Here is a 72,089-nt window from a genome sequence, read left to right as displayed (position 1 = left end):
TGAGTTCTGTCCCCTACGCTTCAGCCGTGGGCTCTCTAATGTATGCTATGCTGTGTACCAGACCTAATATAAACCTTGCCACCAGTTTGGTAGGGAGGTACCAAAGTGATCCCGGTACGGAACACTGGACAACGGTCAAGAATATCCTTAAGTACCTGAAAAGGACTAAGTAAATGTTTCTCGTTTATGGAGGTGACGAAGAGCTCGTCGTAAAGGGTTACGTCAACGCTAGCTTTGACACAGATCCGGATGACTCTAAGTCACAGACCGGATACGTATATGTGTTGAATGGTGGGGCAGTGAGCTGGTGCAGCAGCAAGCAAGAAGTCGTGGTAGCATCTACATGTGAAGCGGAGTACATAGCTGCTTCAGAAGCGGCTCATGAAGGAATTTGGATGAAGGAGCTTATCACCGACCTTGGAGTGGTTCCAAGCGCGTCGGGTCCAATGACACTCTTCTGTTATAACACTGGAGCCATTGCCATAGCCAAGGAGCCCAGGTTTCACCGGAAGACGAAGCACATCAAACGCCGCTACAACTCCATCCAGGACCATGTCCAGAGTGGAGTGATAGATATTTGTAAAGTACACACGGATCTGAATATTGCAGACCCGTTGACTAAACCTCTTCCACGAGCAAAACATGATCAACACCATAATGCTATGGGTGTTCGATACATCACAATGTAACTAGATTATTGACTCTAGTGCAAGTGGGAGACTCTTGGAAATATGCCCTAGAGGCAATAATAAGATGGTTATTATCATATTTCCTTGTTCATGATAATCGTCTATTGTTCATGCTATAATTGTATTAACAGGAAACAGTAATACATGTGTGAATAAATAGATGACAATGTGTCCCTAGCAAGCCTCTAGTTGGCTAGCTCGTTAGTCAATAGATGATCATGGTTTCCTGATCATGGGCATTAGATGTCATTGATAACGGGATCACATCATTGGGAGAAGGATGTGATGGACAAGACCCAATCCTAAGCCTAGCACTAGATCGTATTGTTCGTATGCTAATGCTTTTCTAATGTCAAGTATCTTTTCCTTCGACCGTGAGATTGTGCAACTCCCGGATACCGTAGGAGTGCTTTGGGTGCATCAAACGTCACAACGTAACTGGGTGACTATAAAGGTGCACTACGGGTACCTCCGAAAGTGTCTGTTGGGTTGGTACGAATCGAGATTGGGATTTGTCACTCCGTCTGACGGAGAGGTATGTCTGGGCCCACTCGGTAGAACATCATCATGAGCTCAATGTGACTAAGGAGTTAGTCACACGATGACGTGCTACGGAACGAGTAAAGAGACTTACCGGTAACGAGATTGAACAAGGTATAGGTATACCGACGATCGAATCTCGGGCAAGTTCTATACCGACAGACAAAGGGAATCGTATACGGGATTGATTGAATCCTTGACATCGTGGTTCATCCGATGAGATCATCGTGGAGCAAGTGGGAGCCACCATGGGTATCCAGACCCCGCTGATGGTTATTGGCCAGAGAGGTGTCTCGGTCATGTCTGCCTGTCTCCCGAACCCGTAGGGTCTACACACTTAAGGTTCGATGACGCTAAGGTTATAGGGAATTGTTATACGAGGTTACCGAAAGTTTTTCAGAGTCCCGGATGAGATCACGGACGTCATCAGGAGCTCCGGAATGGTCCGGAGGTAAAGATTGATATATAGGACGGATGGTTTCGGATACCGGAAGTGTTTCGGGCATCACCGGTAACGTACCAGGACCACCGGAGGTGGCCCCGGGGGACCACCGAAGGGGGGCAACGACCCCGGGAGATAAGGTGGGCCAAGTGGGGGTGGGAACCAGCCCCTAGGTGGGCTGGTGCGCCTCCCCACTCAGCCCATAGCGCAAGGGAGAGAAAAGGGGGGGCAAACCCTAGGCCAGGTGGGCCTAAGGCCCACCAGATGGTGCGCCACCCCCTCCTCCCCCTTCTGGCCGCCGCACCTCCCATCTGGGGGGCTGCCGCACCCCCTAGGGTGGGAACCCTAGGGGTGGCACCCCCTCTCCCCTCCTCCTATATATATCGGGCACTTTTGGCCATTGAGACACACGGTTTTTCCCTCTCTCTCGGCGTAGCCCTGCTCTTCTTCCTCCTCCTCTCCGCCGGTGCTTGGCGAAGCCCTGCCGGGAGACCTCGTCTCTCCATCGACACCATGCCGTCGTGTTGCTGGAGTTCCTCCACAATCTCTCCCTCCTCCTTTCTGGATCAAGGTGCGGGAGACGTCACCGGGCTACACGTGTGTTGAACGCGGAGGTGCTGTTGTTCGGCACTAGATCGGAATCGCTGCGAGTACGACTCCATCAACCGCGTTCTAGCAACGCTTCCGCTTAGCGATCTTCAAAGGTATGAAGATGCTCTTACCCCTCTCTCGTTGCTGGTCTCTCCATAGGAAGATCTGAATATGCGTAGGAAAATTTTGAATTTATGCTACGTTCCCCTACAATATCATCAATACCATAACTACGGAGGAGTACCTAAGGGATGTTTATCAGCCTGTTTCAGACTCCGAAAACGAAGAGGTATGTGATTCGGTAAGTAAACGGACTCCAAAACTTTTCCAGTAGGAATTTTTCTCCGTTTTGGAATTTTTGCAAAAATAGAAAAATATAAAGTAGTCTGGAAAGCGCACGAGGCGGCCACAAGCCAGGGAGGCGCGGCCTACCCCCCTGGCCGCGCCGAGGGGGCTTGTGGGCACCTCGTGTGCCTCCCGGACTCCGTTTTCTTGAGGAGTACTCCTTCTGGTCTGGAAAAAATCATTATATATTCGCCCGAAAGTTTTGACCTCCGTATCACGCAGTTTTCCTCTGTTTTCGTTTTGAGCCTGTTTCTGCTGCAGATCTAGATTGCTATGGCTTCCCCAAAAGCTCCGAAGGACAAGATCTTCGAGAAGGTTATCAATCCCTACCTCACGGAAGTGCTCCAACACCCTCAATCTATCGAGATGCGTGAGGGGATGTTGCACATCCGTGATGTTGAGGGGCCCAAGAAGACCGGAAGCGTGGAGGCAAGGCTCGAAGCAATGGAGCAACAAGTCTTCAAGTGCCAAGGGATGGTGGAGCGTGGACTCAACGCCAACCACATGATGATCACGGAGTTCACAAACAAGCACAAGATCGATGTCAACGACATCGGGAAGCACCTCTCCAGGCTCTATGACAGAATTGATCATCTCCAAGCCCAGATCTATGACATGAAGAATCAAAACTGTGAGTATGAGTATAGATTTAGATCAATACGGTTGGCTACAGATTTGAGGATTCCGGAGACTCGTTCATCTTTCCATGATGGAGCACCTATGCCTTGGAAGATGGAGGATCAAACCCATGTTGCAACAGCTCCACCACCATCACCTCCAAAGGAAGACAACTAAGCATTGGTATGGGCAATCCCCTTGGCTTGTCCATTTTGCATCATGCTTTCATGTTGATATTTATCGCTTTATAGGCTGTTATTACACATTGTGGTACCATATTTATGCCTTTTCTCTCTTATTTTGCAAGGTTTACATGAAGAGGGAGAATACCGGCAGCTGGAATTCTGGACTGGAAAAGGAGCAAGTTTGAGACCTCTATTCTGCGCAACTCCAAACACCGTGAAAATCAACGATCATTTTTTTGGGAATATATAAAAAATACTGGGCCGAAGAAGTGCCGGAGGAGCGCAACCAGGGGCCCACAAGCCTGGTAGGCACGGCCTACCCCCCCTGGTCGCGCCTAGGGGGCTTGTGGGCACCTTGGTGGCCAAGTGGCACCCCTCTTTTGCTATATGAAGGGTTTCGTCCGGCAAAAAAAATCAAGGAGGAGCTTTCGGGAGGAGTCGCCGCCGCCACGAGGCGGAACTTGAGCAGAACCAATCTAGAGCTCCGGCAGGACGATCATGCCGGGAAAACTTCCTTCCCGGAGGGAGAAATCGTCGCCATCGTCATCACCAACACTCCTCTCAGCGGAGGGGAGTCATCTCCATCAACATCTTCATCAGCACCATCTCCTCTCCAAACCCAAGTTCATCTCTAATGACCCACAAGTATAGGGGATCAATCATAGTCCTTTCGATAAGTAAGAGTGTCAAACCCAACAAGGAGGAGAAGGATTTGATAAGCGGTTTTCAGCAAGGTAATAACTGCAAGCACTAAATTAACGGTAACAGATAGTTGTGTGGTGAGATGAAACGTGGCAAGTAACAAGTGACAAAAGTAGCAACGGTGCAGCAAAGTGGCCCAATCCCTTTTGTAGCAAGGGACAAGCCTGGACAAAGTCTTATAGGAGGTAAAGCGCTCCCGAGGACACATGGGAAATTTGTCAAGCTAATTGTCATCATGCTCATATGATTCGCGTTCGTTACTTTGATAGTTTGATATGTGGGTGGACCGGCGCTTGGGTACTGCCCTTACTTGGACAAGCATCCCACTTATGATTAACCCCTCTCGCAAGCATCCGCAACTACGAAAGAAGAATTAAGACAAAGTCTAACCATAACATTAAACTAGTGGATCCAAATCAACCCCTTACGAAGCAACACATAAACTAGGGTTTAAGCTTCTGTCACTCTAGCAACCCATCATCTACTTGCTACTTCCCAATGCCTTCCTCTAGGCCCAAATATGGTGAAGTGTTATGTAGTCGACGTTCACATAACAGCACTAGAGGAAAAGACAACATACAACATATCAAAATACCGAACGAATACGAAATTCATATGACTATTTATAGCAAGACTTATCCCATGTCCTCAGGAACAAAAGTTACCACTCACAAAGCATGGATATACTCATGACCAGAGGAGTAATGAATAGCATAATGGATCTTAATATATAATCTTCCACCAAGCAAACCAACTAGCATCAACTACAAAGAGTAATCAACACTACTCGCAACCTTACGGGTACCAATCGGTGTCGCGAGACGGCGACTGGTTACAAGAGATGAACTAAGGTTTGGAGAGGAGATGGTGCTGATGAAGATGTTGATGGAGATGACTCCCCTCCGATAAGAGGAGTGTTGGTGATGACGATGGCGACGATTTCCCCCTCCAGGAGGGAAGTTTCCCTGGCAGGATCGTCCTGCCGGAGCTCTAGATTGGTTCTCCTCAAGTTCCGCCTCGTGGCGGCGGCGACTCCTCCCGAAAGCTCCTCCTTGATTTTTTCCGGACGAAACCCTTCATATAGCAGAAGAGGGAAGCCAGTGGGCCACCAGGGTGCCCACGAGCCCCCTAGGCGCGGCCAGGGGGTAGGCCGCGTCTACCAGGCTCGTGGGCTCGTGGTTGCACCCCTCCGGCACTTATTCGGCCCAGTATATTTTATATATTCCCAAAAAAATCCACGTTGATTTTCAGGGCATTTGGAGTTGCGCAGAATAGGGGTCTCAAACTTGCTCCTTTTCCAGTCCAGAATTCCAGCTGTCGGCATTCTCCCTCTTTAGGTAAACCTTGCAAATAAGAGAGAAAAGGCATAAGTATGGTACCACAATGTGTAATAACAGCCCATAAAGCGATAAATATCAACATGAAAGCATGATGCAAAATGGACGTATCAACTCCCCCAAGCTTAGACCTCGCTTGTCCTCAAGCGAAAGCCGAGATCAATAAACATGTCCACATGTTTAGAGATAAAGGTGTTGATAAAACGCAATACGTACATGAGGGCATCATGATCACACATAGAATAGCAATATATCATATAGGCTCTTAAGCCAAAGTGATAATTCCTTCACTATGTAAAGCATGGATCAAGAACCTTACCGAGAGGTAACAACCAATAGTCCATAGTCATTGAAGCAATTGCAATTTTTCATAATATCGGAAAGAGTCAAATAAGAGCTTGTAAAGAAAATCCACATACGCAATCATCCTTTTGTCTTCTACAATTGCTACAACTCACGTGGTACTCATGAAATCGAAGTTTGACATAGAGAAAGATAGGGGCTTATAGTTTCACCTCCCAACCATTTACCTCAAGGGTAATGTCAACAATAATAATTCATGAGTACTTATCTCCAAGTTGACATATGAATATAGATCTTTCCCTAGCATATGATGTTTACCAAGATGACGGCGGAATAAGGAATTGGTGTTGATCACCATGACTCTTTCAAGGGCAAGAATTCAAGGTACAAGATGGGCCCTTCGCAGAGGGAAGCAGAGGTTGTCATGCGCTTTTGAGGTTTGGATGTGCAACCTCTTAGTGTAAAGGAACGTCGCTTTATATTGCCTCCTGTGATAAAGAACTTTATTATGCAGTCTGTCACTTTTATTTCTTCCTCATCACAGGTTCGTACAAAGCTTATTTTCCACACACTAATAGATCATACATATTTAGGGAGCAACCTTTTATTGCTTGCAGCGATGACAACTTACTTGAAGGATCTTACTCAATCCATAGGTAAGTATGGTGGACTCTCATGGCAAAACTGGGTTGAAGGTTTATGGATGCACAGGTAGTATCTCTACTTAGTGCGGAAGTTTTGGCTAATATGAGGTGGAAGCAATCGTCACATGCTAAGGGATCTCTAGTCATATAATATTGTTCGGAACCAAGCAAACACAATTGATTATGTCGTCTTCCTTGTCCAACATCTACTTCTAAGCATGTAATAGTTTGGTGAGTGCTCACAATTATAGATGATGTCTAAGATGATATATTTATATGTGAACCTCTGCTTCCTTATTACTTCTTATTAATTGCAACAATGACTAGGGTCTATGTTTGTCTATCCTCAACAAGTTTCAATCATCATACTTTTTATATGTGAAGCTACCACTTTCCATAAGATCATTACATGATCTTTCATGCTTTTGTTCTTTTCTCATTTTTTTTATCAAGGCATGAAGCAAAGCCCTTAACTAAGATACTCTTTATTATATGGCTCACGAGCTCGAATACATCGGGGGAGACACAAAGAAAATACTCAAAACTAAACACTAAAGACTTTATTTCACTAGAGAAGAAATAAAACTGAAAAGGAACGAACTAAGACAAAGGTAAAAGCAAAAGATATGATGGTGATACGATACGGGGGCAACTCCCCCAAGCTTGGAACAAACCAAGGGGATTGCCCATACCAATGCTTAGTTGTGTTCCTTTGGAGGTGATGGTGGTGGAGTTGTTGCAACCTTTGATTCCAAGAGGGCCATCGATCTTTGATTTATACCTTGGAGATCTTTGATATGTTTCTCCAGCAAAACAACTTCACAAGTGAGACAAGTATTGCGAGCACGAGTTGTTTCACAAAACCTCAAGAGTTCAATCAAGGATGGAGACAGCAGGTGGAGGTAGGGTTGGAGAAAATCAACTCCTTCAACTTATTCCTTGTTGAACATAGATTGAACTTCATCCCTGGCCTGGTTCTTCTCCTTAACTTTGTCCCTGGCTTCCGTGACTTCTACTCTTTTTAGATCAGCATCTACTTCTTCATGGACTTGAGGGAAATTGTTCTCCCCGACAGATTCTTGAGACATCCTTGCTCTAAATCTGCGGCAGAAAACAGGCTTGAAACGAAAACAAAGGAATACTGCGTGATACAAGGGTCAAAACTTTCGGGCGAATATATAATGATTTTTTTCCAGACCAGAAGGAGTACTCCGTAAGAAAACGGAGTCCGGGAGGCACACAAGGTGCCCATTAGTCCCCTAGGCGTGGCCAGGGGGGTAGGTCGCGCCTCCCTGGCTCGTGGCCGCCTCGTGCGCTTTCTCGACTGCTTTATATTTTTCTATTTTCTCATAAATTCCAAAACGGAGAAAATTTCCTACTGGAAAAGTTTTGGAGTCCGTTTACTTACCGAATGACATACCTCTTTGTTTTCGGAGCCTGAAACAGGCTGATAAACATCCCTTAGATACTCCTCCGGAGTTATGGTATTGATGATATTGCTTTCAACATTTATGGGAGTACCTGAGATATAATGCTTTATTCTTTGACCATTTACCACTCTCGGAAAATTACCTTCCATGTTGTTGATCTTGATGGCACCGGAACGATATACTTCCTCAACAACGTAGGGACCTTCCCATTTAGAGAGAAGCTTGCCTGCAAAAAATCTTAAGCGAGAATTATATAGCAAGACATAATCACCTACATTGAACTCACGTTTTTGTATCCTTTTGTCGTGCCACCTCTTAACCTTTTCCTCGAACAACTTGGCATTCTCATATGCCTGAGTTCTCCATTCATCAAGCGAGCTAATGTCAAACAACCTCTTCCCACCAGCAAGTTTCAAATCAAAGTTGAGCTCTTTGATTGCCCAATAAGCTTTATGTTCTAGCTCAAGAGGTAAATGACAAGCCTTACCATAAACCATTTTGTATGGGGACATGCCCATGGGATTCTTATAGGCAGTTCTATAAGCCCACAGTGCATCATCGAGCTTTTTAGACCAATTCTTTCTAGACCTGTTGACAGTCTTTTGCAGAATTAGTTTAATATCTCTATTGCTTAACTCTACTTGACCACTGGACTGAGGGTGATAGGGAGACGCAATTCTATGGTTGACATCGTACTTAGCAAGCGTCTTACGGAAAGCACAATGAATGAAATGTGAATCGCCGTCGGTCATTAGATATCTAGGGACTCCAAATCTAGGGAAGATAACTTCTTTGAGCATCTTGATAGAGGTGTTGTGATCATCACTTCTAGTGGGAATAGCTTCTACCCACTTAGTAACGTAATCAAGAGCAACTAAGATATGAGTATACCCATTGGATTTTGGAAAAGGACCCATATAATCAAAGCCCCAAACATCAAATGGTTCAATGACAAGTGAATAGTTCATAGGCATTTCCTGACGTTTCTGATATTACCTATTCTTTGACATTCGTCACAAGACAAGACAAACTTACGGGCATCCTTGAAGAGAGTGGGCCAATAGAAACCTGATTGCAATACCTTGTGTGCAGTTCTATCTCCCGCATGGTGTCCTCCTTAGGCCTCGGAATGAAACTTCTGTAGGATTTGTCCCTGTTCATGTTCAGGTGCACAACGTCTAATAACACAATCTACTCCTTCCTTATAAAGGTGAGGATCATCCCAAAAGTAATGTCTCAAATCAAAGAAGAATTTCTTCTTTTGCTGGTAGGTGAAACTGGGTGGTATATATTTAGCAACAATATAGTTTGCATAATCAGCATACCACGGTGCACTACGTGAAGTACTGATGGCATTCAATTGCTCATCGGGAAAGCTGTCATCAATAGGTTGTGGGTCATCAAGAACATTCTCCAACCTAGACAAGTTATCTGCTACAGGGTTGTCAGCACCCTTTCTGTCAACAACGTGCAAATCAAATTCCTGTAGCAAGAGAACCCATCTGATTAGTCTAGGTTTAGCGTCCTTCTTCTCCATAAGGTACTTAATAGCAGCATGATCAAAGTGAATAGTGACTTTGGAGTCAACTATGTAAGATCTGAACTTCTCACATGCAAACACGACTGCTAAAAAATCCTTTTCTGTAGTAGCATAGTTTCTTTGGGCACTGTCTAGAGTTTTACTAGCGTAGTGAATAACATTCAACTTCTTGTCAACTCTTTGTCCTAGAACAGCACGAACAGCGTAATCACTGGCATCACACATGATTTCAAAGGGTAAGTTCCAATCAGGTGGTTGAACAATAGGTGCGGTTATCAAAGCCTTCTTGAGTATTTCGAAGGCTTCCTCACAATCCTCATCAAAAACAAAAGGAACATCCTTTTGCAAGAGGTTGGTAAGAGGCCTAGAAATCTTAGAGAAGTCCTTAATGAACCTTCCATAGAAACCAACATGACCAAGGAAACTTCGTATACCTCTGATATCTGTGGGGCAAGGCATTTTCTCGATTGCATCAACCTTAGCCTTATCGACTTCAATACCCCTTTCAAAAAAATTATGTCCTAAGACGATGCCTTCATTAACCATAAAGTGGCACTTATCCCAGTTCAAGACGAGGTTGGTGTCTTTACATCTCTGCAAGACCCGATCAAGGTTGCTGAGGCAATCATCAAAGGAAGACCCGTAAACGGAGAAGTCATCCATGACAACCTCGACAATCTTTTCACCAAAGTTAGAGAATATAGCCATCATACATCTTTGAAAGGTGGCAGGTGCATTGCATAAGCCAAAAGGCATACATCTATAGGCAAAGGTACCGAAGGGGCATGTGAAAGTGGTTTTCTCCTGATCAGATTGTGCAACAGGTATTTGGGAGAAACCAGAATAACCATCTAGAAAGCAGAAGTGTGTGTGTTTAGATAGTCTTTCTAGCATTTGGTCGATAAAAGGCAAAGGGTAATGGTCTTTCCTAGTGGCCTTATTCAATTTCCTGAAATCGATCACCATCCTATAGCCAGTAATAATCCTCTGTGGGATCAATTCATTCTTACCATTAGGGACAACGGTAATACCCCCCTTCTTAGGGTCGCAATGCACTGGACTCACCCAATCACTATGAGCAACATGATAGATGATACCTGCTTCCAGGAGCTTTAGTATTTCTTTTCTTACTACCTCTTTCATCTTGGGATTTAATCTCCATTGATGACCAGCAACTAGTTTAGAATCATGATCAGTTTTAATCTTGTGCTGACATAGAGTGGGACTAATGCCTTTAAGATCATCAAGAGTATATCCAATAGCAGCAGGTGCTTCCTCAAAGTTTTTAATAACTTATTTTCTTCGTGCTTCGAGAGGTTAGCACTTATAATAACATGATATATCTATTTTCATCAAGATAAGCATACTTAAGAGTATCTGGCAACTATTTAAGCTCGAACACAGGATCACCCTTTGGTGGGGGTGGATCCCCAAGCAGTTCAATAGGCAAATTATTCTTAAGGATAGGATATTGTTCTAAAACAACTCTATCTATCTCATCCCTTTCATCCATATGCATATCATTTTCATGCTCAAGAAAATATTGCTCTAAGGGATCGGTAGGAGGCACGGCAATAGAGGTAAGAGCAATGATTTCATCCCTACCAGACGACTATTTTTCACGAGGTTTTCTACCAAACTTAGAGAAGTTGAATTCATGAGACACACCTCCAAAGCCGACAGTGACAATTTGTTTCACGCAATCAATATGAACATTGACAGTGTTGAGGAAAGGTCTACCAAATATGATGGGACAAAAGCTATCTTGTGTGGTAGCAAGAACGAGGAAATCAGTAGGATACTTTGTTTTACCACACAAGACTTCGACATCTCTCACAATTCCCATAGGGCAGATAGTGTCTCTATTAGCAAGCTTAATAGTGACATCAATGAATTCCATCTCAACAGGTGCAATCTCATCTTTGATTTCATTGTATTGGGACTGGGGTATTGCACTAACACTAGCACCCATATCACATAAACCATGATAACAGTGATCTCCTATCTTGACAGAAACAACGGGCATGCCAACAACAGGTCTTTGTTTGTCTCTAGCGTGAGGTTTAGCAATTCTAGCGGCATCCTCACAGAATTGGATAACATGCCCATCTACATCTTCGGTTAAGAGATCTTTGATAATAGCAATACTAGGTTCAACTCTAATTTGCTCAGGGGGTGTAGGTGGTCTAATGTAGCCTTTACGTATCACAGTTGAAGCTTTAGAATGATCCTTTATCCTAATCGGGAAAGGTGGTTTCTCAGTGTAAACACAAGGAACAATAGGATCATTATAGGCAATGACTTTCTCTTCAACTAGATTGGGTTTAACTACATTGACTTCTAAGGGAGGATGATATTTAAACCACTTCTCTTTGGGGAGATCAATATGAGCAGCAAATGATTCACATAGAGAAGCTACTATCTTAGAGTCAAGTCCATACTTAGCGCTAAAATCTGTAGAAGTGTTTGTTTCAACAAAGGATTAACGCAATCAAACTTGAAATTCATACTTGACTCCTTACCTTCTTCAAGCTCCCAATCTTCAGAGTTGCGTTTAATTCTCTCCAATAAATTCCACTTGAAGTCAATATCTTTCTTCATAAAAGAACCGGTACAAGAAGTGTCAAGCATGGTGCGATCATCATGAGAAAGCCGAGGATAGAAGTTCTGAATGATAATTTCTCTCGAGAGCTCATGATTGGGGCATGAATATAGCATTGATTTAAGCCTCCCCCAAGCTTGAGTGATGCTTTCCCTGTCACGAGCCAAAAATTATAAATATAATTCCGATCACGATGTACTAAATGCATAGGATAAAACTTTTGATGAAATTCCAATTTCAACCGATTGTAGTCCCATGATCGAGTATCATCACATAGCCTATACCATGTCAACGCCTTATCCCTCAAAGATAAGGGAAAGACTTTCTTCTTTATCTCATCCTCGGGCAAACCTGCAAGCTTACATAAACCACAAACTTCATCTACATATATTAGATGCAAGTCTGGATGTGATGTTCCATCTCGTGTAAAAGGATTAGCCAGCAGTTTCTCAATCATAACCGAAGGAATTTCATAAAACATATTTTCAGTAAGTACCTTAGGTTGAGGAGCAAATCCTCGTGCTTCCCTTCGTGGTGAAGATACCCCGAACAAATTCATCAAAGGAACAGTTTCCATAGTGACAAGTGACAATAAATTTCAGCACAGTATATAAATGTTTCCTTACCAAATTCCACTTACCAAAGGCGCTTCACTCCCCGGCAACGGCGCCAGAAAAGAGTCTTGATGACCCACAAGTATATGGGACCAATCGTAGTCCTTTCGATAAGTAAGAGTGTCGAACCCAATGAGGAGCAGAAGGATCTGATAAGCGGTTTTCAGCAAGGTAATAACTGAAAGCACTGAAATTAACGGTTACAGATAGTTGTGTGGTGAGACGAAACGTAGCAAGTAACAAGTGACAAAAGTAGCAACAGTGCAGAAAAGTGGCCCAATCCCTTTTGTAGCAAGGTACAAGCCTGGACAAAGTCTTATAGGAGGTAAAGCGCTCCCGAGGACACATGGGAAATCTGTCAAGCTAATTGTCATCATGCTCATACGATTCGCGTTCGTTACTTTGATAGTTTGATATGTGGGTGGACCGATGCTTGGGTACTACCCTTACTTGGACAAGAATCCCACTTATGATTAACCCCTCTCGCAAGCATCCGCAACTACGAAAGAAGAATTAAGACAAAGTCTAACCATAGCATTAAACTAGTGGATCCAAATCAGCCCCTTACGAAGCAACGCATAAACTAGGGTTTAAGCTTCTGTCACTCTAGCAACCCATCATCTACTTGATACTTCCCAATGCCTTCCTCTAGGCCAAAATATGGTGAAGTGTTATGTAGTCGGCGTTCACATAACACCACTAAAGGAAAAGACAACATACAACATATCAAAATACCGAACGAATACCAAATTCACATGACTATTTATAGCAAGACTTATCCCATGTCCTTAGGAACAAAAGTAAATACTCACAAAGAATGGATATATTCATGACCAGAGGAGTAATTAATAGCATAATGGATCTTAATATATAATCTTCCACCAACCAAACCAACTAGCATCAACTACAAAGAGTAATCAACACTACTAGCAACCTTACGGGTACCAATCGGCGTCGCGAGATGGCGATTGGTTACAAGAGATGAACTAGGGTTTGAAGAGGATATGGCGCTGATGAAGATGTTGACGGAGATGACTCCCCTCCGATGAGAGGAGTGCTGGTGATGACGATGGCGACGATTTCCCCCTCCGGGAGGGAAGCTTCCCCAGCAGGATCGTCCTGCCGAAGCTCTAGATTGGTTCTGCTCAAGTTCCGCCTCGTGGCGGCGGCGACTCCTCCCGAAAGCTCCTCCTTGATTTTTTTTTCGGACGAAACCCTTCATATAGCAGAAGAGGGGAGCCAGTGGGCCACCAGGGTGCCCACGAGCCCCCTAGGCGCGGCCAAGGGGTAGGCCGCGCCTACCAGGCTCGTGGGCCCCTGGTTGCACCCCTCCGGCACTTCTTCAGCCCAGTATTTTTATATGTTCCCAAAAAACTCCACGTTGATTTTCACGGCATTTGGAGTTGCGCAGAATAGGGGTCTCAAACTTGCTCCTTTTCCAGTCCAGAATTCCTGCTACCGGCATTCTCCCTCTTTAGGTAATCCTTGCAAAATAAGAGAGAAAAGGCATAAGTATGGTACCACAATGTGTAATAACAGCCCATAAAGTGATAAATATGAACATGAAAGCATGATGCAAAATGGACGTATCAATCTCTTGTAACCAATCTCCATCTCGCGACTCTGATTGGTACCCGTAAGGTTGCAAGTAGTGTTGATTACTCTTTGTAGTTGATGCTAGTTGGTTTCTTTGGTGGAAAATTATATATTCAGATCCTTAATGCTATTCATTACTCCTCTGGTCATGAATATATCCATGCTTTGTGAGTAGTTACTTTTTTTCCTGAGGACATGGGATAAGTCTTGCTATAAATAGTCATGTGAATTTGGTATTCATTCGGTATTTTGATATGTTGTATGTTGTATTTTCCTCTAGTGGTCTTATGTGAACGTCGACTACATAACACTTCACCATATTTGGGCCTAGAGGAAGGCATTGGAAAGTAGTAAGTAGATGATGGGTTGCTAGAGTGACAGAAGCTTAAACCCTAGTTTATGCGTTGCTTCGTAAGGGGTTGATTTGGATCCACTAGTTTAATGCTATGGTTAGACTTTGTCTTAATTCTTCTTTCGTAGTTGCGGATGCTTGCGAGAGGGGTTAATCATAAGTGGGATGCTTGTCCAAGTAAGGACAGTACCCAAGCGTCGTCCACCCACATATCAAACTATCAAAGTAACGAACGCGAATCATATGAACATGATGACAATTAGTTTGACAGATTTCCCATGTGTCCTCGGGACTGCTTTACCTCCTATAAGACTTTATCCAGTCTTGTCCCTTGCTACAAAAGGTATTGGGCCACTTTGCTGCACCGTTGCTACTTTTGTTACTTGTTACTTGCTACAAATCATCTCATCACAAAACTACTTGTTACCGACAATGTCAGTGCTTGCAGTTATTACCTTGTTGAAAACCGCTTATCAGATCCTTCTGCTCCTCGTTGGGTTCCACACTCTTACTTATCGAAAGGACTATGATTAATCCCCTATACTTGTGGGTCATCATGGTGGTGTGTCACTAGTACGTCCATTTTGCATCATGTTTTCATGTTGATATTTATCGCTTTATGGACTGTTATTATACTTTGTGGTACCATACTTATGCCTTTTCTCTCTTATTTTGCAAGGTTTATTTGAAGAGGGAGAATACCGGGAGCTGGAATTCTGGACTAGAAAAGGAGCAAATCTTAGTCCACTATTATGTACATCTCCAAATGCCCTGTAAATCAACGTGGATTTTTTTGGGAATATATAAAAAATACTGGGCGAAAGAAGTGTCAGAGGGGAGCTGCCAGGGGCCCACAATCCTGGTTGCCGCGGCCTACCCCCCTGGCCGCGGCAACACGGCTTGTGGGCACCCTGGTGGCCCACTGGCCCCCCTATTTTGCTATATGAAGGGTTTCCTCCGAGAAAAAATCACGGTGGAGCTTTTTGGTGGATTCTCCGCCGCCACGAGGTGGAACTTGAGCAGAACCAATCTAGAGTTCCGGCAGGACGATCCTACCGGGGAAACTTCCCTCCCGGAGGGGGAAATCGTCGCCATCGTCATCACCAACACTCCTCTCGTCGGAGGGGAGTCATCTCCATCAACATCTTCATCAGCACCATCTCCTCTCCAAACCCTAGTTCATCTCTTGTAACCAATCTTCGTCTCGCGACTCCGATTGGTACTTGTAAGGTTGCTAGTAGTGTTGATTACTCTTTGTAGTTGATGCTAGTTGAATTACTTGGTGGAAGAGTTTATGTTCAGATCCTTGATGCTACTCATTACACCTCTGATCATGATTATGATTATGCTTTGTGAGTAGTTACTTTTGTTCCTGAGGACATGGGATAAGTCACGCTGATAAAAGTCATGTGAATTTGGTATTCGTTCGGTATTTTGATATGTTGTATGTTGTCTTTTCCTCTAGTGGTGTTATGTGAACGTCGACTACATAACACTTCACCATCTTTGGGCCTAGAGGAAGGCATTGGGGAGTAGTAAGTAGATGATGGGTTGCTAGAGTGACAGAAGCTTAAACCCCAGTCTATGCGTTGCTTCGTAAGGGGCTGATTTGGATCCACTAGTTTAATGCTATGGTTAGACGTTGTCTTAATTCTTCTTTCGTAGTTGCGGATGCTTGCGAGAGGGGTTAATCATAAGTGGGATGCTTGTCCAAGTAAGGGCAGTACCCAAGCGCCGGTCCACCCACATATCAAACTATCAAAGTAACGAACGCGAATCATATGAACATGATGAAACTAGCATGACAGAAATTCCCGTGTGTCCTCGGGAGCGTTTTTCCTCTTATAAGACTTTGTTCAGGATTGTCCCTTGCTACAAAAGGGATTGGGACACTTTGCTGCACCTTTGCTACTACTTGTTACTTGTTACTTTTCGCTTGCTACGTTTCACCTCACTACACCATCACTTGTTACCGCTACTTTCAGTGCTTGCAGTTATTACCTTGCTGAAAACCGTTTATCAGAGCCTTCTTCTCCTCGTTGGGTTCGAGACTCTTACTTATCGAAAGGACTACGATTGATCGCCTATACTTGTGGGTCATCAGTCACAAATCCGTCAAGACAATCTCAAATTCTTACCAGTTCTTAACCAGCAGCATGTGGTGATCGACAATTGGTGTAGTCAAAACTCTCAAAGCTTGGATATAAAGATTTTCAGGTGGCGTCAAACACATGATGTAGATATATGTGGAGCTGGGAAGGTTTATAATATATGGTAACAAAAGATTAGCAATAATCAATTTAGAGATGCAATGTTGAATAAGCGCTCAACGACGGTACTGTGCTGGTCCTAGGCTACACCGTACTAGATACGCGAGCCTAGAACACTAATGGAGTCACGGCATACCAAAAGTATCCGTAACGGATGGTATGAAGTAGCTCTGGATAGGAAGATATAGTTGAAGATCACAATGGCAGTAAAGATAGTGATGATAAATGACCCCCAAGCTGGATAAACCAAAACTATCTCTACAACTTCCCTCTTGAAAATATGATGTCACATTTTTGATATTTTTTCTCAAGAATACTACTGACTCAAGCTTTCGAATGCAAAAAGAATCACTTGATTCTGAGAACGTATGAGGACTCAAAAAATTCCAAAACGGACCTGAAAAATGTTGACAAACTATGTTCCTGATGTTTGGAGGGCAAAAAGTCCTATTTAAAAGCTGATTTCGAGGTGACAATAATGAACTAGGTTGATTAACTATTCAGATGTGTATCATCGATAGCTCGAATTTGAGTACTCTTGGAGCCAAAACGGACTTTGTATGAGGAAGGTACACCTGTTTTACTGAAAAGTGCACAAAAGAGTTTCCAATCCGAATTCACATACATGATTGACTCTAGATAGATCCGAAATTTGTAAAAAAAATTCTCTTTTCCCTTTTTTTCTCTCACTTTTTTCTCTATGTTTTTCTCTCACTTTTTTCTCTTTTTTTTCCTCACTTTTTTTCTCTTCTCTCGAACAACCAATTAAGATGCAGATTGGATCAAGCACGGATCGAATGACCTCAAGTATGATAACGACAATGAACAATTGGAGCACGTGGTGAATATTTGATGGATGGTGGTGGGTGACAACGGAAGGGATGACGGTCGCGTGGTGGTGGTATATGGTAGTAGCGATAAAGATGGTGCGGCGGTGGCGTGACAACTTGTGAACAGAACTCGAAACTTTCAAAGTGTAAGTGCATCTAGTGCCCCTTAGTGATTTTGGTGGTTTGAAGACTTATAAGTTAAGTATCTAATGTGCTCATAAGTGTACAGAGGATCTATAAGTCTGAGGAGTTTGAAATATTCGATGAATATCGACCCCTAAAAATGTACATCTTCGGCTGAAGAAATTAGTCTCGGCTTGAAGACTTTGATCGTGAAGATTCTGCGATAAAAATGATATTCCTCATAAAGAAATCAAAGATGAGGAATTCGGTTGTTCCTGAAGAAAAACTATCTGAAGACTTTGAAGTGTGAAGATTTACTCTTTCTGTTTCATTTTCTTCTTTCTTGAGTAATAGAAACACCGTACTGTTAAAGGGGGCCGAGGTAATACTACGGAATCTATTTCCTCATAATGCTCATCCTAAGGCTAAACCTACAAAAGCCTCAAATGAGGAATATGAGAGACATGAGGACTTTCACAGTTAAAAGTGCCGACCGTCACAAATATCTCCGACACATCACCGAACATATCCACTCCAACGGTCATATTATTTAAGGGCAATCATGTCAAATCATGTCGGGATGCTCCCAGGCTATAAATAGCCGCCCCACAACCACTAGCTGGTTGGCTGCTCCGCGAGAACTGACACTTGTCATAAGTGCAACCCAAATTCCTCAGAGCCTTCGAGAGTTAATCATCAGTGAGGAAATACCCCAAACACCAACCCACAAACCAAAACCAAGTGATTGAGCATCACTGAAGAATTATTCATGTGTGGAATCGAAGCCTTTTACCTTTGAGGACTGTGCATCCTCCAAACGGTTAGGCGTCATGCTCTAGAGCAATCCAGCAGTCAATTGTGGATCATCGGGTGACCAAGTTTGTGAGGGTTTGGAAGTCTGCCCTGAAGACTTACCACGAGTGTTCGGCGAGGATTGTGTGTCCTTAGCTCAAGGAGAATACGGGACTGTGTGTCCCGGGACTATGTGTCATTTGGTTTCAATACCAAGCCGCTCCGAACCAGACGTACGACTGTCACAGCAGTTGGAACTGGGTCGTCAACAACAGTCTTCATCGTGACACTGGTTCTATTTCTTCAACTCTCCATAATCCTTAGTATTACTTGTTGAAGATTCTCTCTGTTACTGTTTGAAGAATTTGCTGAAGACTTTGTCTGAATTTCCTCAACTTGAAATTCTTCAGATCAGTAAATCTTCACCTGCATGTTTTATTCCTGAACTGGTTCCAATGCATTTTTTACTTCACTTGATAATTTGTCCTAAAATGTTTATGTGTGCACTTTTCACCGGACGAAGGAAGTATGTTACTCTAACCCTCTCTTTCTTCATTAATTGTCTGTTACATCAGCATGTTTGCTAGTCTCAAGTACATGGTACTCCCTCCTTTCCGGTTTATAGGACTCAAATCTGAAATCTCATCAACCAAGGTGAATTATGAGTGGATGACACTAGTTTTAACTAGCCAATGAAATATTTCTCACATATTCAATTTTCGAGGCAATAAATGTAGCATCCTCCTTCTCATTGGACTTGCATGATGGATATAGAAAACGATGCATGCATAGCCACTCATTTCCTTTCTCTAAACTGTATGCATTAAATATGGCGTGAGACTCAAAGCATTTTAACTCTATTAGACTCAAAATAAGCCTAATATAATGAAAATCTAAAATTTTTAAGATGAGCCCTATAAACCGGAAAGTAGGGAGTAGTACCCAAGTTACTCCTAGTATGACCAGCCTTAGAGTATCTAGAAATGGATTTCCTCCACACGTACATTTACTAAACATTAAATCATAGGCTTATTAATGGTCATATAGATGTGTAAAGCGGATATGCAAATCCTAAATCAAGATACCCTCCCATGCCATTCATTAAGGGTGTGGCTAGGTCTCAGTCGACTGAGATTTAATCAAGTCTCACTCAAGTAACATAACATACAAGACAGAAAAAATAAAAAATAAAAAGAAAACTTTACATGGATCTTAACGTAAGATCTTACGAATATAGCATCGACAACTTAACTAAGTCTCAGTCGACTGAGACTTAGCAAGACTGATTCATTAAACACCGTTGGATATATAGGTTCCCAATGCCATAGCGCACACCACCGATCTATTCATCCTCCATGGCGCCCAAATCAATTCTAACACTAGCCCTCCTTGTAGTCCTGGTGACATTCTCCCATGGCGTCGCGGCCTCAGTGTCGTCGTCGCCTCCGCCGCTCAACGGCAGCGTCGGCGCTGGCTTCAGCCTCCGGCTCATCGCCAACGACCAGCTGACACACTACGACCTGGCGAGCCTCCAGCGACCAAGGAGCAGGTGAAGTGCAGGATCAAGCATCACATCCTGCCAACGAGCAATGGGATACGGCCGTTCATGTGCCCGCTGGAGGATGCGGTATACGCCGTGCTGGTGGGCGTCGGCACGGGGGCTGGGTTCCAGAATTACCACCTCGCGCTGGACATGGGCGGCGGCTTGTCCTGGATGCAGTGCTTGCCGTGCCCGCACTGCCGACCGCAGCTCAGCCCGGTGTTCGATCCAACCAAGTCCCCGACCTTCAGCAACGTCCCAGCGCACAACTCCGTCTGGTGTCGTCTGCCCTACCAGCCACTGCCAAACGGGGCGTGCCAGTTCCGCATTGCCTACCGGGACAACACCCATGCTTCGGGCTACCTCGCCAGGGACACCTTCTCCTTCCCCGCCGGGAACGACGATGTCGTGCCGCTGCCGGCTATCGTCTTCGGCTGCGCCCACCAGACCGAGCACTTCAAGAACCAGGACACCGTCGCCGGCATCCTCGGCTTGGGGATGGGGCCGGCGGGCAAGCCTCCGACCGCCTTCACCAAGCAGGTCCTCCCGGCCCACGGTGGCCGCTTCTCCTACTGCCCGTTTGTGCCTGGGACGAGCGTCTACAGCTACCTCCGGTTCGGCAGCAACGTCCCGCCGCCGAACGCGCACCGCCAGAGCACGCTCGTCCTCGCGCCGGCCCTGAGGAGCGAGGCCTACTTCGTCAAGCTCGCTGGGGTCAGCGTCGGCGTCAACCGGCTGTCCGGCGTCACGCCAGCCATGTTCCGGCGCACCGCGCACGGGACGGGCGGGTGCATGGTCGACATCGGCACGAGGATGTCTGCGTTCATTCACGCGGCGTACGTCCACATCGATCATGCCGTGCGGCAACACCTGCAGCACCGCGGAGCACATATCGTGGTCGTGCAAGGCCACACGTGCGTGCAGCAGCCGGCGCCGCACCATGACGTCCTTCCGAGCATGACGCTCCATTTCGAGAACGACGCGTGGCTCCGGGTCATGCCGGAGCATGTGTTCATGCCGCTCCTCGTCGGCGGCCACCACTACCAATGCTTTGGCTTCGTCTCCTCCACGGACCTGACGGTCATCGGCGCCCGGCAGCAAGTCAACCATCGCTTCATCTTCGACCTCCATGATACCATACCCATCATGAGCTTTAATCCCGAGGACTGTCACCTAGATGGCGCATGAAGCTAAAACTTAAAAAACTTAAAAATATCCTAAAACTTAAAAAACTTTTCATAAATTAAAACATATAGTTTATTGACTCGTTAATTTTTTGCTGATTCAAAAGCGATCATGCAGTTCAAAAAATGTTCATTAATTTCTATAATTATTCCATTAAGTCCCAAAAAATTGTTGGTCGATTATAGATATGTTCACCGATTACAGAAATTATTTTAAAAAATGTTCACTGTAAAAAAAGAAAACTGTTTGCAAATAGTATAAAATATGCATGATTTCAAATATGTTCACGAGTTTAAAAAATAATTATTATTTTTAAAAAATGTACACCATTTCACAAAAACGAGCGTGATAGTGTATCTCTGTGATGTATTAAAATCCGGTCATTACCATTCGAGTTTACAATTTATTTCTTCCGTTGTGACGCAAAAACCGTTTTGCTAGACTATTACTAACAGTTGAAACGCTGGATGTTTTGACGTTTATGTGTATATATGAAAGAAATCTAAAAATGAATATTAGTTAAACTGATCATGTCCTCCTTGCCTGTTGCCCAGCCTCTAGGCCCAGCTCCAACCTAAGACGCGTCGCGTGTCAGGCCCCGGCTCATTTAGTCCATATCGTGCTTGGCCCATGATGAACCGTGCCGGCGTGCTGATGAGCTGGCATGGTTCGCCCAACCAGTTTAGCCCGTGTCGTGTTTGGCCCATGACAGACCGTGCCGACGTGTTGATGGGCTGGCTTGATTGGCCCGCCCGCGCTGTGCCTGGCCATGACGAACCGTGTCGGCGTGGTCGTGTGCTGGCCTGGTTGATCCGGCCAGCTTTTGCCGCTCCGACTTGGTCCGAGTCTTTGAGCAACTGAGCTAGCTCGGGACCGGCGCCTCGTACCGTCCAGGACGCAACGACACAGACGGCGGTATACCATTCAAAAGTAGACGGATGATGACATGATGTAGTACATGTGCTTGTACTACTATGACCCAACGCGCACGTCCGACCCGCAGTCCACGCCTCGGTCGTGTGAGGTCGAGAAGAGACTCGCTCGCACGCAGGCCAAAACCATGACTCGACCGTGGATGGGGTCTCGAGACCGACCGACCCAACACGTACGTCTCCAACTCCAAGCCCAAAAGTCTCGAGTCTCGCTCTGTTTTCCATCTCGTATATTTTCTGCTTTTTTCCGATATAAGGAAAAGGAAAAAGGTGCGCCTCTCCTTTCCCGCTCCTACCCCCGGCCCCAATACCGCATCCGCCACCAGCACAGCAGCACACACAACACAGACACAGACACAGACACCGCCCTCCTCCGTCCACCCCCCCATGTCGCCTTCCCTTGCACGTCACTTAAGCCTTAACCCAAGCAACCAGCGCGAGCTCCATCAGCCAGCCCTCCTCCTCGGCAGATAGCAGCAGCAGTACAATCCAAGCAACACCACCCCTCCCACCTCCCGTCGTCATCATCATCCCAAGCCCGTCTCCCTCGCAACGCACGCACGAGCCATTTCTTCTCCTCCGAGCCCACCTCTCTCTCCCTCCCTCCCCACCAGACGCCCTCTTGCTACCTCGACAGGCGCGTCGCGGGAATGGGCGGCGGCGGCGCGAGGCCGCTCCTGGCAGCCGTCCTCGTGGCGGCGGCGATGGTGGCGCCGGCGCGGGGGCGGTTCGTGGTGGAGAAGAGCAGCGTGAGGGTGCTGGCGCCGGAGCACATCCGGGGCCACCACGACGCCGCCATCGGCAACTTCGGCGTGCCCGACTACGGCGGCACGCTCACGGGCGTCGTGCTCTACCCGGACAAGAAGGCCACGGGATGCGCCGAGTTCCCCGACAGGTTCAGGTCCAAGTCCGGCCGCCCCGTCGTCCTCCTGCTCGACCGCGGAGGTACCCACACACCACTAGCTCAGCAGTTTGCTTCAGTTGTTACTTACCGCCTTGAGTGATTGATTGATTGATCGACTGATTCCTGGCTTCGGCTAATCCTCACGGGGATGACCAAGACATTTCTGATGTGCGACTGCGCGAGTTTGAGTTGCCCGACGACGATTTATGGTGCCGCAGAGTTCATTTTTTCCAACGATTATCTGTTAAATCGATCAATGATGTGCTAATGTTAATTAGGAAGCTACTCCTGGTTACATACTTTACTACTACTATTAGTACACTAATGGAGTAATATACAGTCTATTACGTACACATGCTAATTAATTTAGTGCTAGTAGGAGTCGTATTATAAACTGGTTCGCAAAAAAAAAATTAGTAGGAGTAGGATTTTAAACTTGTTGATGTGGATATTTCTCCAACTTAGATATGAGAGATTGTGATCACAAGCTTTTTAATCTGCCGATGGGGGAAAGGGACTTTACAAGTGGAGATACATGTTGCCGTGTTCCATTTAGTCGTTCTGTAAAAGGTAGAATCAGGCGACTTTGTCTTGGTTGAATGTCATGTAAGTGGCCAAACATTCGAATTCAAACGAGATTTAGAAGAAAAAAAAGGTACCAGATTCAAACGCAAATTGTCCTACTGCTCGTCCATGGAGGTTCATATATACATACACGCGTCTGATGATTCTAGTCCGTGATTTGCTTATTAGTGCTTTTGGCAAATTCTCGTCAGGAACGAATTGTTAAAGTTCATATCAAAATGAAATTAGTACCCAAGTTGAATTGCGTGAGTTCGATTGCCAACGATTTATGGCGAATTTATGTCGATATCTTGGCAAATGTCAGAGCTATGCTATTGACGGGTCAAGTCAATGTGCAAATCTTAAATAGGCAAACATGCCAATTACTTTAGTGCCACTAGTTGTATTTTTCTACTTGGTTTATGATGATGTGGATTGATCTCCAACTTTAGTTATAGGGGAAGGGAGTTCACAATTGTGATCTGCTGCTAGTGGTCATTGAAAAGGTAGAATCATGCGACTTTTCTTGATCGAATATCATGTAACTAGTCAAGAAAAAAAAACTGACGGAATTATAACACAGAAAACTAATATTTTCCTCATGGATAATGTTCTGTTTGTTCCCCCTCTGTCTTCGTCAACAGTTTCAGATAACTGCCTGGCCTGACAGTTCTGAACCCAGAAAGCCAGAACAGTACATTCAGACATTCATGCAGTATACAGCCATTGCATTTGTTGGTGCCCATTTCATTTAATTTGATCCAACCATCGCAACGCACCTGATCACAACATTTCCACCACCAACTCCAATCAGTTGGTGCCGCAAGCAATTCCTTCAACCCAACGACAGCATCACGCAGACCAATTATCTGTCTCATCATCATTCCTTGATTAATTCCCAAGCAAAGAAAGAAACAATTCCACACTTTGATTGCAAGAAACATGAACGAATTCTGGTACAGCTCTCTGTAACTGTAAGCTGACGGTGTGACGACGACGTTTCATGTTTTATCCCACCAGAGTGCTACTTCGCGCTCAAGTCGTGGAACGCGCAGCAGGCGGGGGCGGCGGCGGTGCTGATCGCGGACACGGTGGACGAGCAGCTGCTGACCATGGACACCCCGGAGGCGTCGCCGGACACGCGGTACCTCGACAAGCTCAACATCCCGTCGGCGCTGGTGAACCGCGCCTTCGGGGAGTCGCTGAAGCGGATGGCGGACAAGGCCGACGCCGAGGGGGAGGTGGTGGTGAAGCTGGACTGGCGCGAGTCGATGCCGCACCCCGACGAGCGCGTCGAGTACGAGCTCTGGACCAACAGCAACGACGAGTGCGGCCCCCGGTGCGACGAGCAGGCAGCCTTCGTCAAGAGCTTCCGTGGCCACGCCCAGATCCTGGAGCGCGGCGGCTACGCCCGCTTCACCCCGCACTACATCACCTGGTACTGCCCCGAGGCGTTCCGGCTCACGCGGCAGTGCCAGTCGCAGTGCATCAACCACGGCAGGTAGGGGACGCCCGCCCGCGCGCCATTGCCGGCCGAGGAAGCTTCCTCCGGTATCTGCCATGGCTTTGGCTTGGCATGGTGACGATTGATGGGTGTGCAGGTACTGCGCGCCGGACCCGGAGGAGGACTTCGGGGAGGGGTACGAGGGGAAGCAGGTGGTGGTGGAGAACCTGCGGCAGCTGTGCGTGCACCGGGTGGCGAACGAGAGCGGGCGGCCGTGGGCGTGGTGGGACTTCGCCATGGACTACAAGCTGCGGTGCTCCATGAAGGAGAAGAAGTACAGCAAGGCGTGCGCGGAGGAGGTGGTGGCGTCGCTGGGCCTGCCGCTGGACAAGGTGCTGGCGTGCATGGGCGACCCCGACGCCGACGCCGACAACGCCGTGCTGTCCAAGGAGCAGGAGGACCAGATCGGGCGCGGGTCAAGGGGCGACGTCACCATCCTGCCCACGCTCGTCATCAACGACGTCCAGTACAGAGGTACTGTACCAGCTAGGCCGGCCGGCCGGCCGTTTCTTTGATTTCTCCGGCGATGAAAGAAGGGTGGTTTTGACATGATGACGGTGTGGCGTGCATGCGCGTGCAGGGAAGCTGGAGAGGACGGCGGTGCTCAAGGCCATCTGCGCCGGCTTCAAGGAGGGGACAGAGCCGCAAGTCTGCCTCAGCCATGGTGGGTATTACCATCACCAGCAAGGCCTTCATTTCCGACGACGAGACGGTGAAACGACGATGATGAACTTGTGACGGGCTTTTGAATGCAGACATGGAGACGAACGAGTGCCTGCACCGGAACGGCGGGTGCTGGCGGGACGAGGCGACGAACGCGACGGCGTGCAGGGACACGTACCGGGGCAGGGTCTGCGAGTGCCCCGTGGTGAACGGCGTCCGCTACGACGGCGACGGGTACACCCACTGCAAAGGTACCACCTCAACTTTCCTTTCCTCCACACGCCGGCGCTCGGGAAATTCTGCCGGTGTGCTCATGTCTCTCCCCTGTTTGTTCGTCTCAGCTGTTGGTCCGGGCAGGTGCGCGCTGAACCACGGCGGCTGCTGGGCGGAGACCAAGGGGGAGCGCACCTTCTCCGCATGCTCGGTACAATACAGCCACCTCCCTTCCCTGCTTCTAGCCTTCAGGGTTTCACTTAGGAAACCTCTGAACCTCATCGTCTTCTCCCCTGCATACCCTTGATCTCTGCTAACCTCACCAATGGTGGTGCCAGGACACGGCGTTGAGCGGGTGCCGGTGCCCGCCGGGGTTCCAAGGCGACGGCCACAAATGCGAAGACATGGACGAGTGCAGGGAGAAGCTGGCCTGCACCTGCCCGGACTGCCGCTGCAAGAACACCTGGGGCAGCTACGAGTGCGGGTGCAGGGGCAACCAGGTCTACATCCGAGGGGAGGACGTGTGCGTGGCCAACAGCATGTCCAGGTTCGGCTGGCTCGTCGCCGTCCTCGCCGTGTCCTGCGCCGCCGGCCTGGGGGTCGCCGGCTTCGTCTTCTACAAGTACAGGCTCAGGGTATGTCCTTCTCCCCAAAGCAAATGGTTAGCCAAGAAGACCTCTAGTGCGCAACAAGAACTGACTGTGTGTGTTTCATTGTTTGTCAGTCGTACATGGACTCGGAGATCATGGCCATCATGTCCCAGTACATGCCGCTCGACAGCCAGAACAACGAGCACCAGCCGCTCCGGCAGCATGCTCCAGACGCCTAGAGGTAATCAAATCATCCAGCCAAAAAATGTCTAGTCCTTACCTATGAAACAGATGATTTTCTTTGGGCCCTGAAAATGACTCGGGCTTCTGCATCTTGTGATGAACAGGCAATGGATGGAAATGGATCTGGAAATGGCAGCTTACAGAGTTTTCAAAGCTATCATGCTTTTCAATTATTATTATTTTTGGTTACTACTTCCCTTTCTATATATAGAAACAAGAGAATCATATGGTCTGTACAAAGCAGGCCGCAGGGGTGAGCTGTAGATACATACATAGCTAGGTAGGCATTTCTGCTCCCCTTGTGGTTGTGGATCACAATTCACAGGACATTAGACAGGTTACTTTCACTAAGGAAAAATTATACAAAGTGTTATGTAAAATGGATGATAACCAGTACCAGTCAGCACTTGTGTTTCTGTCATTTATTAACCTCTGTTTACTCGAACGCTCTCGTGGAAACATCAGGGGCTTTACTGTGACATGTATCGATACTGCTGTAAGTGCCACAGTTCTCAGAATCATTGGTAGATATACAGTTGAGAACTTGCTGGTTTTCTAGTGGGCACTGGGCAGTAGGATCCTTACAAGTAACCCAAATCTACTAATAATAGCTCCTTGAGTGGCTGACGCGTTGTCCTACAATCCATTCCTTCAACACCGGAGAGCATGATCAGGTTCTAGGTTTGTGCAGGTCCATGGTGTGATTCTGGTTGACCCTACTTGGGCACACGACTTGGGTACCCTGCAAACAGGGCTCCCTGCTGAGAGCTCACTCCCTCAACAACAAGAATACCATTTCATTTATAAAATTGCCCAAATATGCGATCCATGGTACAGGAGGAAACAGATCAATTCAGGCATTCATAATCTCATTAGCGCTTCAAAGAGGTAAGGGAGTTTGATTGTCATAAACAAATGGCGATCGACATTTCTAGAATCACAGCGGCGAGAAGAAAATCTCCCAAAAGAAATATTGATGTTTCCCAGTGATTTTATTTGTCTAACTAACATCTCAATAGAAGGAAGACGTGCTGCATGGGTTGAATATAACATCACACCTTCTCTCGAAACAAGGAAAATCCGCTAAATCTTCTTAGGGGCTAAATGAGATCTTACAACAGTGTATAAGAAGGCTTTTACTTGTACTGTTCTGAAACTTCACGGACAAACTTGTCCATGAATTGACACTTCCTGTCAAAACCCCAGCCAGGATTATTCTGCAAAACACAAGAAACTTCTTGTCACAAGTAGGAAGCAAATTTTGTCCACGCAAAAAAGAGAGTAATAAAATACATTCCGTATCAGCACATAAAATTATCCTTTTTAAGGTACCATTTGGAACAGCACACTATGATCTGAAATTCAAACGATTATGTTCTTTTTCCTTCAAAAACTATGGAGAAAAATGGCATTGCATAATGTTCTCTGCAAATATTTCAATATGTGATGCTTCAATATCCGTCAGCACTTTACAACAAGCTGACTTTAAGCATATGTGCTTAGCCAGCTAAAGTTAGATAGTATCAGCCATTTGCTCTCTTTGAGAAAGAAGTGCAAGCCATTATAGATCTATCTGGCACCCATACTCCCATAGACATACAGCTAGATAAGAGATGTTCTAAGACCACAGTTTTTTCTTTTGGAAGAGATCACAGTAGTTAAAATCATGTTTGGTATGCTAACAGAAGGCTGGTTTATTTTTAAACAAGCTGATTATTAATGGGTATGTTAGAACCTGCCAAGTTAAACAAGAATCATTTTGCTTCCATTACAACTAAATATTCAGCAGCTCAGTTATTCAAAAGGCTTAATTGACTCATAATACAATGCTGTCTAGAGCATCAGTTGTAATAAGAAGGCAAACCTTGAGAGAGAGTAAAGTTTTATCAGTAAACCGCTTTACTGAATTGGGTATGTTTTCTGGAAGAGTGTTGGCAACTCTTTGCAGCTCCCCTTCTTGTTGTATTGCAGTTACGACATCAGGCCCACTGTACATATCTATCAGCTCTTTCATATGGGGTGCCCTTTCCATGACATCTTTCACGGCTTCCTAAGAATGATACAGAAGATTAGTGGGTCAGTTGAGAACCGCAAAATGAACTCATATAGCAGTGAAGTGAATGCAAGTACACAACTGTGAATGCTAATGCATACAAGTAAGTTGACATTCAGGGGTACACTCCAAGCGGAAGTTGTAGATCAAGCATTTTTTTACATATAGAACTACCGATTCTGGTCCAAAATATATTAGTAGATTTGCTGTTAAATCTTAGATCTGCTTGATAATATTATAGTGTTATAAGCTGACATTCAGGGTACACTGAAAGTGGATTTGTAGAAGATATCTACTTGGCAAAAATATGCATATCAGCTTATAACACTAGAATATTATCAAAGTAGATCTGAGATTTAACAGCAAATCTACTGATACATTTTCAACCACGATCTAGGTAGTTATATATGTATACTACTGGACAAAGTTAGGGGAAGTTTGATTGCCAACATAACACGAGCATATAGATTGCAAACAGAAACTGTACTATTTTGATATTATTCTCTGGTCAATAATTTATTTATCAAGTCTAAAGCACACATTCTCATATCATCCAAATAGATATGGACACATTGCAAGCTATAACACAAAAGCAAGGTAAAAAAACTTGCCCGGTAGACTTACTCTGGCACACTCTGATGTATTTGGTTACTCATTGCGGCAAATTCAAGTACATCATACAGAAAATATCTACTTGCACAAACATTTCCAGGGTGAAGCAAGATATGGCACGAGGACAGTTAAACAAATCACCTCCCATTCTTCCTGGTTCTGGATGCCTTCATAAGCAACTATGAATGGCTTTACTTTCTGCAGCATCTCCTCCAATGACATTGGCGGCTTCTCCTCAATATCAGGATTACAAAAGCTCACATTGTACTCTGGCTCAAACTCAATCTGCACACACAAACATTCAAAGATAAAAACCCATCAGGAATTCAACAAGCACACACGGATCTTATAATTTTGATAACTCTGATGCAGTGCAGAGCGCACCATGTTATTGGTATGAATGGCGTCGAGAAGCCCATCATTCATCGGGTGTGGCAGTGCCTCATCTGCTGCCTCATCGAACGCCTCGTCCCAAATCTTCATCTTCTCAGGCCCAAGCCGCTTCTCGAGTTTCTCGCCATCGGCGTTGTCACCCAAGAAGACCTTTTCCCCCTCGTTCACGTCAGCAGGCCGACGGCCACCTTCCCGGCCACCTCCGCGCCCCCCGCGGCTCCCGCGCCCCCCTCTGCCGCCGCGTCCACCACCAGTATCGCCACGGCCCAGGAGCTCCAAAGCACGCTTCACGGCCTCCTGTGGCGCCATTTTCGGCTGCCCGCTTGGAGCCGAAGGGGTTGGAGCTTTCTTTGCCTCGCGACTTCGAACGAAGCGGTTCTCCTCGGGGGCCCTGTCCACCGGCTGCTGCATGCGCGGCACGCCGCGGCCGGCGCCGGAGGTAGGGATCGAACGCGGCGGCTCGGATGAGGAGGAGGATACGGTGGCTGCCCGCTCCGGATCGGAGGGGGAAGGGACGGATTCGAAGCGCTTTGTGAAGGTCGGTTGCTTGGGGGCATCTTCGTCGGATGGTGGAGGCGGCGGGGTAGGGGGCAGCGGGGATCCACGGCCGCGGCCAGCGCCAGAGAAGGACGAGAAGGACGGGACGGTGGGGGAGGGCGGGATCACGGGCTCACCGCGGCCACGGCCAGCATATGAGGGTGCGGAGAAGAGATCCGCGCCGTCGTCGTTGTCGGGGATGGGGCTCCCGGGAGCGCGCGGCGGCGCGGATGCGGAGGGCGGTAGGCCGCGCCCGCGCCCGCGCCCAGCGCCACCGTTGCCCCCGATGCCGGAGAAGGAAGAGAACGCGGCGGCGTAGGAGGATGGGAGGTGCGCGTGCCGCCGGGCGGCGGCGGCGGCGGCGGCGCCGATGCCTCGCATGGTGGTGGTGGGGGACGGGTTTAGCGCGCGATGCAGGCTAGGGTTGGGCTCGCGAGGTGTTCGACGGAATGGGCAGTGGACGGGAGTGGGGCCTGGAACGAATTTCGATCCGGCGTGGATCGAGGCCATTGGATCTCAGCCGATGGCTGTATTTTAGCCGTCCGATCTTCATTCTCCCTAGAAAATTTTAAGAGCAATATTCCACTTTGGCATATGATCACACTTTATTTTTGAATTGTTTGGACGGGGTGGACATTGGAGTGCATTTGTACTCAAAAACAAGGGCATTCGGCTTCTTGAGATGGTCCATCCTATAAGCATTGCCACGGACGCCATGGCCTTTTTGTTTGGCGTACGATCATCGAATCTTTTGGACCATCGTTCGCTAATAGAGTTTTTGAGGTGCCAATCCAATTGTTGGAGCATATATCTCCATATGTGGTTTTGATACTTGATGACAATTCCTATGGACTAATGGTTGCCTTAAGTTACATTTATAGGATTTGTCCATAGGCACTTCTTGAAGTCCATCTGTTGGGTTCAAGGAGTTTATATGATGACCAAGATGGTATTCAAGGTATTATCCAAAGAATGGTCATAGAGACACATGGTTGATCAAGATCTCAGACAAAGAGTAAATCAAGATGATCAACACACAAAGCGTACAAGATGTACCGAGGGGGATCAAGTGATCCCATGGTATGGTAAGCATTGTCCATTACGTGTTTGTGTACTAACCCATGGTCTTCGTGAGAGTTCTATGTGGGGGTTAGGTGTGTTTCCATGGGCTTGCGTCAAAGGGAAGATCTCATATAACCCATGGAGTATGACGTCAAGTTGTGATCGTCATCAAGATTGCGATGTGCAAGTTCAAGTGGATCAGCACGAAGATAGCATGTTTGAAGCTTGCCGTCCATTGTGGTGGCAATGGACTTGTGAAGATATGCTGAGGAAATGGCTCACCCATAGTGAGTATGGGGGAGCAATCAACTAGTCTTCATCAAGCCAACACAATCAAGAAAGGTGGTCCATCTTGAGGAAGCCAAGATCATCATCATCTAGCTCAAGAGGACGAGGTGCAAGGTATAGGTTTGCCCTTGATAGGTTTTCTGGTTAGGATAGATTGCTGTTCTATCAAGGGGGGCTCTCAAGTGAGTAGCTTGATCGTATCGTTCGTTGAAAGCTCAAACCATTTGCATCCTTGCATCATACTTCTTGGTTCTTGTTTGGTGTTTCTCTTTGTGAGTTTTAGAGCTTATGGTCATCTTCGTGACAAGCTCGAGTTCATCGAAAACGGAGTCCATATGCATCTACTATGATGTTTTCGATGTTGGAGTTTTTGCCGGTTCTTCATTCATGGATATCTCACATCTCTATATCCCTGTTTGGATAGCCCTTGTCGTCCTGAATCCAACAAGCTTGGGTTTGCTCGATTCGGAGCTCGTATGCGAAAGTTATGGTTGTTTCAGTGGCGAGCGGTAGTACCGCTGGACCTAGCGGTAGTACCGCCAGAGTTGGCGGTAGTACCGCTGGCTCGCGGTAGTACCGCCCTTGGTCAGCGGTAGTACCGCTCCAGGAGCTTAGTACCGCCTGCCTAGTGGTTGTTCGTGGACGGACCTTTTTGCGAAGACTTTCTTGGCGGTGGTAGTGCCGTTGCACTACCAGGGGCCCAGCGGTAGTACCGCTGGGGCCAGCGGTAGTACCGCTGGAGTGCCGGCGGTAGTACCGCTGCAGCCAGCGGTAGTACCGCTAGCTGGCGGTAGTACCGCTGGAGTGCCAGCGGTAGTACCGCTGAAGCCAGCGGTAGTACCGCTGGAGCTCGGGCAGAAAGTGGGGGTAACGGTCTGATTCCTTCCCCCACTATATAAAGGGGGTCTTCTTCCCCCTTGGTCTTATCCATCAGTTGAGCTCTTGTTCTACCTCCATTGTTGACATTCTTAGAGCTTGATTACTCTCTATCCCTCCAATGATTCTTGCTTGTTCTTGAGGGAAAAGAGAGAGGAGATCTAGATCCACATCTCCACCAATCACTTTCTCCTCTATGTGAGGGGAACCCCTTGGATCTTGATCTTGGAGTTCTTTGTGAGCTCCTTGTTCTTCCTCTCATATTTCTCCATAGCTTTTGTTGTTGTGGAGGGATTTGAGTGTGAGGGACTTGACCACTTCGTGTGTTCTTGCCATTGCATTAGTTGCATCGGTTTGAGTTCTCCACGGTGATACGTGGAAGTGAGAAGTTGAGAAGCTTACTACCTTTGGTACTTAGTACCCTAGGTATTGTTCTTCGTGGATGTTTTGGCATCCTACAAGCTTGGTGGTGTCTCGGAGCTCAATCATTGTGGTGTGAAGCTCCGGGCAAGCGTCGGGGCCTCCAATTAGGTTGCGGTGATAGCCCCGAGCAATTTGTACGGGTACCGGTAACCGCCCCCAAGGGTTGCCACGTGTACGGGTTCGGTGACCGCCCCCAAGGGTTGCCATTTGTACGGGTTCGGTGACCGCCCTCAAGGGTCCCTTAGTGGAATCACGGCATCTTGCATTGTGCGAGGGCGTGAGGAGATTACGGTGGCCTTAGTGGCATCTTGGGGAGCATTGTGCCTCCACACCGCTCTAACTGAGATTAGCATCCGCAAGGGTGTGAACTTCGGGATACATCATCGTCTCCTCGTGGCTCGGTTATCTCTTACCCGAACCCTTTACTTATGCACTTTACTTTGTGATAGACATATTCTTTATTGTAATATATCTTGCTATCACTTAGTTGTTTATCTTGCTTAGCATAAGTTGTTGGTGCACATAGGCGAGCCTAGTTGTTTGTCGGTTTTGTGCTTGACATATTAAACGATTAGTTTTATTCCGCATTTGTTCAAGCCTAAACCTTAACTATTTTAAAGCGCCTATTCACCCCCCCCCCCTCTAGGCGACATCCACGTCCTTTTCACCAATGCAAAGATTTTTATTCCTCGTACAGGACATTGTAGTTAGCATAGTTAGACAAGATTACCTATAAACACCATTTACAGTAAGTAATCAGTGTAATTAACTTCCAGCCAACAACGTGGTTTTGAGTGAATTTATAGAACATTACTTCTATACTAAGAGCAACTTCAACGAGAGACCTATTTCGTTCGTCGTCGTCTGTTTGGATCCGCGTGGACAGAAAAATCGATCCAATGCACCGATCTAAACGGACGCGCATCCGTTTTTCGTCTGCGTGCCGATCCAATTTAAAGCCTAATTTGGATCAGCGTGGACACAAAGTGGATGCGGACGACGTGCACGTACTCCACCCCCTAGCCTGCTAGTCGGTGGCACATTGATCGTTATCCATCCCTATCGACAACGTCAACAACTAGCCCTCGCCTTGTCCCCAGCCCGTCGCCCTGCCGTCCAGTTCTGACGCCTCCCCTCGTACCTGTCCAGCGCCTATCCACGCTGACGATTTCGGGAGCATCCGAGCTCGAGCACTGAATCGCCGTGTCCAATAAGATTTACCTTCCAACACGGGCCTCACTTTACTGTAAATATGTCAGGAGGCTGAGCCATCGCTTTTTTTTCTCAAACCCGGCATCCCCTTTTCATTTCAATTGCTCAAACGGAAAGATAACAATGTATCGGATCATTACGGTTTAGTAGACTATTATGCAGCGACAACGACAGGGCAACCTCCGTAGACAGGTCGATACAGGTCTCCAGCGCACCTCCCGCTCAGGTGCATCAGCTTGCCACGATGATGCTGATGCAGGCCCCGGGGGTTCGACTAGCCTGTCAGTCTCCTACGGCCGCTGGAGACGAAAAAGGGTTTCTTTCGCTTTGTATGTATTATAAACCATAACAAATGACGACACCGACGGATCAATAAAAACGCAAAAGACTCGCGACCGCTGCACCCACCAAGGATCTTCCACCTAGGGCTGGGCATATAACCCAAAAACCGATGCACCGAACCGAAATAACCGGCACCGAAGCCGAATACACCGAAACCGAGAGCTTCGGTAGTACGATCGGTCTGCATATATGCAAAACCGAAATTAGTTCGGTAAATTCGGGTTTAGCCCTCGGTCAACTGAACTGACCGAACACCGAGTAAAAAAGAGGCCCAGCCCGGCCGGCCCATCACTACAGCCTACAGGCCATGCCCGCTTGCCCCAATCCCCTGCCCTGCAGCCGCACGCGTGAGGAGGACCGAGGTAGCGACTAGCGAGCGAGCCGCCGCCGTCTGACCGCTGCGATTCAATTAGCCGGCGTCTGACCGATGCGATTCAATTCGCTTTTAACATGCAGGCATGCAGTGCTACAGGCACTGAGAGCCCTGTCAGTCAGAGTCTCACATAGATTCCTGCTACTGCTAGCCTTTTCTATTATTTAATCGGTGATGTCCGGTCACACCGATGACCGAACCAATTTCTCGGTGCACCGGATGCTCGGTTTGGCATTTTTTAGTTAACTGATCGGTCAACAATTTCTTACAACCGAATTTTCACACAGACCGAAGAACCGCACCGTTCGGTTCGGGGGAACCGAATGCCCAGTCCGACTGCCACCCAGCTCCGGTACTCCAAGTGGCGATACCCATCAACAGCTCCCAGAAGGAATGCGACGATGACGATGCTGCTGCCAAGGGTTTCCCTGGTACGCGACGAGGAGCGAGGAAGGGTGGACCCAACATCCTCCAGAAAGGTTTGACGACACCCAAAGGCGTCATCGCATCGGCCGGGCCGACAAGGGTTTCCCCCGATCCCAACATGCACCTCGAGCACTCCGGACCCTTCCACCAAACCGACCTTCACAGCGGCGAAGAGGAGCCGGGACTAGGAGCAGCAGCACAGTCGGCATGCGTGAGGGCTCAACCTCCACCGTCGACGACGGTAGCCGCCCAGACGCAATAGCAGGAGCATACCGGGCCCGTGGGCCCACAGGCCCGGCCGAGACCCCCCGCCCGTAAAGCTCTCGCCATCGCGCTGCAACAGGCAGGCCGTCGGCGATGCAACCACACGTCCAAGCTGCTCCTCCTCACCACCACGCAGAAGACAACACAGCCACGCTGGCCCGCTAGGACCCAGATGAGGCCCGCAGGGCCTAGATATGGGTCGCGGGCATGCCTCGGCCACCTCGCACCATCATGCCGCCCTGCCGCCAAGATGCAGCGCCGCCACCTCACCCATCGCCGGCCACCACCGCCGGGTCGCCGGACCGCAGCCAGGCCGAGCTGCACCGTCGCCGCCCCCGGCCCCGGGAAGGGGGAACGCGCGCGCGGGGAAAGGAGGGCCCGCCGCCGAAGGCACCACCCGGGCCAGCGTCGGGGGTGCCTGACGACGACGACACCACCCGGGCCAGCGTTGGGAGGCGGCGCGAGGGCAGATGCGGGAGGGGGGAGGAAGGGAGCGGAGGCGGGGGAGCTTGACCAGCGGCCGGCGGCGGCGGCGGGAGGGGGGAGGGCGGAACCCTAGCGGTCGCCTCGCCGCTGGAGAAACTTGATAAGTACTTCCTTCGTTTTTAAATCTAAAACCTTTCAGAGATTCTACTATGAACTACATACGTAGTAAAAGAAATAACTCATACTTTAAAATATGTCTATTCATCCGTATGTAGTTTATAGTAGAATTCTAAAATATGTAGTCCATAGTAGAATTATAAAATATGTTATATTTAGAAACGGAGGGAATAGAGCTTCCCTGTAATTCAGCATACATACGGCTTAATTCCCCAGTTGGAAGAAACAGAGGAACCTGTACTCTCGTCCCAGCGTGGTTGGTTCTCATCTAACTAGTCCCTTGAGCTCCTCTTAAGAGCTCCAAAACACAACTTGAGATAAATACTCCCTCCGTCCAATTTTTTTTGTGTTTGTATAAAAATGAATGTATCTAATCATATTTTAGTATTTTGATACATTTGTTTTTGGACAAACCTAAAATAAGAATTTTGAAACGGAGGGAGTAAATACGAGCGAGGCCATTCTACGTTCCATCGGATTGCAAAACTAACGTCACGTTCCGTTCAGCGGTTCAATACAGGCCCTAACAATTACAGTATTGGTAAAACGCAAACAGTAATGTAGAGGTTTAGGAAGGCCGGGCAACACCCCCACCGGCGTGCTTCATTTTCAGGTTCAACGACAGAAACGCCATCGGTCTAGACAGCAGAGATGAAGCATTGCTGGGGACGCTTGCAGGTTGCAACATACACGATTCTCTGACAAAGGGTCAGTAACACGCGCGACCAAGATAACGCCTACCCCTTGCATGATTCTCTCAAAGGCGCGCGGCATCGATCCAGTGGCTCACCACACTGCATATGGGTGCAAGGTGTCAGGTACTAGGTACAAATATGTCGGAATACCATGTCTAGTTTGTACTTTCTGTGGGATCAATGAAAAAAGTAAGACCTAACAAAGTACATAAGTACATGCCCGTTAAGTGATCATACCGGGCCTGACGATGACATTACATTGTTAATACTGTTGAGATATCTTTCAATCCCTGAAGCATATCGATAACCTGCATTATCGGAGGCCTTTTGGTGCGGTCAGGGTTCACGCACATTAGTCCTACCTGGATGCATCTCTTTATTTGCTTGGAATATGTTTCTAGAGACTCGTTGCATGGCGATATTTGCAACACAACCCTCCATTTTGTAAGTGCCTGAACAAACAGCTACATTGTTATTATCAAATGTAAAATGCACCATGCATGGTCTTTGACTCTTTGTGAAAAAGAACTATCATTTTTAAATATGATATAACTATTCCTTACACGCTCGATATAATCATCTGGAGATTCTCTAGTAACGTCTGGGTAGTCCTTGTGCCCGGTTATTACCTCCATGATTATTACACCCAAACTGAATATGTCTGATTTAGGTGTAATTGTACCTCCATGAAATATTTCGGGTGGCATGTAACCACTGAATCACAACATGAAAATAAATTTGAAGTGTTCAAATTTACCGCAAGCAAAACACATCTTGCTTTTGGCTAAAATGCAGGGGATTAAAAAGTCGCATTAACTCACAATGTTCCATGACGAGATTCAGTGTAAAGTGTTTGTTGTTGATCAAGTAGTCTTGACAGACCAAAGTCTGTGATTTTTGGTACCATACGATCATCCAGCAATATGTTCGCAGGTTTAAGGTCCAAGTGAATGATCTTCGTATCAGTTTGCTCGTGAAGGTGACATAACCCATAGCAAATCCCCTCAATTATATTGTAGCGTGTGCTCCAATCAAGTCCAGAAGATTCATCTACAATTGGAACCAGAACTAGAGCATTCTCAGAGATGTTACAGAAAATCCATTATCGTTGTTATCCAAATAATATATGAGAGTGCTACAAAATTCCATTTTATGTTCTCGTTTGACACTTAATGGACTCGTATAATATATCATTATCACATATTAAGTTCTTGTAACACTAGTATACAATGCTGTTCTTATGAGCTATGCTCGGACCTCACAAATTACAACTCAAATAAAGATGAAGAAAGATATTACCATATTGAATGTGGTACCTGATAGATGTTTATCAAGGCTTCCCTTGGGAAGATACTCCAAGCAAAGTAACCTTTCAGTCACCTCCGCAAAAACATGTTTCCCATTGCACAACTGAACCTCATTCCATGTTTCATAGCAGTAGCCTAGAAATCGTACTATATTGGGGTGCTTAAGCATCATAAGATGATAAACCTCATTCTGAAATTGTTCCTGCGAACCAGGCATCCATGATGGCACAATCTTCTTCACAGCAATCGTTTCCCGAGTTTTTAGCACTCCCTGTTTAAAGTGTCTTATTATTATGAATATGCATTTTTGGATCAACTTAAGTTACGCATATCTTAATTATGGAAGGGAGACAAAGTTTCAAACAAAATAAGTATAATGTTTATACCACAAGTTTACCTTATATACCACACCAGAACTACCCTGACCAAGTTTTCGCTCAGTGCTGAAGTTATTTGTCATTTGTTTCAAAATTTCAAATGATATAGCGTATGCTGAACTCTGGTTCAGCGGTAAGCTTATTGGGTTTGGGGCTCCCCTGGAGGGCTCACTAGTGATGTATACCCTTAGACGCAACCCCCCTGTAACACGTGGCGAGAACATTCCACTCTGTTCCAGTGGATGATATGATGTTGCAGCGTCATCAGAGTAACTCAAGAACGAGTACGAATTCAGTCTGACGACGCCAAGGGAGGACTTGGAACCTTTGAGGGACCTGTTGACGTTGTATACACACGCCTCAAGAACAAGCTCGGAAAGACTAGATGGATCCCACACATCGAAGTAAAAAGCGTTCGTTCCACATTGGGTTCAGATCTTTCTCCTTGACGGTCGTCTGGAACTGGTGATAATCGAAGGAAAGCCTAACACAAGTACTTGCAGAACCTTGCTCATCCTTGGGCAAGAGGTCATGAGCACTTACTACCTCCACGCACAACCTCATTGCTGAGGAAAACTGAAGTGGGCGCATGCCGTTATTCATGGGTTCTTGAAATCTGATGGAAACCTCGTTAGTAATGCATACTTGCAGAGCCAAAACCCCCTTAGCTTCACGGGGGAACACCCCATTCTTCAGTAGTGGATAATACATGACATCCCTCGTAGAGTCAGGCGTAACACACAGGCTGACCTTGCCGAGCAATGACCTGGAGCTTTCAATCGATTTATCGACGCCATAAACAAAAGCTTCAAGAGCAAGCTTATCAAGATTATGTTCATCAGACATGTCGAAGTAGAAGCTCTCGTTCCACGACGGGCTCACGTCCTTAAACTTGGTACTCGTGCGGAACTGCTGAGAATCAAAGGTAACCACGACAAAGGCACTTGTAGAACCTTTACTATGCTCTGGGAATAGTTTGTGAACGCGAATGATCTTGGCGACCAACTTAGACCATGCCATTGTATCTATCCAGCGACGCTGCACACAAGAGAAGAAAAAACTGAATTGCGTTAGCAGCATCACCTACAACTACAAATACAAATAGGACCCCATGAACCAATGAACGGTCAGCCATAGCATCTGATTTTAAACATTGTTTTCGGACACACTTCACCAAGGATGTCATGTATCGAGAGGGCAAAATTCGGCCTCAACATTTTTAAATGTTTATTATAAGCGGCGATCATGGATCAAGACACTACTGCCAGCCCCCGCGTCGTCTCCCCTGGACTGGAGGCGACTCGGGCGGACCTCTGCTCCAGCCGCCGAAGCACCCCCTCATAGGCCCTTCGCCGCCGTCGCCGGCACACGTGAGGGGTTGCCGGTGCTAGCTGCTGTGGGGATCCGGCTGGTGCTGCCGCCATCGGGTGGTTCCAGATCTGGGCAGGCGTCGGCGTTCTTCAAGCTATAATAGCTACAGGCTAGCCAACTACACAAGGATCCGATATACAAGCTGCAGGCTAGAAGGGGGAAGCTAAATTAGAAAGCGATCAAGAAGACAAAAATTATCGACGCAACGATGAAACTAAAGAGACGAGTTCCAAGCACATCGCCCACAAGACATGAGACATCGGTTCGACAACATCGTTGAACACCTTCGCATCCTCCCAGAGGTGTTGATTTGGAACATTCTATTTACTTGCAATTATTAAGAATGGAGTGCCTAGAAATGGAGACATGGATAAACGAAATCCTCTGCTACCAGGCGCATAAGCTTGCGGAGCAGGAATCGACAACGCTGCTGTTTGCTGGCTTGATGATATATAGCTTAAGGTGAAGACGGTACATACAAGCAGGGAAGAGACCCGCAACAAACTGGATGGTTTAGATAAGTAAGAACAGCTAGCGCCGTAACGACCAGGAAAGAAAATGGGAATCTCACGACAATTAACCAAGCAAGTTAAGATTGCTCACTGGCAAGGCGAAAGACCGGATGCGGGATGCGCCAGTCGAGAAGAGTGGGTCGATGGAGGCCGGAGATGAAGGATTGCGTAGGCTCCTGTAACAGCGGAGAGGAAGGAAGAGGAACAAGACGGAAGCAGTGCAGGATTTGTCCAGCCCGTATGCAGATCTGACTGGATACACGCCAGTCAAACCGGCGACTTGATGAATTGATACTGTGAAAGTAAAACGAGAGAGAAGGGAATAAATGATAGAATGGTTGCTTTCATTGATGAATTTATGGGTATATATACCCTGATACAAAGGCGGTTACAAAGGAGCGGTTCCCAAAAGTGGAACCGACATAAGCAGGGATTAACCCTTTAATTAACATAATTAATTAATTCCTAACACTCCCCCTAATCAATGCTTCTCTATCAATATATATCATCTTGATAAAGACTTCTCTTTGTATGCGCCTTTGAGAATGTTCATCATCTTCATCTTGTGAAAGCCTTTGTATAATCTTGAGTCTCCCCCAAAAACCCTGTGGGAAAAATATGAGGAGAATAGTGTAGATATGTTGCTAAAACTTCTTTAAACCCTATGGGAAAAATAAGAAGAAAATGATACAACATATAATGATTATTGTCTCGTGATAACTCATTTGAGAAAACCTTTGTAGAAGGATAAAACTCATCTTTGAGTTTAGAGGACAATAAATATGTCTTGAGTACTTCCTTTAAAAACCCCGGTACGGAAAATAGAAAGTATAACATATGATGTTTGATAACATATTTCCTCAACTAAAACCATTATGAGAAATTTTGAGAGAAAACTCATAAAGGAAAAAGTGCATCTGACATGCCATTGAAAACTCCTTTAAAACCCAGTAGGAAAAATATAAGGAGAAAATGATATGGCATATATAGATACCTGTGTTTATATTATCTCATTAAAAAAACTTTTATGAGAAACCGTTAGGAAAAACTCATCAAGGGAAAAAGAGTACAATATATGCAATTTGATGATTGTTAATAGGTTATAGTCTGGGAGATTACTCCCCCTGAACTTTGCAAATATGGAGTATGTCTCATACCAATGCCATTGACATGAGATTGTGTATAATCTGTTGGATTATCACAATATTTTGTTTGCAAATTATTTCCTCACTTTTCTATAATCCGTGAGGATAAGTAATTTTCGAGCAATGTGATTTATGATATTGCTCTTCATATAACCTATAGGTATTGAGTAACACAAGTGGAAGTATCTTGATAAATCAAGTTATGTGATTCTGATGAATCTCAACCACATGATTTTGAGTGTGGTTAACCATTTTACTAAGTTATGCATATTTTGCAATGCCTTTAGATAAAGCAATTATGTTAGAATGATAACTGGAAATAACCACTAAAATTCATTTATATGACTTCCATGTGAAGGCTATTCCAGCAAATTCAGTCATTGATATGGCATCATTGGGATCAAATAAAGAGCCAATATCATTACATCATATCATGGTCATATCTTCTATTTCCTGATGGAAATATCCAAGATTTACTGTAATCTTCAGATATAAGATGATATTACTTATATCAACCATATACCTTTTGTTGAGGTTGCACTCCGAATAAAGATAGAAAATATAGTGTCAGGCCTGAGATAGTTTGCAAGTATATGACTGCCTTGGCATTAATGAGATATAGAACTTCAGGTCCTAGTATCACTTCATTATCACCCGTAGGTATGAAGGGATGTGTACCTTATTAAAAGTAGTATGACCATACATGTCTTTTGTTGATATGATATATCCAAATTGAACTTCTCGTATATGTTTGGATATATGTAGACTGATATGTATTCTTGAAAGAATGCTCAAGTTGTAAACTTAAGCTAAATTGGGTTGAATCCAAATTTTCCGTCTTGAGATGATTTTATGTATGTTTAGGTCTTGTAGAGACATTGATGATGAAATCATCATATACACTGAGGTGATGTAAGGAAATAAAATTTTGGTATTCCTTTATTAACACATAAACAATCATCATCCTTTGAGTAATCCTCTGAAGAAGGAACTCGTCTAGTCGGTAGTACCATATGATTCACGACTATTTCTAGTCATAGAGTGACTTCTGAAATTTTACACAAATATGTTGCGATTTATTTTGGATTCGGAATTGTAAGCCCTTCTGGGACTTTAATATATATTTCTAAAATGAGTGGCTCATATGAGTATGTAGCCACTCCATCCATCAACTGCATGGATAATATTATTTGTACTGCCAATGGTATTTATTATCGAAACATAGTTCCACTCATATCAAGAAGGTATGTTACATCCTAATTTGATGTCAGGTCTCTGCGTGAACCCTTTTGCTACAAGACTCTCTTTCTCACCACCTCATTGACTTTGTCTATGAATGAGAAGTTTTTAGTATTCCATATGGAAGATACTTATGAGGAGTAGGTATTACTGTGGTAAATACCACTCGTTTGTAGAGCGAGTGCTATTCTTCATTACTTGCTTCCTTTTATGTGAACCAATATGAGTACAAGAGGCACTCTACCATGGATTTTGGTTCAGGGCCCAAAAGGTTTTAGCAATTTTCAGAAGAAATATATGTCGACAAATGTAGACTTATGTTATATGATTCTGGAGGAATCAATGAAATTTGTGGAAATGTATTTATTCCTTTTAACTCCTTGTGATTTCCTACAACAATGGAGTCAAGGTGTTTCGATGTCCCGACACGAAAACATTTGTGCACATTTATTTCGGGCTTTGGATGATGAGCATCCAGTGAGGTGTCTTTCAACTTGATGTTGAATTACATTTACTGGTTGAGGATTCGATTTCCTCTATTTCCGCGGAAGCATATGCGAGATTATATCTCGTGTGGTCATATTTCTCCCCCTCTTGCTCTCATTTCGGGAGAAGAGTGGTTTATCAGGTACCTCCACTCTTTCTGACACTTTACTGCAGGAATATAAAATTGAGTGACACATTTGTCATCAGTAAATGTATGTGGCAGATTTGCAATGTGTTGCAAATATGTGATTCTAAACTTCTTGTTCAGATTCTTTGAGTACGTGGATATAAGGATTGAATGTGAATAACATTCCTAATTTATTTCTTGGCATTCTTTGTGGTACTTATCTCCCCCTAATGCCAGAAATGTCCTTATTGCTGATGCAATCAGCATACGGGCTATGAATAATTTTGATTGACGGATAAATTGTCATTCCTCACTTAGATCCCTAATTTTCTGTGAGAGCCCATTGATGTATGCTGGAGTGGTGATATCGGTATGTAACCGAATTATCGCAGATAGGAAATACTTTGTTGATTTCCACGTAATTACTAAAAGGGGAAAGTAGTATGCTATGCAGTTGGTATGATTTATATCATACTTACGGTGTGTAATGCCGTATTTGTCTAGCATGAGGCTAGTAAATCATGATTCTATAAGTTTGGTCATATTATTAATTTCACTATCTTTGATAAGATATTGAACTAAACCATTTTGGGTATGTACATAAAGTATTATATATAATCAGATATTTCTTGTGAAATGAGTTCAACAAAGTTGTCCATTCGAATGGATTTATCCCTTGTTTAGGATAATTTGCTCTTACTTTGAGAATTTGAGCAATTGATTTAGTTATATCATTCATGGTTTGTGTGACAAGAGACACACCAGAAATCATTTTATAAATGTTTCCATGAGTACCATAAAGTATTTATAAAATACCACACAATGGTTGAGAATGCACATATCTTCTGAATGTGTTCAAGGAAGAATGAGTTGGCTCATTTAGAATTGTAAGGTGAGAGTTCCTTAAATTAATTTCCCTTATGGCACATGTGGTGCACATAAAGTCTGATGATTTGGGAAATTTTGCAACTTGTTAAGTTGTGACCAATAGAATTGTCAATAATTTTCTAAACAACCCCAAACTTGGATTGTAAGGCTTAAAACCAAATATTTTGTAAGATTTAGAAAATTATTGTGTACGCAACAAAACTGAGTATGAATTGATTCATACATGCAAAAATTATCAAATATAATGTCCAAGAAATAGGATATTGGACATTTATACTACATGTAGTAGTACGACTATAGGCAAACAATATTTTGGGAATAATCGAGATATTACATGAGGTCTCCCATATTACGGAAAAATGAGTTATGCAAACATATCATAGGCACAAACGAATTGATCATTCTTTTATTGCACTATATTTTTGGTTCTCCTTCTGATGAAGATTCGAGAACATCACTTACCAGAATATTTTCTGGTTATATGTTTGCAAATTTTCAAATATCCCAATGAACTTATTTGCCTTTTAATAAATTTGCGAAGTGGTTGACCATATGTTTGAGGGTTTGGTAATCATATGTACGATATTTATGTAACCACACAATTTACAAATTTGAGAGTTGTCTTTGTGATCATTTGAAAATGATCTATTCCCTATTAAGAGGTAATTCTATCTTTGGTTGTCTTTTAGCCACCACTTTAATTTGAAAATCCTCATGGCTATATTTCGTCGTCACTGACTTGGTATTCACTACCAACAAGATTTTCAAATGATGGTATAGCACCTGTGGGGTGAGTCTGATGATTTTAAGAAAATCCATGTTCCTTCATCATGGAAAATGATAGTACCATCATTAGAGGATGTAAAGTTTATTAATGGATTTTCAATCGGATCTGTATATGAAGATTCTGATCATGAGATCTCAACTTGAAGTTGATTAAGGTGATAGAATTGTGAGCCGCGATAAGACTTGATGTCTTTGAAAAACGAATGGGAGATCATTCGCGATGTGCTCATGGCAGCATGTTTCTCTTAAGCGAATATTCAAGGTGAATCTATATTCATCCATTGTGTACTTAGTTTGAGAACCAAGTGAAGTTGGTGACATATAAAATGCATATGTGCATCAATAGAATAGCCATGTGTTACATGAAATGGTCATGCATTATTTAATTTACTTCTTGGAGTAAAATAAAATATATGAATGAGATGATCTTGTTGAGAAAAATCCGCCAAGGTGATGCTTGGTGAACATGGGGTGTAAACCTTCAATATAGTGCATGCGATGAAATCATTGCTAATGTTTTGGGCTTCATTCATGAGACAAAGTGTGACTTTAGATTCACGGCCAAAACATAGACTTTGCAATTTTAACATTGCTTAGTCACTATGAAAATAACAACCACATTGTGATGTGGATCTTGCAATAGTGTTTGAGACACACATTCTAAATTATGGTATCCATCTTGATAGATGGATGACACTATAATTAGAAATAGTGACGTAGGCTCCATTGCCATGCATTTTACGAATGTAATAGAAGGTAATCACATGTATTTGCAAATATTTTCATGGTTTCCTATGACATATTCAAGCAAAATGTGCAAGAACAATATTTACTATGAGAGTAAAATATTTTAGTGAACAACAGCAATGAATGCTTCGGAGGAGCAAGTTCTAGTACGACTGATGCCTTATAGCCATATGTGTAGACCTCAATTTATGTAGGATAACACTTTGAAGATAATCACCAATATGGTGTAGATCTCACAGTAATAGAAAACATAGTCTGACTATTGTCAGTAGATGTTTATAATTCTATTACCTTATGTTATGCTATTTGTAAGAAAATCACTTTAAAGGTAGTCATCTGTCAAACTGACATGATGTAGACCTTGCAGTAATAATGGATAGTCTGCAAAATTTTGCAGTAGATGCCAATATTACATTATGATATATTGAGATAGTCACATCTAATATTAATATTTGGAAGAGCACTTTGAAGGTAATCATCTTGTAAATTGACAAGATGTAGACCTCACAGTAGTGATGAATAATCTGCGAATTATGCAGTAGATGTCATCAATACCTTGTGATTCACAAATAAAAATCTAGGCTATATACACATTAATATTTGAAAGAGCACGTTGAAGATAGTCATCTTGCCAAAATGACAAAACCTAGATCTTACAATAGTGGTGAATAATCTACGAATTATGCAGTAGATGCCACCAATACCTTGTGATTCACAAATAATATTTTAGATGATCTCATTAATTATGAGACTTTATAATTTATTTATTTATATACAGTTTTGCAAGATAGTCTCAATTGCAAAACTAAAGTTGTTGCACTAGAAACATGTCATCGGGATAAGCATGTACTTTGTACATATAACATATTCCAGGAAATCATGTGTGAAATAACTATTCTCACGGTGTAAATGAAATATAAAGGAATTCGACGGTCTCACATACAAATTTACGCAATATGCAATTTATAGTGAGTCTAAAGGCTTACATGCATAAGGTCTGATGACTATCATACTTGTTTTGTGAAATGTAATTTCACAGTTGGTAGGAAACAGATGTAAATAAAGTAGAGTAAAGTCTAATGGATATACTTGTAGTGCATATGTCAATATGAGAATATTGCAAAGTAGAAGGGCTGACTTGCAAACTAGCAAAAGGGATAAGGCTTTCCCCAATCCCCTTTCCTCTGCGTGCTTGCGTGGTGGTCATGGAAAAACACAACCGGCGTTTATCCTTGCCACCGCTTTTGCCGTACTCCCTTCGCGTGCCTGCGTGTTCTGCTGCAGCCACCCCGCCAAGCGGCCTTGCCGAAAGACGCCGATGCGCCTCACACCAGAGCAGCTACTTCCGGGAAGCACCGGGAGTCGCGTTGTTGCCGCCGGCGCGCATCGCAGGTAAGTCGAGGCTGTCGTGTTGGAGAGCGCGTTGCGCCGCGCGCCGGTTCAAATCGAGGAGCCGGGCTGTGGCCGAAGGCCCAGGCCAGCGCGGGCATGTGCGCTGATGCGCGCCGTTGGTGCTGCTTCCACGACGAGGCCGAAGGCCATGGCTGCGCCGTTCCCCTTGGACGCCGCCTTCCGCCGTGGTCTGGTACATCGCCGGTGATGCGTTGACGTGCGTGAGCGCCTCCGCCTTCTCACAGTTCCTGGTCTCCATGAACAATGCACAAAACAGCAGGTCCGTCACGGTTCCTTTTTCTGGTACAAAGCCATTTGCGTCAGTGCATAGATGTACATGAAAAATAATCAATTGAGTGATTACAGGATGATGATGAGGAGTAAATTCTTGACTTATTTCCCTTCTTATCAGATGCCAAATTGTTTTGACCATTTGGTGCCGCATCTTGCAGCCGCCGGCGGATAACAGCGCCACGAAAGCGCGGGAGGGCGAAGCAGTGCTCGGTCGGAGCCGCGCACGCGCTGGGAGTCACCGCCGTCCTGCTTTGCGTCTCATCTGTATGACAGAGTCGTTCCACAAGGAGATGTGGCCTTTGCTGCCGGAAGACATGGCTGTCGGAGATGGTTGGTAATGCCGTGGAGGCTCTTTCTTGTGTGCGGCATGTCGCTCTCGGTTACGAGCCTGCTGATAACGTGTGAAAGTAAAACGAGAGAGAAGGGAATAAATGATAGAATGGTTGCTTTCATTGATGAATTTATGGGTATATATACCTTGGTACAAAGGCGGTTACAAAGGAGCGGTTCCCAAAAATGGAACCGACATAAGCAGGGATTAACCCTTTAATTAACATAATTAATTAATTCCTAACAGATACGTGTGTGGTCGGATGGCAATGCAATGCCCGGAGTAGTACACTACCTATTGCACAAAAATACTCCGCTGTACTAAGAGCAAAAAGACACTGTCAGAATGACATGTAGGAGGACTAGTTGGATTGGAGAAGTCAAAGAACAAAACAATATCACGGGTCACGGAAACAAAGACACGCAAGAGACGGGTCCAGTAGACCTTTTTTTTTTTTTTTTTAAGGAAAAGACGGGTCTAGTAGACAGTGTAGTGGAGGAGGCGCACGCGGCAGATGACTTGGAGGGGGTCGCCCAGTTTTTTTTTTTTGTATTATAAATCTAATAATTTCCTTTTTCCCTTTTTGTGGCTCGTTTTTCTTCGCATTTTCCTTTTTTGTCTTCTTTTATGAAAATGACCAAATGTTGGATTTCCCAATCATTTTTTGAAAACGTGAACATTTTTTAAAACGGAAAACAAATTTGAAAGCATGAATAAGTTTTTTAAAGCAAGAACATTTTTGAATCTCGAGAACAAATTTTGTAACCCGGAGCATTTTTTAAAGATCCTGAATAAATACAAAAGCGTTAACAGGTTTTTTAACGCACAAACTTCTTTTGAATCTTGAAAACAGATTTTGGAACTGCGAATAATTTTGAAAAATCCTGAATAAATTCGGAAGCGTGAACAGGTTTTTTAACGCACAGACTTCTTTTGAATCTTGAAAACAGATTTTGGAACTGCGAATAATTTTGAAAAATCCTGAATAAATTCGGAAGCGTGAACATTTTTTAAAAGCAAGAACGTTTTTTGAATCTTGAGAACAGAATTTTGAAATGGTGAACAATTTTGAAAACCCCAAACAAATTTGGAAGCAAGAACAAGTTTTTAATGCACGGACATTTTTTGAATCTTGAGAACAAATTCTGGAAATGAGAACAATTTTGAAAAATCCTACACTAAATGCGAACAATTTTTTAAAACATGAATGTGTTTTGAAACTTGATATTTTTTTGGTTAAACAAAAACATTTTCTAAAAAACAAGAAACATTTTTTGAAAACTATTTTTTTTAAATACAGAACATTTTTTAATTTATGAACAATGTTTGAATGCGACAAGTTTTTGAAATCTGGAATATATTTTTTAAATGAAGAACACTTTTTGCATTTTAAGAAAAAAATTGAACATGAACTTAGTTTAAAAAGTGAACAAAATTCTGAAGTTCGAACATTTTGTGAAACTACTAAACATTTTCATAAAAAGCAAACATTTTTTAAAGTACTGAACATTTTTTGAAAATCACAAACATTTTTTTAAGTTACGAATGCTTCTGAAAAGCGACAACTATTATAAATTTAGAACATTTATTTGAAAACAAAAACATTTTTCGAATTTAAAGAACATTTTTCAAACACCAACTTATTTTAAATAAGATAAAATAACATTAAGAAAACAGAAACCAAAAAAGAAAAGGGAAAAATAAAAAAAGAAGCATAAAAACGAATAAAGAAAAAAAGGTAAAAACCAAAAAAAAGGAAAAATAAAAAAGGAAAAAAGCAGAAACAATAAAATGCGACAAATAACACTTTCCCATTGACCCACCCATCCATACATGCGACCGGGAAGAGGATTTTCCTAGGAGGTTTTTTCGTATTAATACCAATACCATACCAGCTTATACTCTATCTCTGCACCAACACGAAATTAATGGTTAGCTAAGGGCTATTCCAATAGTGACCCTCAAACCGCTCACAACCGTTCGGACCTCGTGGCAAGGGCAGTGTTGGTGTTACGTGGTCGGTTATTATCGTAGAATATGTAGGATCCAATATGGGCATCCAGGTCCTGCTATTGGATATTGACTGAAGAGTGTCTGAGGTCATGTCTACATAGTTCTCGAACCCGCTTGGTCTGCACATTTAAGGTTCGATGACGTTTCGGTATAGTTGAGTTATAGATGCTGGTGGCCGAAGGTTGTTCGGAGTCCCGGATGAGATCGAGGATGTCACGAGGAGCTCCGGAATGGTCCAGAGGTAAAATATTGATATATAGGAAGTCCTGTTTTGGTCACCGGAAAAGTTTCAGGCTCATCGGTAATGTACCTGGAGTGCCGGGAGGGTGTCGGAGGACCACCGGGAGGGGTGTGACGACCCTAGGACTTCATGGGCCAAGAGAGGAGGCAAACCAGCCCCTGGTGGGCTGGTCGAGGCCAACTCTAAGGGCCCATGCGGCTGAATAGAGGAATAAGGAAAAAATACAAAAAGTGGAAAAGGTTTTCAAGTGGGAGGGGGATCCTACTAGGAGTAGGATTGGAGGAGGACTCCTCCTCTCCTCCCACTTCGGCCGACCCAAGGGGAAACCCTAGGGGACGGCGGCCTCCCTCCTCTCCTCCTATATATACTAGAGGCCTTTGAGGGTTTTGAGACACAACAAATTCAGCCACGTGCTGCCCTCTCTCTAGATTGTAGTTCCTCCTCTCTAGTTCTACGGTGCTTAGGCGAAGCCCTGTTGGAATTGCTCCACCACCACCTTCGTCGTGCCGTCGCGCTGCCGGGAACTCTTCTACCTCTCTGCCCTTCTTGCTGGATGAAGAAGGCGGAGATTGTCGTCGAGCTGTACGTGTGCTTAACGCGGAGGTGTTGTCCGTTCGGCACTAGATTGGGACGGATCGAGGGGCGACTGCGATTTGGATCGCGAAGACGTTCGACTACATCAACCACGTTTCTTAACGCTTCATGCTTAGCGATCTACAAGGGTATGTGGATCTGATCTCCCCTCTCGTAGATTATCATCACCATGATAGGTCTTTCGTGTGCGTAGGAATATTTTTTGTTTCCCATGCTACGTTCCCCAACATTCGGATGGTGTTGTTGTCGCGTCTATCTTCTGTGTCGTCGCCGCTTGCAAAGATCTGAGTCGTCGCCTCCATCGGTGGTGAGGCTAGAGGTAGTGGTGACCGAGTAACCACCGGGGGGGGGGGGGGGGGGGCTAGATTTGACGTCGTGCCTCCGTGCCCGATTTCCATCTCCCACCGTCCCTACTCCCTTGCGGGTTGCTCCCTGCATGCGAGCTTGCGCCGCACTCAGCCAAGCTCGGTAGAAACTGCCGAATCAACAGTTCCTATCGACCCACGTTGTGGGTTGCTTTAAACTTCGTGTCGATGTGAGTCAGCCCACCGTGTTCGCAACCGAACACATTTTTCGTGGCCCTACTGGGCCTGGTTGAGGCGGATGCAGGTAACCAAACACGTCCATAAAGAGGCAACTGTATGTCAATATTTGCCCCCAGCGCAATCATAAGCGGCATGCTATGCTTTCCTCTTAAATTACAGTGATTGTTCGATTTAAACGTTGTTACTCTATGGCTACGTACGAGCATTGTATATAGAAGGGTAAACTTACCGATCGAGTGATACTTGTAGATGGTGCTCGGTTCGCAAGCCTTCTAGGATTCACGCATGTGATCATGGAGATGGATTGTGTGGAGTTGGTGCAACTCTGAAATACTCGCCATAATTCTCGCTCACTTGTGGCTCTTATATCAGTTGAGATTGAAGAGCTAGTTAGCGATTTTCCGCTATTTGATGTGCTTCATGTAAAATCGGTCGGCAAACTTACCTGTTCATCTTTGTGCCAAACATGTTTACACATTAGGTTGACCGATTGCTGGATTGATATGATACCTAGCTTCCTAGTGACCAGCCTGATGGCTGACTGTCCTAGGTTTGCTTTGATTTAATAAAAGCTCACTAAACTGCTGCAAAATAAATAAATTATACTTGTATAGTTCGTTACAATGACTGTTACTAGCTCTTATCTACACATGCACTTTGTTAGGCTACACATGCTCCCTCCATTCCAAACTATATATGAGCCGTACATTTCTGAACCGTATGTCATTCACTCTGATTTAGCATGTCATGTAAGCCCACGTGATGGCCACTCGCAAAACGGTGGAACAAAAATAAATAGGATCCTTTAGGAACAGGAAACAACAAAGGGCATTTGGTCTAGTGGTATGATTCTCGCTTAGGGTGCGAGAGGTCCCGAGTTCAATTCTCGGAATGCCCCCATTTTTTGTTTGTTTTCCTTTTTAACGAAAAAATTTGTTCCTTTTACATGCCATGAAAATCAATGTGAGGTAATATTTGCATTCAGAAATACATCACGGCTTGGGCATTTGCAGACTGCAAAGTAGTAGCTGGAGAATGCACGATAAAGATAATCAGATCATCGGATCACAGTGCGTCGATCGTTTCTTGCTTGAGAGCAACGTGTACACCACACATACATACCAATCGACATACATATGTGAGTCGCAAAGATATGTTGATCAATCTGACGTTATTGCTTCGATCCAGTTTGTTGGTTTTCCGAATGTGGCCGCCAACCGAGTTACTTGTTTCACATTTAAGTTTGTCCAAGGATAATTTCCATGTAATAGCCATGAGTTTCCAACTATTAACAAATCTGATGCTGAAAAGGATCGTAGTGCACCTACCCACATAGGAATAATTCTGTAACACGAACTTATGCACATGGCTAAACAGACAAGAACAATACCCACCCTTGACTACTGTTGGTAAAGAAATTCATCCGACACAAAAAGAAACAACTCAAACGACATGTACTAAAATGATAATTACAGTACTCAAGCATTATCGCGGGCATTTCATCAAGCAATTATTGAATATATCAAAAGGCTATTTTGTTGCTGGAAAGTGATTATGTAAAGTAATGCTATTATTACGAACGGGTGCTATTATGCAGAATCAAGCGAGCTAGGAGCCACCACATCACTAGTGCAAATGGACGGACGTCAAAAACACCGAGGGAGTAGAACTGTCAAAACCAAAAGCAATTCGATTTTGTGTACACTAAACAAACGACCACACGATATTCATAAGCATGTCGATGATCGATCGTGCGGCAGTAGTTAATCAGGCCTGCGATAACCCTAAATGACCAGCAGTATTATTAATGACTAGTGCCAAAGTGTAGTTTCTGAATCTAGCTGTCCGAACATGTATATACAGTCATTACTGTCAATCTGGAAAAATATTGTGGACGCCTTACCAATCACAGTAAGGGCTAGTAATACTACCAGGAGAAGAAGAAGAAATAGCAATCGTCAAGGAAAATCAATGCAGCTTGGCAATCTGACACATTGTCAGCAAAGAGCCAAGATAAATATCCATGGAGAGCATCAAAATTCTTCAGGGGGAAATAATCTTATGCATCTGGCTTTTCCAGTCACCGGGGCATACTAATGTATATCCCATCAGAAAAAAAAACATCTTATATATCGTCCAACGCTTCACCTTCACCATGCCCATCACCAATGCCATTGCCTAGTCATGAACTTAATTAGTCAGTAACCAATGCGTAGTTTGACAAAAACAACCAATACAAGAAGGAAGGGATTATAGGACAGTTTAGATTCAGAAACTACACTTGGTAAACGTTACTTGCTTCGGCACCAGATTAGGAGTAGATAAACAAAAACTGCACAAAGTTGCAAATACAGGGCATTCATATGTGCTCAGCAAATTGACCAACTCATTTTGGTACTCCACATCCACCTCACAACAATACCCATGGAAATGTTGTTCATAGACTAATAATAGATCGATACGAGCAGTAGTTGTTCATTTGGCTTATAAAGGTGACGATTGAGTCTATCATCATTTGACGTTCCAGTTGGTTCAAGCTCAGCTTTCCACCTCCATTAGTACTCTTCAATCTTTTACTGTTATGTATCACGCAACAAAAAGATCTCTAGCTGTATTACTAATTTACTGTGTGCATGTACGTACAGATAGTACCCCAGCACAATTTATGCAAGACAAAAAAAATTTGGAAATTATCTCAAACATACACATTCCTTGTATGTCAAAGCGAACAAAATTAGGACGTGCTCATATCAAATAAATAAATAAGTATCCATAGGTAATTCGGTATTCAGATTGCATAGCCTGATAAGAGACAAAATTATTTCGTTTTATTTTTTTCACTGGTACAAATGGAGCACTTGAGGCAGGTACTCAAAGTTAAGGGCTCAAAGCAAGTGCCTATTAGAGTTATAACAATACCAAATGAGACTAAAGTACTGATGAGAAAATGTAACTAGCACTGAGGTCCAAATGTGACAGCCAACCGAGCTACTCGTACGACATTTAAGTTGGTCCATGGATGATTTCTATGTACCAGTCATCGATTTCCAACTGTTACCAAATCTGATGCGGAAAAGGATTCTACTGCAGCTATATATCCACATAGGAATACTTCCGTAACACATACTCCCTCAGTCCGGAAATACTTGTCCTAGAGTTGAATGTATATAGACTTATTTTAGTTATAGATACATCCATTATATACATTTTTAGGACGAGAATTTCCGGACGGAGGGAGTACTTATGTGTATGGCTAAATAGAGTAGAACAACTGAAAGGACATGTACTAAAATCATCGATACAGAAATCAAGGATTACGACAGGCATTTCAGCAAGCAATCATTGAACATATGAAAAGCTAGTATTTTGTCATGCTGGAAAGTGATTGAACATATGAGGAACTGGTATCTTGTCATGCTATTACCTGCATCATAGAAACTTGGGAATGCATTATAGATATGGATATCCCTGGCACCGCCACTGTTGCAGAGTCTCTTAAACGTCATTGACTGGAGATGGACCATGAAGATGCCACAAGATGTCCTTACAAGTGTCACATTGTTTTCCTCATCGAATCCCACTAAGGCCAGAGGCTTCCTCTTGCCTGCTGCTCCTAGAGGAAGAAGCTTGTCCAGTTCGACGGTCCTTCCCAGAACCCATGTCGCATCATCATGACGAACACCGGCTTTCTTCCACTTCCATAGCTGGGCGCGGAAGCCGGTCACAACGATTAAGCCAAGGCCACCATCTTCAGCCGGCATAACCGCGAAAACAGTATCGTCGTGCGCATATGCATCCGGCGGCGGCTTTATGAATGCCAGCCTCTGCGTGTCCAAATCAAACTCAATTATGCAAGCTCCACCAAGAACATACGACCAATAGAGTGCATTCCCAATCAAGATAGTGGGAGTGATGACAGGTTGAAAATATTTCATGGCTGCAGATGCCTTGATCCTGGAATGTATGAAGGGCACTGAGATGATTTCGCCCCATTCGCCGGTCGCCGACGAGTAAACGGTTGCGAAAAGATGGGAATGGCTTCTTATGACAGTGGCTATCAGAGCCACTTGGAAATGGCCGGGGCGACGACAGTCGCCATGCGCGTGTCCCTGGTCGCCGGCAGCGCAAAGCAGCGCGCCGGTCAAGATGACGGTCCCGTAGCCGTAGAGCTCCGGGGGGACGTCCAGGCGGGTCTGGTCGCCGGTGACGGGGTCCCACAGCAGGAGGAATTCCCGCGGATACATGTTGACGGCGAGGGCGCGGCCATGGCGGCAGCCGAGGAACTGGTAGTGGTCGCCCTCCTCGAGCCGCAGGGAGAAGCGCGCGGCGGGGATCCGGTCCGGCGGGTCGAGCGCCGGGGTGAAGGTGGGGTTCCCTAGGGTGGAGAAGAAGCCGAGGACGGGAGGCCTCCGGTGGTGGGCGCGGAAGCGGCGGCGGAACGCGGGGTCGGCGACGAGGCGGCGCCAGCGCCTGCAGACGAGGGAGGCGCGCGGGAGGGCCGACGGCTGCGGGGGCAGGCGGAGCAGGATCTCCCCGAGGAGGTCGTCGTCCTCCATCGGGGGCGCCGGCGAGCGGCGGAGGCGGCTCATCGTCGCGATCGTGCGTGCCAGGGGTTGAATGGTCGCGGTCGCCAAGCACATCGGTGGGCCCATGGATGCCCATTTGAGCCCAGAAACGAAGAGGGGGAAAGAGATGGCGCGAAGCCATCTCTTCGTTCCCGCCAAAACTAAGCCATGTCCCCTACGTTCACCTACCACTACAAGAATCTGAAACTTTGCCGTCTGCAATGGCTGACGACAAAGGGGGCACGTCGGACGGCAAAGGCTTTGTCGTCCGTCAGCTGACGGCAAACTAGACGGTAGAAAAATATCCGGTGAAGAGGGTCACTGGCGTCGGGGGTCGGTGGTCGGAGGTTGGGGGTCAGTGCCGTCGGGTGTCGGGGATCGAGGGTCGACGGTCAGTGGCGTCGGGGTTCGGGGTCGAGGGTCAATGGCGTCGGGGGTCGAGGGTCAGTGGCATCGGGGGTCGGGAGTCGAAGGTCGGGGGTTAGTGGCGTCGGTTGTCGGGGGTCGGGGATCGGGTGTCAGTGACGTCGGGTGTCGGGGTTGGGTGTCGGTGGCGTCGGGGGTCGGCCACTACTTATTCTACTTTTTCTTCTTCTCATTCGTCTTCTTCTTCCTCCTTCTACTTATTCTTCCTAGCACTAAACTAATCTTGCACTAAACCTAACACTAACCTAATCTTATCTAACACTAAACCTAGCACTAAACTACATACATAATCTAATCTAACAATTAAACAACAAAAAAGAAGAAGAAGAAAACAGGAACATAAACAAAAAAGAAGAAAAACACTCACCGGAGGGCGTCGGGGTGCCGGGGCGGCAGGGTGCGAAGGAGGGCGTCTAGGTGCCGGGGCGGGGGTCGTCGGCGCTAGGCAGGGGGCACAGGGGGAGGGGGTCGCCAGTGCTGGGCAGCAGGCACACGGGGAGGGGGTCGCCAGCGCAGGGGAGGTGGCACACGGGGAGGGGGGTCGCCGGCACATGGGAGGTGTGGCTGGGGCGGCGACCGGGAGGGAGGTGGGGCTGGGGTGACGGTCGGGAGGGAGGTGGGAGGGGGGCGGCGACCGGAGGGAGCAGGTCGGAGGGGGGGCGGGAGGGTGGTGGGGCTGGGCAGGGGGCACACGAGGAGGGGGTCGCCGGCGCGAGGGAGGTGGAGCTGGACGGCGGCCGGGAGGGAGCAGGTGGGAGGGGGGCGGCGGCGCGGGTGGCTAGGGATGAGCAGCGACGGCGGCGGCGACAACGGGTGGGCAAGGAGGGGTTTGGGTACGGCGAGAGAGAGGGGGGGGGGTGGGCGGGCAGGGCGAGCCGTTAGGGGAGCGGGCGGGGGCAGGGCGAGCCGTTAGGGCCACATCCCCTTTGCCGTCTGCAAAGGCTGGGTGGCAGACGGCAAAGGGGTGGGGTGGGTGGGGTGGGGTTTCGGTCGTTTGGGGGGGGGGCCTTTGTCGTCTGCCCACCCTTTGCCGTCCGCCTAGGGGTCCTTTGCCGTCTGCCAGCAAACGGCACAGAGGTGGCCAACGACAAATAAAACCTTTGCCATGAGTCACCTCTTTGCCGTCAGCAATGTGCCAGCTGACAGCAAAGAGTATATTTGCCATGCGTCAGCAGACGACAAAGGCAAGGTAGACGGCAAATTTCTCAATTCCAGTAGTGTATCACTCCCTCCGTTTCTAAATAGTCCTTTACATCCATAGCAAAATGAGTGAATCTATACTCTAAAGTGTGTCTATATACATCTGTATGTAGTCTTTTAGTAAAACCTCTAAAAAACTTATATTTAGGAATGGAGGAAGTAGATCAAATCTAATCAAATAATAAAATCTGCAAAAGACAAAGGAAATCTAGACGCCCCAGAAATTTACTGCTTATGTGGCATCACAAAGTTCAACCATTCACATGAATGACTGAATATAGCTTGTGTTTGTTGGATATGACCAAAAATTAAAACCTGGCATTGCTTGATGTACATGTGTGCTTAATCGGACTATTTTGGTCTCCTAATTCTGAGTTTTCTCTCTTGCTGCAGGTGGAGGACCTTGGCAATCTGACCAAGCTTCATGCAGTGGCAACTTATTGCTGCGTCGCTTTCATCATGTCAACCTATCTTGTTCATCCTTGACATTTGTATTTTTCACTAACGCTGTCCTCACTTGTTTCAGAGATGCATTCATGAACTCAAGAATATGGTTGCCAGAGGAGGAGATCCTACACTGCCAGTATGAAATTCCCGTGAATATTGGTTGGTAGAGGACCTCATGCTCTCAACTATAATTTGTGTACATTTATCTCAGAATTCTGAAGCTCTGAAGTTTAATGTTTGCATGCATCTCTATTACCGCCCATCGTCATTTGCGCAGCACATCCAGCTCATCCAGAATTTGAACTCATCACAAGCATCTTAATAAAAGAAATTAACCAACTCATCCACTCCAACAATGCAGATAAAAGCTAAGTTCTCTCAGCTACTGATAGATCATCTCAACTAAGGACATAGATTGAAAGGGGGCACACAGGCAGATAAAACCGAAGCCTTCCAAGTTCCAACACAAACATCAGTAGACAACATAAACATAAACCAAAGTCTTGGACATCAGTGTTGGTCAAATTCAACCTGCTGACAACATATCCTGCTTACATACATGTGATACTTGATACAGACATGTCATACTACATCAGCGCCACCTTGAACATCCGCCATCTACTCCAGATGTATGGCCCAAGCAAGATCAAGCTAGCAAGCTCTGATCTGCATACATGTATTTAGTTAGTTAGAAATTTTGAGCAACAACAGCTGATGCAATAGGAATCTTTCATGTCCCATTTTCTTAGGAAGGATGCATGTGCTAAATAGCAGAGTACAATGCTTAAGAACAAAGGCGCACAAACTGCCATAGTATATTGCAGCTTGGAAGGAACATGCACAAAAACCTGGCAGACCATAACAGGCGAACCATATCTGTTCTTGGAAACATAACAACGCAAACAATAAGTGCTCATAAATACAAGACTCCAAGGCCTTCAAACATCAACTTCTGGTTAAGCAACATCCTTATTTTGAACATAGATGTTTAATTGAATGAATGATGATGTAGTAAGTGACTAACGATGCAAGCATGACAACCATTTTCTTTCATAAGATATGGAGCAATAAAAATTAGCTTTCCAAACTAGTGTGTAACCTTTCTTTTGAGTTAACATTCTCAATCACATACAATCGTCAAACATGCATGCAAAATCAAACCATGAATTGACTACCTGTGCTAGCTAGTTTGACAATAATTAACTTTCTTTATAACCATGGGATTATAAATTTGAAGCAATTGTGCAGTTGATGCAATGGAGGTCTTTCCTATCTGCTAAATTGCAGAATACAATATAGCTTAAGAACAAAGGCACGCAAGTTGTTTATTCGTGCTTCCCAAGAATCCCAGTGGTAGAAACTAGGGTTCTACCGGCCCTCTGCCTTAGGTTATAAGGGTAGGAGGGAGGTTGGAGGAGACGAGGGCCCCGCGTCCGGCGCGACGGCGCCGTCTCAGCGCAGGGAGGAGGAGGAGGCGTTTAGAGGAGGCGGCGGCTAGGGTTAGGGTTCCGGCTCCTCTCGGAGCCGGGCAATAGAGTTGTCTTATTGCTTGATTCCAAAATAACTGTTTACATCTGTTTATATAATCTCAATAACTTGGACTCTAAGATAACTAAGATAACTTGGACTCTAATATAACTTGGGCTCTAAGATAGCTAAGATAACTTGGGCTAAGCCCGTAACTAACCCTGCCCATTGGGCCTCCTCCGTTGGTACGTAGTACCGGTCATAACATCTCTCCCCACCTGCGCAAACAGCTCGTCCTCGAGTTGGAAGTCTGGATAGTGTTGAGTGAAGTCGTCATGCTGCTCCCACGTCGCGTCCTCCTCAGGAAGGCCTTCCCACTGGATCAACAAGTACCACACCCCACGACGTAGTTTGGACTTGCAACACCTTTGCTGGCCCGGGAAGAAGTCATCCGTCAGAAGTCGGGGGTAGTGTCGGCGTTGCCGCCAGTGGCTCCCCACGGACAGGCTTCAGGAGACCCACATGGAAGACGTCGTGGATGCGAGTACCGTCCGAAAGCTGAAGACGGTAGGCCACCTTGCCGATGCGCTCCAGCACGGAAAATGGCCTGGCGTAGCGCGGGCCCAACTTGTGCTTCGCACGAGGGTCAAGAGACTGCGTGGAACGGTGAAGGAGGCGTAGCCATAGCCAGTCACCCACCGCAAACTCTGCGTCGCGGTGATGATCGTCGTAGTAGCGCTTAGACAGCTGCTGAGCCTGGAGAAGGCGTTGGCGCACTTCTGCAAGCATCTCGTCCCGGCTGCGAAGCAGGTCGCCCGCCGCCTCAGTCTAAGCCGTCTCAGGGTCAACCGGCAGGATAGGTGGGGCGGTCGGCCATAGACCACCTCGAACGGCGTGGCGTGCAGGGCGGAGTGATAAGAGGTGTTGTAGGAGTACTCCGCCCATGCCAGCCAATCCACCCATGCACATGGACGGTCACCTGTAACACAACGCAAATACATGGCGATCACCTTGTTCACCACCTCGGACTGGCCGTCCGTCTAAGGATGGAAGGCCATAGTCATGCGGAGCTTCACGCCAGACATGCCCCGTGAACACCGGGTCCCAGTCGCTGACGATCGAAGCCGGAAACCCGTGGAGACGGACAATTCCGTCGAAGAAGGCACAAGCCACAGAGGCGGACGTGTAGGGATGGCCGAGCGCGATGAAGTGGGCGTACTTGGAGAAGCGGTCGACCATCACGAGGATAACCTCAGACTTGCCGCCCACCTTTGGAAGGCCCTCGATGAAGTCCATGGAGATATCGGCCCAGACTTGAGAGGCATCTTATTGCAGTTTGGAAGCAAGGTAAACACAAAATAGCATACCATAACATTTGAACTCTATGCTCTTGAAAACACATGGTAAATAAAGAGTACTCAAACATCATCGTTCAGTTGGATGAATGATGTGTAAGTATGACTAAAGAAGTAGTATATGAAGATGCAAGCGCGAAAGCCAGTTTCTCTACTAAGATATGGAGCAATAAAAATTAGCTTTCCAAACTGGTATGTAATTTTTTTTCATTGATCTTTTCAAACGCAAACAATTGTTAACACACGTGGAGAGTCAAACTATCAATTAGCTACCTCTTCTATCTAGTTTGACAAGGTAGCCAAGTCCAATAGAACAATGATTAACTTTCTACATAACCATGTGAGCAGAACAAGCAAAGCATGCACCCAAGGGCAACATAAAATAAAATAATTAGGCTTGCCAGTTGATCAGATAGTTGGTTCTGATAACAGTGATCCGAAGCTAAAGCAGGGGAGAGCACGTTTGGGATAGTGGAACTGCTCTATCCTTGTACAGACTTTTGTAATTTCATAAGTCTTGACCTCCATTGAGTAACAATCCACATTCTCAACACGAATACCTTGTGGAGCGCCTTGGAAGAACAAGAATCCCTCCACTGCACCCACTGTGGAAATGGAATAGTCACGATACTGCACCCAATGGGTTTTTTCCTTCTCAAACCTTATGGGTCTTAGTGGAAACTTATTCCAGCCCACTAGGGGCTGGTTTATCTCTTCCCATAGCCCATGAGACCCCTTGGGGCATGACACCCCTCCCGATGGTCCCCAGCACCCCTCCTGGCACTCCCAGTACACTACCGATGAGCATACTACTACTACTACTACTAGTACTACTACTACTACCACCACCACCACCACCACCACCACTACGACTACTACTACTACTACTATTACTACTACTACTAGTCGTTGGGTGTCAAGCGCGGTGGGAAAAGTCACAGAGGTCGTGGCGGTGCTCGTGTTGTCGGGGTAGAGAGGGAGCGGTGAAATTCTTGTGTTAAACTCGTCTCCGTTGTCGAGGCAAAAACTTTTCCGGTGACCAAAACAGGACTTCCTATATATCAATCTTTACCTCCGCACCATTCCGGAGCTCCTCGTGACGTCCTGGATTTGATCTGGGACTCTGAACAACTTTCGATTACCAACACCTATAACTCAACTATACCGAAACTGTTGGAATTATGCCCTAGAGGCAATAATAAATATAGTTATTATTATAATTCCTGTATCAAGATAATAGTTTATTATCCATGCTATAATTGTATTGAATGAAGACTCATTTACATGTGTGGATACATAGACAAAACACCGTCCCTAGCATGCCTCTAGTTGGCTAGCCAGTTGATCAATGATAGTCAGTGTCTTCTGATTATGAACAAGGTGTTGTTGCTTGATAACTGGATCACGTCATTGGGAGAATCACGTGATGGACTAGACCCAAACTAATAGACGTAGCATGTTGATCGTGTCATTTTGTTGCTACTGTTTTCTGCGTGTCAAAGTATTTATTCCTATGACCATGAGATCATATAACTCACTGACACCGGAGGAATGCTTTGTGTGTATCAAACGTCGCAACGTAACTGGGTGACTATAAAGATGCTCTACAGGTATCTCCGAAGGTGTTAGTTGAGTTAGTATGGATCAAGACTGGGATTTGTCACTCCGTGTGACGGAGAGGTATCTCGGGGCCCACTCGGTAATACAACATCACACACAAGCCTTGCAAGCAATGTAACTTAGTGTAAGTTGCGGGATCTTGTATTACGGAACGAGTAAAGAGACTTGCCGGTAAACGAGATTGAAATAGGTATGCGGATACTGACGATCGAATCTCGAGCAAGTAACATACCGAAGGACAAAGGGAATGACATACAGGATTATACAATCCTTGGCACTGAGGTTCAAACGATAAGATCTTCGTAGAATATGTAGGATCCAATATGGGCATCCAGGTCCCGCTATTGGATATTGACCGAGGAGTCTCTCGGGTCATGTCTACATAGTTCTCGAACCCGCAGGGTCTGCACACTTAAGGTTCGACGTTGTTTTATGCGTATTTGAGTTATATGGTTGGTTACCGAATGTTGTTCGGAGTCCCGGATGAGATCTCGGATGTCACGAGGGTTTCTGGAATGGTCCGGAAACGAAGATTGATATATAGGATGACCTCATTTGATTACCGGAAGGTTTTCGGAGTTACCGGGAATGTACCGGGAATGACGAATGGGTTCCGGGAGTTCACCGGGGGGGGCAACCCACCCCTGGGAAGCCCATAGGCCTTGGGGGAGACACACCAGCCCTTAGTGGGCTGGTGGGACAGCCCACAAGTGCCCTATGCGCCAAGGAGAAGAAAATCAAGAGAGAAAGAAAAAAAAGGAGGAGGTGGGAAGGAAGGGGGACTCCCTCCCACCAAACCTAGTCCAACTCGGTTTGGGGGGGGGGGGGGAGAGTCCTCCCCCTTGGCTCGGCCGACCCCCTTGAGGGTCCTTGGACCCCAAGGCAAGGCCCCCTCCCTCCCACCTATATATACGGAGGTTTTAGGGCTGATTTGAGACGACTTTTCCTCGGCAGCCCGACCACATAACTCCACGGTTTTTCCTCTAGATCGCGTTTCTGCGGAGCTCGGGCGGAGCCCTGCTGAGACAAGGTCATCACCAACCTCCGGAGCGCCGTCACGCTGCCGGAGAACTCTTCTACCTCTCCGTCTCTCTTGCTGGATCAAGAAGGCCGAGATCATCGTCGAGCTGTACGTGTGCTGAACGCGGAGGTGCCGTCCGTTCGGTACTAGATCGTGGGACTGATCGCGGGATTGTTCGCGGGGCGGATCGAGGGACGTGAGGACGTTCCACTACATCAACCGCGTTCTCTAACGCTTCTGCTGTACGTCTACAAGGGTACGTAGATCACTCATCCCCTCTCGTAGATGGACATCACCATGATAGGTCTTCGTGCGCGTAGGAAAATTTTTGTTTCCCATGCGACGTTCCCCAACAGAAACATCACCGAACCTTAAGTGTGCAGACCATGCGGGTTCAAGAACTATGTAGACATGACCCGAGACACTCCTTGGTCAATATCCAATAGCGGGACCTGGATGCCCATATTGGATCCTACATATTCTACGAAGATCTTATCGGTTGAACCTCGGTGTCAAGGATTCATATAATCCTGTATGTCATTCCCTTTGTCCTTCGGTATGTTACTTGCCCAAGATTTGATCGTCGGTATCCGCATACCTATTTGAATCTCGTTACCGGCAAGTCTCTTTACTCGTTCTGTAATACAAGATCCCGTGACTTACACTTAGTCACATTGCTTGCAAGGCTTGTGTGTGATGTTGTATTACCGAGTGGGCCCCGAGATACCTCTCCGTCACACGGAGTGACAAATCCCAATCTTGGTCCATACTAACTAAACGGGCACCTTCGGAGATACCTGTAGAGCACCTTTATAGTCACCCAGTTACGTTGCAACGTTTGATGCACACAAGCTATTCCTCCGGTGCCAGTGAGTTATATGATCTCATGGTCATAGGAACAAATACTTGACACGCAGAAAACAATAGCAATAAAACGACACGATCAATATGCTACGTTCATAGTTTTGGGTCTTGTACATCACATGATTCTCCTAATGATGTGACCCCGTTATCAAGTGACAACACTTGTCTATGGTTAGGAAACCTTGACCATCTTTGATCAACGAGCTAGTCAACTAGAGGCTTACTAGGGATAGTGTTTTGTCTATGTATCCACACATGTATTTGAGTTTCCAATCAATACAATTATAGCATGGATAGTAAACGATTATCACGAACAAAGAAATATAATAATAACCAATTTATTATTCACTACTGGAATTCAGAAATTTGCCGTCCGGCTTTCCTTTGCCGTCTGCTGACACATGGCAAAGAGCTTCTTTGCCGTCACCTGGCACAAAGCAGACGACAAAGACAACACCTAAGGCAAAAGTTTTTTTTGCCGTTGGCCAGCGGACGGCAAAGGAACCACAGGCGGACGACAAAGGGTTGGCAGACGGCAAAGGGGGTGCCACCCTGCGGCCGGAGGCCACCCCACCCTGTTGGAGAACGCCGCATGGGAAACAAAAAATTTCCAACGCGCACGAAGACCTATCATGGTGATGTCCATCTACGAGAGGGGATATTCGATCTACGTACCCTTGTAGACCGTACAACAGAAGCGTTAGTGAACGCGGTTGATGTAGTGGAACGTCCTCACGTCCCTCGATCCGCCCCGCGAACCGTCCCGCGATCAGTCCCACGATCTAGTGCCGAACGGACGGCACCTCCGCGTTCAGCACACGTACAGCTCGACGATGATCTCCGCCTTCTTGATCCAGCAAGAGAGACGGAGAGGTAGATGAGTTCTCTGGCAGCGTGACGGCGCTCCGGAGGTTGGTGGTGATCTTTGTTGGGAACGTCGCATGGGAAACAAAAAATTTCCTACGCGCACGAAGACCTATCATGGTGATGTCCATCTACGAGAGGGGATGTGTGATCTACGTACCCTTGTAGACCGTACAACAGAAGCGTTTAGTGAACGCGGTTGATGTAGTGGAACGTCCTCACGTCCCTTGATCCGCCCCGCGAACCGTCCCGCGATCAGTCCCTCGATCTAGTGCCGAACGGACGGCACCTCCGGGTTCAGCACACGTACAACTCGACGATGATCTCGGCCTTCTTGATCCAGCAAGAGAGACCGAGAGGTAGAAGAGTTCTCCAGCAGCGTGACGGCGCTCCAGAGGTTGGTGATGATCTCGTCTCAGCAGGGCTCCGCCCGAGCTCCGCAGAAACGCGATCTAGAGGTAAAACCGTGGAGATATGTGGTCGGGCGGCCGTGGCAAAGTTGTATCAAATCAGCCCTAAAAACTCCGTATATATAGGCGGAGGAGGGGGGAGCCTTGCCTTGGGGTCCAAGGACTCCCAAGGGAGTCGGCCGAACCTAAGGGGGGAACCCTCCCCTTCCAAACCGAGTCCAACTAGGTTTGGAAGGAGGAGTCCTTCCCCCTTTTCCCACCTCCTCTTTTTTCTCTTTTCTCTTTGTTTTTTCTTCGTATGGCGCATAGGGCTCTCTTGGACTGTCCCACCAGCCCAATAAGGGCTGGTGCGCCACCCCCAATGCCTATGGGCTTCCCCGGGGTGGGTTGCCCCCCCGGTGAACTCCCGGAACCCATTCGTCATTCCCGGTACATTCCCGGTAACTCCGAAAACCTTCCGGTAATCAAATGAGGTCATCCTATATATCAATATTCGTTTCCGGACCATTCCGGAAACCCTCGTGACGTCCTGATCTCATCCGGGACTCCGAACAACATTCGGTAACCAACCATATAACTCAAATACACATAAAACAATGTCGAACCTTAAGTGTGCAGACCCTGCAGGTTCGAGAACTATGTAGACATGACCCGAGAGACTCCTCGGTCAATATCCAATAGCGGGACCTAGATGCCCATATTGGATCCTACATATTCTACGAAGATATTATCGTTTGAACCTCACTGCCAAGGATTCATATAATCCCGTATGTCATTCCCTTTGTCCTTCGGTATGTTACTTGCCCGAGATTCGATCGTCAGTATCCGTAAACCTATTTCAATCTCGTTTACCGGCAAGTCTCTTTACTCGTTCCGTAATACAAGATCCCGCAACTTACACTAAGTCACATTGCTTGCAAGGCTTGTGTGTGATGTTGTATTACCGAGTGGGCCCCGAGATACCTCTTCGTCATACGGAGTGACAAATCCCAGTCTTGATCCATACTAACTCAACGAACACCTTCGGAGATACCTGTAGAGCATCTTTATAGTCACCCAGTTACGTTGCGACGTTTGATACACACAAAGCATTCCTCCGGTGTTAGTGAGTTATATGATCTCATGGTCATAGGAACAAATACTTGACACGCAGAAAACAGTAGCAACAAAATGACACGATCAACATGCTACGTCTATTAGTTTGGGTCTAGTCCATCACATGATTCTCCTAATGATGTGATCCCGTTATCAAGTGACAACACTTGCCTATGGCCAGGAAACCTTGAACATCTTTGATCAAAGAGCTAGTCAACTAGAGGCTTACTAGGGACAGTGTTTTGTCTATGTATCCACACAAGTATTGTGTTTCCAATCAATACAATTATAGCATGGATAATAAACGATTATCATGAACTAAGAAATATAATAATAACTAATTTATTATAGCCTCTAGGGCATATTTCCAACAGTCTCCCACTTACACTAGAGTTAATAATCTAGTTCACATCACCATGTGATTTCAACGAATCCAACACCCAGATAGTTCTGGGGTCTGATCACGTCTTGCTCGTGAGAGAGGTTTTAGTCAACGGTTCTGAAACTTTTAGATCCGTGCGTTATTTACAAAACTTTATGTCATCTTATAGATGTTGCTAGTACGTGCTATTCGAAAATGCTCCAAATATCTACTCTACTATACGAATCCGTTTCACTACTCATAGTTATTCGGATTAGTGTCAAAGCTTGCATCGACGTAACCCTTTACGACGAACTCTTTAACCATCTCCATAATCAAGAAAAATTCCTTAGTCTATTTAGTTACTAAGGATAACTTTGACCGCTGATCAGTGATTCAATCATGGATCACTTTCTGTACATCTCAACAGATTTTGAGTCAAGGCACACATCATGTGCGGTACACAGCATGGCATACTTTAGATTCTACGGCTAAGGCATAGAAGACGACCTTCGTCTATTCTCTTTATTCTGCCGTGGTCGGGTTTTGAGTCTTACTCAAATTTACACCTTACAACGCAACCAAGAACTCCTTCTTTGCTGATCTATTTTGAACTCCTTCAAAAAACTTGTCAAGGCATGTATCTTATTGAAACTTTCATTAAGCGCTTTTGATCTATCTCCATAGATATTTGATGCTCAACGTTCAAGTAGCGCAATCCAGGCATTCCTTTGAAAACTCCTTTCAAACAACCTTATATGCTTTACAGAAATTCTACATTACTTCTGATCAACAATATGTCTACCACATATGCTTATCAGAAATTCTATAGTGCTCCCACTCACTTCTTTGGAAATACAGGTTTCTCATAAACCTTGTACAAACCCAAAATCTTTGATCATCTCATCAAAGTGTATATTCCAACTCCGAGATGCTTGCACCAGTCCATTGAAGGATCACTGGAGCTTGCATACTTGCTAGTATCTTTAGGATCGACAAAACCTTCTAGTTGTATCACATACAATGTTTGCTCAAGGAAACCGTCGAGAAAACAATGTTTTGACATCCTACGTGCAATATTTCATAAATAATGCATCAACAACTAACATAATTCTAACAGACCTTTAGCATCACTACGAGTGAGAAAGTCTCATCATAGTCAACTGTTTGATCTTGTCGAAAACATCTTTGCGACAAGTCGAGCTTTTCTTAATAGTGACTTATCACCATCATCGTCTGTCTTCTTTTAAAGATCCATTTTTACTCAATAGTCCTATGACCATCAAGTAGTTCTTCCAAAGTCTACACTTTGTTTTCATACATGGATCCTCTCTCGGATTTCATGGCTTCCAGCCATTTGTCGGAATCTGGGCCCACCATCGCTTTCTCCATAACTCGTAGGTTCACTGTTGCTCAACAACATGACCTCCAAGACAGGGTTACCGTACCACTCTGTAGTAGTACGCGACCTTGTCAACCTACGAGGCTTGTAGTAACTTGATCCGATGCTTGATGATCACCATCATCAGCTTCCACTTCAATTGGTGTAGGCGCCACAGGAACAACTTCCTGCACCCTGCTACACACTGGTTGAAGTGATGGTTCAATAACCTCATCAAGTTCTACTACCCTCCCACTCAATTCTTTCGAGAGAAACCTTTCCTTGAGAAAGGATCCGTTTCTAGAAACAAACACTTTGCTTTCGGATCTGAGATAGGAGATGTACCAACTGTTTTGGATATCCTATGAAGATGCATTTATCCGCTTTGGGTTCGAGCTTATCAGACTGAAACTTTTTCACATAAGTGTCGAAGTCCCAAACTTTCAAGAAACGACAGTTTAGATTTCTCTAAACCTCAGTCTATACTGTGTCATCTCAACGGAAATACGCGGTGCCCTGTTTAAAGTGAATGTGGTTGTCTTTAATGCATAACCCATAAACGATAGTGGTAATTCGATAAGAGACATCATAGTATGCACCATACCAAATAGTGTGTGGCTATGACGTCCAGACACATCATCACACTATGATGTTCCAGGTGGCATGAACTGCGAAACAATTTCCACATTGTCTTAACTGCGTACCAAAACTCGTAACTCACATATTCATTTCTATGATCATATCGTAGACCGTTTATCCTCTTGTTACGACGAACTTCACTCCGAAACAGAATTGAACTTTTCAATATTTCAGACTTGTGATTCATTAAGTAAATACTCTTGCATCTACTAAAATCGTCATTGAAGTAAGAACATAATGATATCCACTGCGTGCCTCAGCACCCATTGGACTGCATACATCAAAATGTATCACTTCCAACAAGTTACTATCTTGTTTCATCTCAATGAAAATAAGGCCTTGCTCATGCGGTATGATTTGCATGTCACTAGTGATTCAAAATCAAGTGAGTATAAAGATCCATCATCATGGAGCCTCTTCATGCAATTTATACTAACATGACTCAAGCGGCAGTGCCACAAGTAAGTGGTACTATCATCATTACCTCGTATCTTTTGGCACCAATATTATGAACATGTGTAACACTACGATCGAGATTTAATAAACCATTGAAGGTGATTATTCAAGCAAACAGAGTAACCATTATTCTCTTTAAATGAATAATCGTATTGCAATAAACACGATCCAATCATGTTCATGCTTAATGCAAGCACCAAATAACAATTATTTTGGTTTAACACCAATCCCGATGGTAGAGGGAGCGTGCGGCGTTTTGATCATATCAATCTTGGAAACACTTCCAACACGTATCGTCACCTCGCCTTTAGCTAGTCTCCGTTTACGCCGTAGCTATCATTTCGTGCTACTAATCACTTAGCAACCGAACCGGTATCCAATACCCTCATGCTACTAGGAGTACTAGTAAAGTACACATCAACATCATGTATATCAAATATACTTCTTTTGACTTTTGCCAGCCTTCTTATCTACCAAGTATCTAGAGTTGCTCCGTCTCAGTGACTGTTCCCCTCATTACAGAAGCACTCAGTCTCAGGTTTGGGTTTAATCTTGGGTCTCTTCATTAGTGTAGCAACTGTTTTGCCGTTTCACGAAGTATCCCTTCTAGCCCTTGCCTTTCTTGAAACTTAGTGGTTCTACAAACCATCAACTATTGATGCTCCTTCTTGATTTCTACTTTCGCAGTGTCAAACATCGCGAATCGCTCAAGGATCATTGTATCTATCCTTGATATGTTATAATTCATCACGAAGCTCTCACAGCTTGGTGGCAGTGACTTTGGAGAACTATCACTGTCTCATCTGGAAGATTAACTCCCACTTGATTCAAGCGATTGTCGTACTCAGACAATCTGAGCACACGCTCAAAGATTAAGCTTTTCTCCTTACTTTGTGGACAAAGAATCTTGTTGGAGGTCTCGTACCTCTTAACAAGGGCACAAGCATGAAATCACAATTTCATCTCTTTAGAACATCACTTATGTTCCGTGACGTTTCAAAACATCTTCGGCGCCTTGCTTCTAAGCCATTAAGTATTTTGCACTGAACTATCGTGTAGTCATCATAAACGTGTATGTCGGATGTTCACAACATCTACAGACGACGCTCGAGGTGCAGCACGCCGAGTGGTGCATTAAGGACATAAGCCTTCTGCGCAGCAACGAGGACAATCCTCGGTTTTACAGACTCAGTCTGCAAAGTTTGCTACTATCAACTTTCAACTAAATTTTCTCTAGGAACATATAAAAATAGTAGAGCTATAGCGCAAGCTACATCGTAATTCGCAAAGACCATTAGATTATGTTCATGACAATTAGTTCAATTAATCATATTACTTAAGAACTCCCACTCAAAAAGTACATCTCTCTAGTCATTTGAGTGGTACATGATCCAAATCCACTATCTCAAGTCCGATCATCACGTGAGTCGAGAATAGTTTCAGTGGTAAGCATCTCTATGCTAATCATATCAACTATACGATTCATGCTCGGCCTTTCGGTCTCATGTGTTCCGAGGCCATGTCTGCACATGCTAGGCTCGTCAAGCTTAACCCGAGTGTTCCGCGTGTGCAACTGTTTTGCACCCGTTGTATGTGAACGTTGAGTCTATCACACCCGATCATCACGTGGTGTCTCGAAACGAAGAACTGTCGCAACGGTGCACAGTCGGGGAGAACACAATTTCATCTTGAAATTTTAGTGAGAGATCACCTCATAATGCTACCATCGTTCTAAGCAAAATAAGGTGCATAAAAGGATTAACATCACATGCAATTCATAAGTGACATGATATGGCCATCATCATGTGCTTCTTGATCTCCATCACCAAAGCATCGGCACGATCTTCTTGTCACCGGCGTCACACCATGATCTCCATCATCATGATCTCCATCAACGTGTCGCCATCGGGGTTGTCATGCTACTCATGCTATTACTACTAAAGCTACATCCTAGCAAAATAGTAAACGCATCTGCAAGCACAAACGTTAGTTTAAAGACAACCCTATGGCTCCTGCCGGTTGCCGTACCATCGACGTGCAAGTTGATATTAACTATTACAACATGATCATCTCATACATCCAATATATCACATCACATCGTTGGCCATATCACATCACAAGCATACCCTGCAAAAACAAGTTAGACGTCCTCTAATTTTGTTGTTGCATGTTTTACGTGGTGACCATGGGTATCTAGTAGGATCGCATCTTACTTACGCAAGCACAAAACGGAGATATATGTGTTGCTATTTAACCTCATCCAAGGACCTCCTCGGTCAATTCCGATTCAACTAAAGTTGGAGAAACTGACACCCGCAGTCATCTTTGAGCAATGGAGTTACTCGTAGCGATGAAACCAGTCTCTCGTAAGCGTACGAGTAATGTCGGTCCGAGCCGCTTCGATCCAACAATACCGCGGAATTAAGAAAAGACTAAGCAGGGAAGCAAAACGCACATCACCGCCCACAAATACTTTTGTGT

At 45.4% G+C, this 72,089-nt stretch overlaps 3 protein-coding genes, 1 non-coding gene and 1 pseudogene across 5 annotated transcripts; 3 read left to right on the top strand and 2 right to left on the bottom strand.

The window, feature by feature from the left end:
* The first annotated feature begins 19,900 nt into the window (after positions 1–19,900).
* Positions 19,901–21,276, top strand: LOC123413533 (annotated as a pseudogene).
* A 1,279-nt stretch (positions 21,277–22,555) lies between these two features.
* On the top strand, positions 22,556–27,328 carry LOC123413532 (vacuolar-sorting receptor 6-like). Its single transcript, XM_045106468.1, has 9 exons — positions 22,556–23,147; positions 24,691–25,171; positions 25,272–25,648; positions 25,755–25,838; positions 25,930–26,088; positions 26,179–26,261; positions 26,389–26,685; positions 26,775–26,881; positions 26,988–27,328. Exons 1-8 carry the CDS (start codon positions 22,853–22,855, stop codon positions 26,877–26,879), a joined length of 1,881 nt encoding a protein of 626 aa, XP_044962403.1. The 5' UTR covers positions 22,556–22,852; the 3' UTR covers positions 26,880–26,881; positions 26,988–27,328.
* Positions 27,329–27,735: 407 nt separating this feature from the next.
* LOC123413534 (translation initiation factor IF-2) lies at positions 27,736–30,874 on the bottom strand. Its single transcript, XM_045106470.1, has 4 exons — positions 29,933–30,874; positions 29,690–29,833; positions 28,748–28,933; positions 27,736–28,100 (listed from the first exon to the last, which is right to left on the bottom strand). Exons 1-4 carry the CDS (start codon positions 30,857–30,859, stop codon positions 28,020–28,022), a joined length of 1,338 nt encoding a protein of 445 aa, XP_044962405.1. The 5' UTR covers positions 30,860–30,874; the 3' UTR covers positions 27,736–28,019.
* Positions 30,875–36,999: 6,125 nt separating this feature from the next.
* On the bottom strand, positions 37,000–40,902 carry LOC123410230 (cysteine-rich receptor-like protein kinase 26). 2 transcript variants are annotated; one of them, XM_045103138.1, is made up of 7 exons: positions 40,701–40,902; positions 38,747–39,764; positions 38,359–38,620; positions 37,864–38,092; positions 37,606–37,756; positions 37,280–37,494; positions 37,000–37,141 (listed from the first exon to the last, which is right to left on the bottom strand). In XM_045103138.1, exons 2-6 carry the CDS (start codon positions 38,948–38,950, stop codon positions 37,297–37,299), a joined length of 1,044 nt encoding a protein of 347 aa, XP_044959073.1. In that variant the 5' UTR covers positions 38,951–39,764; positions 40,701–40,902; the 3' UTR covers positions 37,000–37,141; positions 37,280–37,296. The 2 variants fall into 2 exon arrangements, with proteins under 2 accessions (XP_044959073.1, XP_044959074.1); XM_045103139.1 differs by lacking the exon at positions 37,000–37,141 and having other exon boundaries at positions 37,184–37,494.
* An 11,361-nt stretch (positions 40,903–52,263) lies between these two features.
* TRNAP-AGG lies at positions 52,264–52,335 on the top strand. The gene has a single exon. It is a non-coding gene; the product is annotated as a tRNA-Pro (tRNA).
* The last annotated feature ends 19,754 nt before the right edge of the window (positions 52,336–72,089 follow it).

This window comes from Hordeum vulgare, chromosome 7H (assembly GCF_904849725.1).
Source record: "Hordeum vulgare subsp. vulgare chromosome 7H, MorexV3_pseudomolecules_assembly, whole genome shotgun sequence".
NCBI classification, from domain to species: Eukaryota; Viridiplantae; Streptophyta; class Magnoliopsida; order Poales; family Poaceae; genus Hordeum; species Hordeum vulgare.
This window is presented reverse-complemented; position numbering and strand designations above follow the sequence as displayed.

Bases quoted from the DNA above. Each gene is read 5' to 3' on its own strand.
- LOC123413532 (XM_045106468.1), top strand. From the start codon at position 22,853: ATGGGCGGCGGCGGCGCGAGGCCGCTCCTGGCAGCCGTCCTCGTGGCG. The intron at 23,148-24,690 runs GTACCCACACAC...TTATCCCACCAG, and splicing joins CCTCCTGCTCGACCGCGGAG to AGTGCTACTTCGCGCTCAAG. The intron at 25,839-25,929 runs GTGGGTATTACC...TTTTGAATGCAG, and splicing joins GCAAGTCTGCCTCAGCCATG to ACATGGAGACGAACGAGTGC.
- LOC123413534 (XM_045106470.1), bottom strand. From the start codon at position 30,859: ATGCGAGGCATCGGCGCCGCCGCCGCCGCCGCCGCCCGGCGGCACGCG. The intron at 29,834-29,932 runs GTGCGCTCTGCA...TTGTGTGTGCAG, and splicing joins CCATTCATACCAATAACATG to ATTGAGTTTGAGCCAGAGTA. The intron at 28,101-28,747 runs GTTTGCCTTCTT...TGTGTTTTGCAG, and splicing joins AAACTTTACTCTCTCTCAAG to AATAATCCTGGCTGGGGTTT.
- LOC123410230 (XM_045103138.1), bottom strand. From the start codon at position 38,950: ATGTTCTCGCCACGTGTTACAGGGGGGTTGCGTCTAAGGGTATACATC. The intron at 38,093-38,358 runs GTACCACATTCA...TTCCAATTGTAG, and splicing joins CCTTGATAAACATCTATCAG to ATGAATCTTCTGGACTTGAT. The intron at 37,495-37,605 runs GTAAGGAATAGT...CTGTTTGTTCAG, and splicing joins CAGATGATTATATCGAGCGT to GCACTTACAAAATGGAGGGT.